Source organism: Camellia sinensis, chromosome 2 (assembly GCF_055761805.1).
Source record: "Camellia sinensis isolate YWXY chromosome 2, ASM5576180v1, whole genome shotgun sequence".
Lineage (NCBI taxonomy): Eukaryota > Viridiplantae > Streptophyta > Magnoliopsida > Ericales > Theaceae > Camellia > Camellia sinensis.
Window position 1 is genome coordinate 108,620,761 of NC_138962.1, and position 72,089 is coordinate 108,692,849.

The 72,089-nt window shown below is 39.3% G+C and overlaps 3 protein-coding genes across 3 annotated transcripts; 1 reads left to right on the top strand and 2 right to left on the bottom strand.

The window, feature by feature from the left end:
* Window positions 1-768: 768 nt before the first annotated feature.
* On the top strand, window positions 769-1,574 carry LOC145818044 (uncharacterized). Its single transcript, XM_082912775.1, has 3 exons — window positions 769-807; window positions 953-1,420; window positions 1,494-1,574. The coding sequence occupies exons 1-3, from the start codon at window positions 769-771 to the stop codon at window positions 1,572-1,574; spliced, it is 588 nt and encodes a 195-aa protein (XP_082768901.1).
* A 17,915-nt stretch (window positions 1,575-19,489) lies between these two features.
* Window positions 19,490-20,567, bottom strand: LOC145818061 (uncharacterized). The gene is made up of 2 exons (XM_082912776.1): window positions 20,459-20,567; window positions 19,490-20,175 (listed from the first exon to the last, which is right to left on the bottom strand). Exons 1-2 carry the CDS (start codon window positions 20,565-20,567, stop codon window positions 19,490-19,492), a joined length of 795 nt encoding a protein of 264 aa, XP_082768902.1.
* Window positions 20,568-29,084: 8,517 nt separating this feature from the next.
* On the bottom strand, window positions 29,085-30,781 carry LOC114296926 (putative serine/threonine-protein kinase WNK4). Its single transcript, XM_082912777.1, is given in 2 exon segments — window positions 29,085-29,813; window positions 29,816-30,781. Coding segments are annotated over 2 exon segments (1,170 nt in total). The 5' UTR covers window positions 30,257-30,781.
* Between the last annotated feature and the right edge of the window lie 41,308 nt (window positions 30,782-72,089).

Here is a 72,089-nt window from a genome sequence, read left to right on the forward strand (position 1 = left end):
CGAGGGGGCAATTGGTAATTCTACTTTAAACCTTAGGGAGGAGATTGTAATTTCTAAAATATGAGGGGTGTCAATGTAATTTACCCTGCGAGGGCAAAATTGGTATTTAAAAAAATTAAATTGCTTGGGGGGAAAATCTGTAATGAAACTTTAAGGGTGATTCTACTTACACCACTCTTTTACTTCCTTACACCTTCCATATGAGATTGTTTTTTTTTTTTCCAATTTTATCCATGTGTGAAATTACTTAAAAGGACAAAAACTAAAATTAAATATATTTGATTATCTCCTTACACCCCTTGATCTTCAATCTCTACTTCTCTTTTTCCTTTCTTAACTTTTCTTTTCTCTTACACATCTCTTTTGAAAAAGTGATAATTATAGTGTTTTGATCATCAAAAAATGTAATGGATGAAGAAACGGTGGTGAAAAATTATCAAAAAAGTGAAATGGTGAGTTTATTTTATTAGTTTGGTAGGTTTTTGTTTCGATTTTCTGGGCTGGTCTGCGACTTTTGTTCGGTGTTTCGAAATCGAACAAAATAACATAATTCGGCAACACAGTGCCGAACAAAAAATATAAGTCTGGTATCAAATTGCAGAATAAAAGATACATTTCTGGTAATATAAAAGCCGAATTTTTTAAATTTGTTCGGCTACTCATTGCCATGTATTTTCAGTATAATTTTTTTTTTTTTTTTTGCTTGGAAGGATTATACTTATACTTATTGCAACAACGCAAGTACTGCATTATTAGTGGACTCCAGTCATGAATTCATTACAGACGAGGTTCATTATAGACCAGTTCGTAAGCAAGTGCAACGGAAGAAGGCAAAAAAAGATAATGTATATAATTACATAAAACTTGTAACTATGTACAAAGTGTATTTTAATAGTTTTTCAGCCTCATTTTAATTATTTCATATATCCATTGTTGTATATTTGTGATGTAGGTTTGTATGACCCAGTCAACAAATCATATCTCTTACTTCAAACTATTTTCGAAGAAGTTAAGACCATATATCTGTTACATCAAAGATGTACAAGCATATGGCAATTGTGGTTTCAGGGTAATAGCTGGATTGATTGGTTTAGATGAAGATGATTGGCAACAAGTTAGGCGCAACTTGTTGACTGAGTTGCATTCGAATGTAGTGCACTACGTACAACTATTTGGTTCACAAGAAAGGGTTGATGAACTTAACTATATCTTATCCTACTTCAAACCTAGCCTTGGATTTAATCATTGGATGACTATGCCCGACATGGGCTATTTGATAGCATCATACTACCAAGTCGTTCTTTACCATTTATCCATGCAACAATGCTTGACCTTTTTACCACTTAGATCAGTACCAATTGCAACACTTGATCGAAGAGATATCTACATAGGATTTGTAAATAAAAACCATTTTGTGCAGGTAACTACTGAGCCTACTTACATCATTACCATGTCTTATTTTGTAATTATATTTATTGATTTCTTTATTATAGGTTTATCTGCAACCTGGTCATCTAGTACCTTCCATAGCAAATAATTGGATTCATTTTCATCACCCGTGTGCTAGTGGATAGGAGAAACCATATACTATCTATAGTCAACAATTCTGTACTCTTATTAGCCCTGACATAATAACTATCGAAACAATCGATATAGAAGAATTGTGATAACATGTTTGATTAACGGATGCAAATAATCACAGATTTTATGGATGCTTTTATGGATATTCGTACACTTGATTTTGTTATGAAATATTTTATAAAAACTTTTTATGTTTGATTTTATAGATGCGTGTCTGATTTATGGATGTTTTTTATCGAACTGAATTAATTCAAATTCGTTAACATTGTATTACCGAACAGGCCCAAATTATCATTTGGAACAAAGTGGCTCTGTAAATATATAGCAACAGAATGCTAGACAAATTTATTTTTTCCAGCAACATAATACCGGACAAATGTAATTTGTCTACTATTGTGTGACTGAACTGACACTTCACAGTGGACTCCATTGACTTTGTTGTGAAGCAAATTGAAATTATCCAATTGTATGGCAACAAAATGCTAGGAAAAAATAGTTTGTCTGATAACACGACACTGGAGTAATTAAAATTCACTAGCATTTCATTATCGAACAGGCCCAGCACAAATTATTACCACATCATTTAGGAGGAAGTGGCTCTGTAAATGTATAACAACAAAAGACTGGACAAAACAATTTATTCTGGCATTATAGCACCGAAGTTTTGTAAATTGTTTCGCATTGTGTGACCGAACAGGCACTTCAATGTGGACTCTACTGGCTTTGCTGAGAAGCGAACTGAAATTATCTAATTGAACGGTAACATAATGCTGAGAAACAAAATTTTATCCGGTAACATGGAACTAGAGTAATTCAAATTGTTTAGTATTATATTACCGAACAGGCCCAGCACAAAAGTATGGGTGTAAAGAGATGGGTTTTGAAGAGTTTTTTATCATAGGGTTTGTTTTGGTAATATATTAGGTGTACTGAGAATTCAATTTTTTTTTAAGTAGTGTAATAAGATGAAGGGTGTAAGGAGGTAAAAGAGTGGTGTAAGTAGAATCACCGAAACTTTAAACCTCAGGGGGAGATGTAATTTCCAAAAAGTGAAGGGAAGAATTGTAATAAATATAAATCTCAGGAGGTGTCAGTATAATTTACCCTTTTATAATATATAAGTCAAAATTTTAAATTGATAGGTCTACCAAATTGTAGATTAAATAATCACTACTGCTCAAAAGTTCCATGGTAGTATCTGAGGTCCATCCATTGGTGAGTTGCGCAAAATTGACAAAAAACTCATGTCATGTTGTGCATTCCCACATTCCATATATTTAATTATCTTAATAATTGCCAAACTTATACATTTGTGTTGAATTTACAACATTTCTCAAGAGTCTATTAAACATGAATGCAAACAAAACTCAAAGGAGTTGGTCGGATGATAAAGATCAAAGTATAAAATTCAAAATTTCAAGTTTGAGTCTCTTTACCGGTTACTAAAAATTTGTCCGATCATTAATTTTAGAACTTCCAAGGATTAGTTAACTGTAACTTAGGCTAGACTGAGCGTTAATACATGACTTCTCACAACAACAACAACAACAACAACAAAAAAAAAAAAAAAAAATGTAGACAAATTACGCATTAATGTTGTACCAACTTGTTTATGGTATAGTTAATTTCGTGTTACCTTATATGATAAATTTAAAATACATAACATAAGTTATCATTTTTCAAATCATCTAGTCTGACTTGCATTATTTGATTCCAAAGGTCAAAAAAAATTACAAAAAATAAAAAATTTGATATTGACAACAAAACCAAAGAGCTTATTTAATAATTAGGATGCTCTAAGTTGGAAGAAAAATCAACTTGGAATGGGATGGAAAAACATCACTGTCACGATCACAATGAGCAATATTCCATATTATTATATGCAAGAAGGGTACATGCTTTTCTTTGTACCTGTTCTCTTTTTCAGTGGATCGAGTTAGAAAATCACAACAAAATCCCATGAAAATGACAGATAATGGGCTGTTTTATGTGAGTTGTTGATTTAGGGATGGTTTGGCAACAAAGCAAATAAACAGCTTATTTATGCATTTATTATAATTTGTCACATTATTTCTTTACTCTCTTATATATTTTTTCGTAAAAAATTAATAAGTCAAAAAATAAATCAATCTCAAACCACCCCCTATTTAGGTTAAATTTGGGGGAAGACTATAATATATACCCCTCAAAAGGTGTGTACTATATTTACCTTGTAACGCCCTCAAAATAATACATAAAACCCCACATTCTTGGCATGCATTGATATAAGAGAAATAAATACTTTTCCATTCATCAGAGTAGTCCTTACAAATGTATTACATGTTGACAACAAAAGTAAATGTCCAACGGCTTACAACTTTCTAAGCCAACACTTGGTTACACAAAAGGGAGTACTAACTCATATCATATTAAGCTCTTAGCCTGAATTTACATGTAATACAACAAAAGATAACAAAGCAACAAAAAAAGTTTTCAACTCCCAAAACCTTCCAAGCTATGTCCTTGGAGGTGACATATTTCCTAGACTTAAAAATGATGTCCCATATGGGATGAGCCACAGCCCAGTAGAGATATACTAAACCAAATATAAGCAATGACTAAAATAATAGTATTAGATAGATGGTTAACACTTATAAACCAATTATATCACAATACAGTTCCATGACACTTGTGTCCATGTTACATTTCATTTTCCTTTACTTATCCAAATCATTTCATATACATGGCTCAGAACCTGGCCAAACAATTCAATGAGACTATAACTCTTATACTAACACTTCCATATTTCACAATAGATACACATATTTGCTGTATCAATACTTCAATTTAATACACATATTTGTTGTATTAATGGAATCCATCCCCTATCTCCACCCAAACAGGTTTGAGAGTCCATCCCTTATCTTCCCTCAAACCATGGAGTACATCCCCTATCTCCTCTCACACAATACACATATTCCAAGTATATAAACAATTATCATATACAGGGATCACTCAATACACAAATTTAATGTATTATTCCAACCATCATATTCAATGACATATTCAATGTGATTAGTTTCAGTTTTCCCTAATCAACATACAGTGTCTACAACAATCAAGACTATCATCCACCCATAGCCCAAAGCAGTTATTTCTAAACTGAAAATAAATGCATTAAATAGATATAATATCAACTTACTCCATAGGTGAGTGATTAATTTATTCAACTACACCATTCAATCCCATAATTTCCCAATTTCATTATTCTCAACTCAATTCCATATTTTTACATTTTTCCAAAATTAATTATACAAATTAATTTAGTTCATAATTAGGGCATTCTTCCCCCTTTATCACATTTCAACCCAAAGGCTCAAATTCAACAATACAACAACATTAATTCCATTTTTGTTGGTCTCAAGCACCCATAGGATTTAACATTAATTTGAAAACCCCTTTTATAAATTACAAATCAAACCCTAACTTTTCCAAAAACTACCCAACAACCCCAACATATCAAAATGCCCAAAATTTATAACAAAACTCATAGGATGGAGTAGGGTATCCCTACCTTGAAATGAAGAGCTCAAATGGAGAAGATGACCAAAACCCGAAGTGCTCCAAATCCGAGATTTTTTCATATTAAAATGTAGCCCGCACAACCCTCTATCTTTCTTACAAAGAACTTAGGGTAGAAACACTCAAGAACTAGATCAATCCCTAGAGAGAATGTAAGTGTAGAGAGAGGAGTAGCCGGATCTAGGGTTTAGACAAAAGAGGAGATGAAAAAGTGAAGTGTAATCTCGCTGCTGCCTACTAATATAACACGGGCTCGCTCGAGCGAAGGATTGGTCGCTCGAGCGACCAGACACAAAGAATCATCGCTCGAGCGAAGAAAGTCTCGCTCGAGCCAACAATTCGAAGCTTCAGGTCTGCAACCCAGAAGCACGCTCGAGCGACAGAATGCACGCTTAAGCGAAGAAACCCAAAACATACACCTCGCTTGCTTGAGCGAAGAAAATCTCGCTCGAGCGAAGAAATGCAGCCTTTAGGTCCAGAACCAGACACAGACGCAAGCTCGAGCGAAGGACTTCTCGCTTAAGCCACCAGATACAAAACTCAACTCTCGCTCGAGCGAAAGATCTAAAACACAGAGCTTGCTCGAGCAACAAAAATCTCGCTCGAGCGAAGGACCAAAACTCTGGGCAGCAACCATTTGCTCCTAATTACACCCAACCTGTAACAAACCTGCCTAACACATCCTATAACTCAAAAATAAGGAATCAAATGATGACATCAAGAGATATACAATGACAAGCTCCACGAAACCTAAGTCCGGATACAACAACTAAATGGGAAAGACCGAGATCGCTATATACCTTATTATAACTAAAGAAGAAAATGACATAATTATATACTTTCTTAATCATAACTAAGAAAAAAAAAAGTCATAATCAAATATCACATGAGATATAATAAAAAATCTCATGATCACTACAAAAAATAAGACTTTTAGCGACAGATAAAAACCGTTGCTAAAAGTAAAAAATCTGTCGCAAAAAATATTAGCGACGGATGGACTGGATATGAGGCATGGCAAAAAGAGGCGTACCAAAGATTCGATTTTATCGATTTTTGGTGACGGTTATTTTTCTGTCACAAGCTCTACCATTAAAGGCAGATTTATTTTTCCATCACAAAAAACCCACTATTTCCGTCGCAAATATTTGCCTTTTTTTTTTCTTACCCATTTTCTAGTAGTGTGAGTCATAACTAAAATAAACTCATAATTAAAGAAAAAAAATTGTCATAAAGAAAATAACGTAAATAAAAATGCATATAATACACCTCTTTTAAGAAGTTTGTACATTAGAATTTCTTTATATTTGAATTATAAACTTAAATAAAAATTTAGAAAGGAAAATAATAATAAAAAAATAAGTAAAATGTAACACAACCTTAAGAATTGACCAATTAAAACTCAATCTCATGGCACGTTATTGTGAAAAAATATAGAGATGTTTACTCATTAATTAATACTGGGAGGTCGAATGAGTTGACAAAATGATCTAAAGCTTGAAGCGAGTGATGAAACATGTGCGCATTACATCCCCTTTTTGTTTAGTGAATATACAATTAGCTGTTGATAAACCTTGTCAAATTAATTAAATGTGCAAAAGTAACTTTAAGGTTGTTTAATAAATAATCTAAGTTTAAATTTAAATAAGTAAATAATTTAAGTAAAAGCCATGCTTTCTCCACCAAACCCCATATATATTGTGGGGACGTATTGTTTAGTGGGACCATGTAAGTGTAAGATCTTATTTATGTGATACAATGATGTGGTGTCATGTAGCAGTATAATAATAAAGGTTGTGACATTGGTCAAACCCCAATTAAGTATGACTCGTAAGTGATGGAATCTCAATGGGAATATGACTCCTAAATTGGCTAAGAATGAGACGATTAAAGAGATTAAACCCACTTAATTAAAAAGTGGAATTCTAGGCAAAGTAGGGTCTTAGATGAAAGAGGATAGTAAGGATGAGGCTGGGCAAGCACACCCCAATGGGTTACACATTATTATGTATGTTCTAAGTAATTAATTATAATTTTCAATAGTCATACTATTGAGTATTGTCTAGAAATTAGCGCACACACACACATATACATATATATATATATATATATATTAGAAATAAAAAATAACAATGTCCATGATCAATTATTTGGGCAAGAGAAGCTTTGGTGGCCATTAATCCCTTTGATCTTCTAAAGGGAAGCATAGCATAACGAAACTAGTCAGCATGCATTGAGGACAGTGAATTAACAATTTTATTATTGTGTAATTAACTTTTTTTATTAATTCTATTATACATATTGAAAAATTATACAATAGTCTCGGGTTATACTTTCTACTCTATTGAGACATTTTGAAAATTGATGATAGATCGAGAAGTGATGTACAACAAATAATTTTCATAATAACTAAAATGAAAGGGCTTATGTGATTTATTATTATTATTATTATTATTATTATTATTATTATTATTATTGTTGTTTAAATAATAATAATTATAAATAACCAAACGATTGATTGGTAATTTGGCATCTCCTAAGTTTTGTACAAGGAGTGCTGCTGTAATAGTACTTACCCTTCCCTTTAAACTGCTCTACGACTATGTAAATTTTTACCGCAATTTTGTCTTATCATAAAGTTTCAATTCTACCTCTGTCCCAATTTTTCAAACCATAACTAGTTCTATACAACTCAATCCACCACCTGCCACCAACAACTTCACCTCGCCCCAGTCAGTGACGAACCTAGGATTTTGGCTCGGATGGGCACCACTGAGTTGAAATCTTAACAAAAATTACAATCCAACTTAACCCAAATTTTGTGGTAAGAATAAAAAATTATTAGAATGCAAAAGTTCCATTTTGATATAAGCAACCGATCATAATCATTTTTTTTTAATTTGATTTTATGTCAGATGATCATATGGTTCAAAAAATAATAACATGCCTCATAAAATAGGGAAACAAAATTATATCAAGTTGTATACACAAAAAGAGATGTAGATAGGAATAGAAGGAAAAAAATTGAGAGAAAACATGAAAAAATAATACAAAGAGATTACTATGTATCACTTTTCTTTTTTGAGCAATTTTGAATCATTGAATTATATGGTAATATATTATTAGTTGCCATTGATTGTCTAATAATTATCTATAAATAAATGAACTAATTATGAGTATTCATATAAAAGGAGATATAAAAATAAAAACGTGACCCATAGCATTGTTCCAATATAAAATTTATAAATTGTTAGAAATTGGGCACCCATGTGGCATGACCCTTTGAACCTTTTGAACCTTATTTATGTAAGTTGGAATTTGAATTCAAAACTTACTTGGATAACCACTCAGGATATCCATATCTATCATATCAACTGATATGGATAGATGAGATATTATCCTACATATCTGATATGATATGGGATATGGGTGATTAAAAGAAAAACAACGTATGTCGTATGTTTTCCAATATACTGACCCTCTCCCAAAATACAACGATCAAGAGCCATTTTGCACTGTGACTTGTGTAGATGATATTCATTCTGTAATATCACTCTATTACTGGGTTGATTGATCAGATTCAGGGAGCACGTGATTTACCCACGAGATCCTTCAATTCAGACTCTGCAGAAAAAAAGTATGACCATAATTTTTCATCTGCTACGTTTACCTTAAATTTACATTGGTATCAGAGCATGAATGGGTATTTTCGTGTTTTCTTTAATCATGTGCATATTTATATATATATATATATATGTACACATTATATACATAAATGTTTATAAAGGAGGAAAATGTCAACTCTCATTAGATTAAGAGCATAAAAAATCCTATTTTTATGTTCATTAATGTCATTTTTAATACCATAAATGATTTTATTTTGGAAAATGGAGTCTGGCAGTACCGAAATTGGACCAGAAAATACTGTGGAAGGCGGCGCGTGGTCCGCCCCGCCACCTGACGCCGTGAGCCGTTTCCACGCACTTCCACGCGCCATCACGCGCGCATCAGCGGCGCTGTCCACGCGCACGCCGTTAGCGCCACGCACGCCCGCCGTTAGCGCCACGCACGCGCGCCGTGCGCTGAGCTGCGCCGTTTTCCTCCGCCTGCTTGGCTGGCTTGGCTGCTGATGCATAAGGCTCTGTTTGTTCTGTTTTAAATTCTGAATCGCGTTAAATGGTCTTAATTAATTCGTTATAACTTTGTTTTAAGCGTGGTTGGTACCGTTAGACTCAGAATTAAATTTTTTATCTTCTGTAAAATTTTGAAAATTTTGTAAAAATAAAAAATATTTTTCCTGAAATAATAATTCATTATTTATGATTTAAAATGCATCTAGTGTTGCATGATTAAGTTTCTGGGGCTGAATTTTTTATTTTAGACTACTGTTGTAGTTTACTATTTACTAGTATAGTTATAGCATTTTACCAAATTCTGGAATATTTATTTCTAATTTTATGTGTGTTTATTAGTTATTTAAAATTTCAGAAAATTCCAGAAAATTTCAGAAGTGATATAGTTTCTGTTATGGCATAATTTGAATATTAAATACAGCATATTGTTATTTTTTGCCTAGAGTTTCTAACATGTTGTAATTAGAATAGCATGATTAATTGTTATTTATTTAAATTTCATTATTAATTGTGACATAGCATGAGTTGGTTGTAAATCTACATTATGATGCTATTGTATGGAATTAGAATTTTTTATCATGTTTTTAGACATGCCATAGTCTGTGGGAGGTTATTCGGTTGAGAGAAATCTTTGTAGATTAACTCCCGAAAACCAATATTTTGCGCATAAGTTAAATTAAATTTTGGATAATTGTCACCTGTGGCGCAGCAGATGATTACGAGCATAGCGGATTTTCAATCTTGCGACTTGTGTAATATTGTCACTATTTAATTTAGATTTTTGTGGCAAAATTATATTATGCTAATCAAATTAATCCCAATGCGAATTTCTCTCTAAATTGACTTAGCTTATGGAAGTTAATTGGTTGACCTAGACTTAGTAAAGATGTTCAAATGTGAACAATGTAATCCCATTCTTTAGATGAGCAAAAGTCTTGGAGACTTTAGGTCAAACCTTAATTGAGCCAAAGTAAGGAAACAGGACTCAAAGTCGCCGTGGTTTTGTTGCCTTGTTTGGCATAATAAAAACTAATGTGTGCGCTATGGTTAGCGGCATGCTACGTAGTTTTGGTTGGCGAGTTTTGGGGTTATGAAATTAGCAAGCCCTCAATAGATCTGTCTATGATCTTGACTATTGAACTGTGCGGATTGACTTTGTAATTTGACTTGTAAATAATGTTACATCATTGGATGAAGTAACATTCAAGAGTCACATCATCCAAGAAATGCGAGCTTAAATAAATTAGTCATTAAGTGTAAGACGAGTAGCCAGTATGAGTAGTGTTTTGCTCTCTACCCAATTATTGGGAATGGATGGAGCAAAAATTTCATGCACTATAATAGTGTGCGTTGAAATATCACGTGAAGTTAAAAGATTAGCGCTTAGAAGCTGCAAAATCTATTAACACAAAGTGAAAAGATTAGCGTTTAGAAGCTGCAAAATCTATTAACACTATGTAAAAAGATTAGCGCTTAGTGGCTGCAAAATCTATTAGCATTGCCAACTTGTCTAAGTTTGGACACTTACTGTTTTCATACTTGAGTGTGAGACATGAGGAGGGGTTTCTTTGTATGATTCCTTAGCTAGGCTAACGTTTTTTAATAACGTTTACCACTAAGCGCAAACGTTGCAGCATAGTAATGAAAAGGTCAAGGCCGACAAGGTTGTTATGACTCTAAGAATTCGACGCATAGCTCATGAGAGCATTGTGTTGAATTAGACTCTTTAGCCTAATTCACGCTTAAGTTACTTCGAGAGTTGCCATAGATTGATAGCTTATTCTCTCATTCTAGTGGATAGTAGAATTAATTGCAAGTAACTATGAAGCGAGAAACAAAGATGGCAAGAAGAGTATCGTCATCTTTCAACTAGATGCACTAAGGTGTATGGAGAATAAAATTGACTTGAATGTGTAGGGGATTAGCACTTATTAGTTAAATTTGCGACTTAGACGCACTTGATATCTCCATGACATCCTTTTATGATCTAGTGAATATGAATTAGTCGTGAGTCATTACCTAGTTGGGGCTAAACCTTTAAAACTTGTCTTCGAGAACTCACATATTAAGATGATTGGAATTAGTTTATGACATTGGTCATGAACCGATGGCTTATTATACTTAATCACATTAATGAGATGATGACAAGATGGTTTAAGTAGGCCCTCTCGGGCCCACTCGCTTGTGACACCATGCTCTCATGTGAATGTATAACTTTGTTCGCAATGGTTGCGCACAAGTAAGTAGGAAAGCCGCAGAAGGTCATTTGTATTGCCGCATTTAGTTCACTATGATATTTGTGACTAGATATGTGTAAGGGTATGATAGCTAAGCCTCAATCTCGACACATTTATAGATTACGATACGCATCTGAGTCAAGAATATTTGATCTCCCATAAGTCAAAAGTTTTGAGATGATTTTTGACATTGCACATATGAGGTCGAGATCAATTAGATAAGAGCTTTTGTGCTTTTAGTTTTGACCAAGGTCGCGAGTATCTATTTGAGTTATTTTTTAGAAAGCTCTGTGAAGAGAAATGGATGCTTAAAAAATTGATTATTCCTAGTACTCAACAACACAATGGTGTAGTAGAGATAAGGAATTAAATATTGCTAATGTTAGGTGGATAATGGCGCAAAATGTTTCCTAATTGGGAATTGCACTAGTTTGTTGCCTATATCCCTAACTAAGTGCCCTTCGTATCAGATTTTACACTCCATTTGAGTAATGGGCTAGCGGAGAGCCATGTATAGGCGATCTGTAACCGTTAAGCAGCTTATCTTTATTTTACTTCTCATAAGGTTGCGAAGTTAAGACCTAGGGTTCTATAGCGCATTATTGTATGTTGTCTTATAAACACATAGGGTCGTATGGCGCATTGTTGTATGCGGTCATGTAAACCCTCCGGGTCATGTGCATATAGGTAAGCAGCTTTGTGGTAGTGTAACTAAGTCACATAATATTTTCTTAGTAAAGGTGACGTGAATAGAGTTTTGGAACTCTATAATATAGAGAATTCTAAGCATATCGCTTTTATGTAGCCTAGTTGAGAATGGAAGAAATTTCCAATATCCTAGGGACAGTGGGAGCGATGTGCCTACTAATGGATTACTCCATTAGAGAAGAATACTCTACATTCTTAGTTGCGTGGTAGCGAATGTGAAAATTTTCCACGTCATCACTGGGTGATTGAGAGGGAAACATTCATGATTGCTCCGCAAGATGATAAAGAGCCTAGGATAATGCCAAAGGCTCTAGTCCCCTGTTTTTAGAAAGTGGATTAATGTTGCGCAGTTTAAGACAAAGTCTTTGAGGATTAACCATTTCTATAATTTGGTTGACTTTCCATTATGACACGAAACTATTCTAAAGTTATGCGTAATTTGGATAGTCATTGTTAAGGCATAAGGTTCGCTAGATACCGAAAAGTCGCACCATTGAGGAAAGTGTAGACCACGAGAAGACTTCCTCCTGGGGAGTGAGGTTATTTTGACTTAGGCTATGATTGACATAAGTTCGGAACATTGATTTGTGGACATTGTGACCCAACTTTCTCGTTAGAGAATTTGATAAGTAGATCCGTAGGGATTTACCTTCTGCTTTTATGGTGAAAAGTTATGAGCGCAAAAAGGTTGCTAGTTCCAATAAATTTTTTACAGCCTAAAACAGTTATCCAAATAATGGTTCTTAAATTTCGTCAAGCCATGATAGGCCAACGATGATCGATGAAGACCACTGAGGCATGATCAATGGTCCAAAAGAAGTTTTTCCTTACTTAGTCATTATAAGCCAGGAATTTATAAGGTTGTCGCCACCTAGGGTGGGCAGTCCTCTATTTTAGATATGATGGACATGGGTGATGTAATTTATATGCTCGGATGTATGATCCTTATGGATTGTTTTGGGAAAATTCTCGGTTTGTCTTCGATGACTTACATAAGGAATATCCTAGAATGATTCTAGATGCAAAATTGCAAACCCATTGACTTACCTATCGGTAAAAGCCAGAGCCTTAGCTATTGAGTGTGTCCTCGGATTGTCTTTGGGAGAAACAAATGACCTATATTCCTTGATCTTTTCTTTGTTGTGGGACCTAAAGTACGCTTTGTGGGTGTATTCAGCATGATAAGTGTTATCTTTGGTAAATGGTCAACTGAGTTGTTTAGACATTAACCTTGCTCATTAGACTATGGATAGAATGTTTTACTAGTAGTATATTAATTTGCTCCTTGTAAGATTCAATGCGCTAGTTGGGCACATCAAGAATGAACGCAAATTGGTCACCAAAATATCTTTAGAGAGGTTATTGCGCAAGAGGTAGTGATCTTAAATCACTTCATGTGAGGCGCACATGGTGGATTCCGTTGTATATACTTATCGCAAGAGGTGCTGATAAGGCTTATGTTTGGAATCTAGAATTATGATCTTGAATCACTTCATGTGAGGCGCAGATGGTGGATTCCATTGTATATACTTATCGCAAGAGGTGCTGATAAGGCTTATGTTTGGAATCTAGAATTGTGATCTTGAATCACTTCATGTGAGGCGCACATGGTGGATTCTGTTGTATATACTTATCGCAAGAGGTGCTGATAAGGCTTATGTTTGGAATCTAGAATTGCGCAAGCTGTGGTCAAATTTTTTTTAAAATCGATCACTTATTTTGAGATGATGAGATGTTGACACTATTATCGTTTGTGTCATAATGATTAGCAGATGATGATGTCAACAAGCAAGATTGGCTCACTCACACGAGCAATCGCCATTGGCGCTTGGGAGCGAGCAAGGATGAGACTAATGGTTTATTTTTATTTGGAGCCAAGAGAGGCTTAAATAATCCACTATGTATGTCGCCTTGGTTACAACCAAGATGGGGTCGTGTTAAGGATCAAACATGGATATTAGTACCCATTTTCCATGTTGTGCCTATTATGATTAGCCAGATGCGAGATCTCATTTGGCGCCTAGAAGGTGAGCAAATAGAGAATTCGGGTTAGGCGCTAGAAAGCGACTAGACTAATATCTGTACGATGTTTCGAGTATGACGTCACTCTTTTGGAAGAGTTACTCCACCGTAGTATGTATTCATACTATATGTTCTTGGCGACCGAGTAATGATGTGAGAGAATGGATCCCTGTTTCCTTACCGTGTGAGTCTTACGTGTCATTATTGATATGACTTTCATTTATGTACCCTTTTGTGACTTTTGACTATGTCATAAGGTAAGGGGTTGATGTTCTGCTATTTTGGTATGTTGCCTGCGGTCACGTATGATTCAGCCTTAAGGGACATCATTGGGAAAGCGGTCAATCCTAAACTAAATGGCATGAGGGCAAAGGGAAGATCATCTAGTATTATACCACTGCTGTATATTCATTGCCGGCAACTCACATCGCTCTATATGTGAGGCAGATTGAGTGTGAATATATTGCAAGAATTGAGAGGGTCAAACATGCTCTTTTTGAGGGATTAGAGATGTTTTTTGGACCGATGTAATTAGATGGGTCTGGGGTATATAAGACATTATTTCTGTTCTTTTTGGGTTGATGTCTTTATGCTGGCTCATTTTGAGTTTCTAGTATAGAGCTCCCACATGCAGGTGTTCTTAGCAGTCGCACGGTGCAGTGGCTAGTATGAGATTGTTCATTTTTTGGGGAGATTAAGATAGAGATGTGGCAGTGTCATGCCAACTCATGTCCGAGTGGGAGATGTTAGAAATTGGGCGCCCATGTGGCATGACCCTCTGAACATTTTGAACCTTATCCATGTAAGTTTGAATTTGAATTCAAAACTTACTTGGATAATCACACAGGATATCCATATCTATCATATCAACTGATATGGACAGATGAGATATTATCCTATATATCTGATATGATATGGGATATGGATGATTAAGAGAAAAACAACATATGTCGTATGTTTTTCCTATATACTGACTCTCTCCCAAAATACAATGATCAAGAGCCATTTTGCACTGTGACTTGTGTGGGTGATATTCATTCTGTAATATCACTCCATTGTTGGGTTGATTGATCAGATTCAGGAAGCACGTGATTTACCCGCGAGATCCTTCAATTCAGACTCTGCAGAAAAAGGTATGACCATAATTTTTCATCCGCTGTGTTTACCTTAGATTTACATAAATAATAAAAAAAAGCATAATTAAACATTTAAAATGACAAATTAAACAATTTTGACATAAATAAATGCCTTTTGCAAATGCCTTCTTCAAAACACCTACTGTTGTAGCTTTCAAATGAAAACTTTGTTTGGATCAAGGATTTGAAAAGAGATTTGTCAAGGAAAAGGATGTTAAAGAACTGACTCATCCATGGCCATTTCCATAGGCTTGGGATTCGTCCGAAAGGTATATATCATATATATATCAAACCTCCTTCGTATAAACATAGATTTGTAACCGTTAATTTCATTTTCATGCAGGTTCGATTAGGCTCTGTTGCAACATTTGAAATAGTTGATGAGACACCCAAACAAACCCAACACTCAAATAGATCCAACAACCCATAAAATTAATCCATCCATCAAAATTCTACAAACCCATAATCGAAATTGCAATTAGAAACACCAAATAATTGAACAAATATGGCGTGAATGAGAGAGAGAGAATGGTGGAATCTGAATATACCTCAAGAATTGAACTAATATTTTTTTAGATCGAAGAGAAGAGAATGGAATCCTTCCCCTTCGAACTGTTGATCGTTGCTGCCGCCCAAGCAGTCTCACTGCCGAAGAGAGAGCACTGTTTCCAGGTTGAAATCTCGCCGTTGTCAAAGAATGAAAATCGTGGAGAGTGACGAGGGATTTACCTATCCTGGAAAAAAAAAAAGGAATTTTGAGAGGGAACTTTCCACCACCTCAATTTTTAGAGGCAAATCACCCAAAAAAAAAAAAAAACAAACAAACAAACGAACAAATAATAAAAACAATTTTAGTCTTTTTTTTGAAAAAATTAAAACTAATTTGAGAACTATAAAAATGAAAAATATGTTTTTAAAAATTATTTGACTTCCTAAAAGATAAAATTATACAAAAATAATAAGTATTTTTTTATTTTTTCACCATTTTTTTTTTTTTTTAGTTTTTTAGAAAAAAAAATTCTGAAACAAGTTTCTGAAAATAAAACCAAACATATTGAAATTGATAATCTAACCACATTATTTTAAAAAGTTTAGATTATCTCAAATTAGCTATCTCAACTTAAGAGTGTGTTTGGGCTTTATGGGTTCATTTTCTGATCTAATTCGATGATCACTTTAATTTTATAATTCAATAACTATAATATTTAAAACTCTTTGAAAAATCATAATAAAAACACAAATCACTAAATCACCTTATTTCACTTGCAAAACTTTTACCGACGAATAGTGTTATCGTCGCTAAATGTTTAACTCTTTGCCCACGCCAACTTGTCATCGCCAAAAGTAAGAACACTAATAGCGATGCTTATTGTAGTTCTAAAAAATAAGCATCGTAGCTAAAATTTTTGAAATTTTGGTGCCACCCAATAATTTTGGCGCCTAGTGACTATTATGCTTTTTTAGCAATGGTAGTTAATTGTGTCAGTAAAGGTCTACTTTTACCGACAAAATTGATCACTGTGTCGCCAAAAATGTAGTTTTGGCTATGAAAAATTGATGTCGTCTCCAAAAGTAGTTGCCAAAAGTGCAATTTCTTGTAGTGAATGGTGGAACTCTCAGAATACCTCCTCTCTACAAGACTCTAGCATAAAAAAGTCAACTAGATATCTCACACTCGAGTCCAAATGGACATTCAAGCCCTTTTCTACCTTCCCACTAGATATCTTTCCTTGGATAGTCTCCACTTCGTGACCACATAGTTGTGACTCTATAACCTGGCTAACTAAGGAAGGTTGCGCAACTACGGTAAATAAACTGGATAACTCAACGGACTCACCAAAGTGCAAGTCAAATTCACCGATGGTGCCCAACATCTCCCAGTCTCGGATGATAATACTTTGTACTCTGCTCATAGATTTCCTACTCAAAGCATCGACCACTACATTAGCCTTCCTCGAATGATAATGCAACTTAAAATCATAGTCCTCCATAAAACTCCATCCATCTCCTTTGCCTCAAATTCAAGTTCTTTTGTGAGAATAGATATTTCAAACTCTTGTGATCGGAAAACACCTCAAATCTCTCCCTGTATAGGTAATGCCTCCAGATTTCTAAAGAAAATTGTTGGAGCAATCTTCTGTGTAAAATAAATAATTTGAAACTAAAACAAACAAATAAAAATAAATTACTTACATAATTTATTTTACCGAAATGTAAAAGTACAAAAAGATCAACTCGAGCATGTGATAGTCTGTCCTTAAGACAGATTCGCCCCGCTTCGGTGCATACAGACTAATGGCGTCTATCTCCCAGGATACAATGATCTTCACAAATTGTAGTAGCACTCCAAACAATTTGTACAGCGAACAAAAACCTGTGTTCTTTACTCTCTGAATTTTTTCCTAAAATAATATGTAGAATATATATGCAAAAGAGTACAATCTGGACAACAATAAAATGAATTTTTCGGATGTAGAATTCTGCAGGAGTAATTCTGAATTTATAGGCACACTTGTGACTGTTGGACAGATCTGAATAGGTACATTTTTGAAGTGAACAGATGTGGTTTCAAATGAACAGGTGCAATTCAAACTCAGATCTGTTGAAACCTAGTTTGAATCTGTTTAAATCTGCCTGGGCAAATTTAAATCTGTTTGGGAATAACATAATTTGTCTAGTGTAAAAAAGTTTCAAAAACTGTTTGGACTGGTTGAACCTGCCGGAAATTAGACCAGAGAAGGGCTTTGTTTGGACAGAAAAAATTGTCGCAAAATTTAAATTAATTTTCCCACAAGAATTTGAAAAAATTCAAATCCATTTTGTCCAAAAAATTAATATTAGAACCAACCCAATCCACAACCCACACTCGTGCTCGGCACGGCTCGGCCGACCGAAAGGATGGCGGCGGCGCCGTACGCGTGCGTGTGGTGGTTTGGGCTAAGGTTTACATTGTCCATAATTCCTCCCTTCTACAAACTTGGGGTACCCCTTGGTGTTGCCACCTAGAATTTATATACATACATAAGTTCTCTTAAGTTTCCAATATAGGATAACCATTTCAAGGAAACCCACATTTTACTTCTGCAATTTCCTATTCCAAGAACCCGAAAACGACGTCAACTTCACATTCACTCATAAATGGTTTTGACGAACCGTCTTCACCGTGTCACTTATCATGCGGCAAGGAACACGTTACCTCTTTGGACCCACCCCAAAAGACGTGTGGGACCCACTCAATTTTGGGCTCAAAGTTGGCCCAAAATAAACCTATAAAAAACCAAAATTCCAACAAAAATATCACTGCCGCTAGGTCTAAGTCGTGCGTATGATAGTTTCTCTCGTGTGTTTTCAACTGCCAATGAACCATAGGCTACCACTTTCCCTCCCTACATCAATACACAACCCAAACCTTTCCGAGACACATCACAATAAACTAAATAACCCAAACTCATCTCTGGAATGATCAAAACTGGAGCAGTGGTGAGTCTAACTTTGAACTCTTGGAATGACTTTTCGCAAGCCTTACTCCACACAAATTTAACCCTTTCCTTGTTAATTTAGTTAATAGTGTAGCCAATCTAAAGAAATCTTGGTAATACCCTACTAAGCCTAAGAAACTCCGGATCTCAAAGGCGTTCTTAGGTTGTTCCTAATCTTGCACTGCGTCTATTTCAGATGAATCTATGGTCACCCCTTCCTTGGATACCACATGGCCTAGGAAATTAACTTCGTTGAGCCAAAAATCATACTTCCCGAACTTAGCATATAACCGGTGTGCTCTAAGCAGTTCAAGTACAACCTACAAGTGTTCCCCATGTTCCTCCTCAAAGGGTGAGTAGACTAAGATTTCGTTGACGAAGACAATCATGAATCGATCTAAGAACTCATGAAAGACTCGATTCATCAAGTCCATAAATGAAGTTGGTGCATTGGTCAGCCCAAAAGGCATCACTAAGAACTCATAATGGACATACAACGTGCAGAATGTTGTTTTCTAAATATCCTCCTCATGTTCCCTCAACTGGTGATACCTCAATCTCAAATAAATCTTTGAAAAACAACGTGACCCCTTTAATTGGTCAAACAAATCATCTATTCACGGTAATGGATACTAGTTCTTAATAGTTACTCGGTTTAACTTTTGATAATCGATGCACAGTCGCAATATGCCATCTCTTTTCTTTGCAAAGAGAGCTAGTGCTCTCGGAGGAGATGTACTAGGGAAAATAAAGCCTTTATCTAGCAAATCGTGAAGCTGCACCTTCAATTCACACAACTTGGCTGGTGCAAACCTATATGGTGCCATGGAAATCGGAGTCATGCCTGGCACTAAGTCAATAGAGAATTCAATCTCTCCGTGTGGTAGTAACTCTATGAGATCTTCTAGAAAAACATCTAGACACTCTAGAACTACTGCCAACAATTCACCCCGAACTGTACTACCCTCATCAGCTACTGTGACTAGAAAAAGAAAATTCAACTCTCCTCGACCTTTGAGGTCATACAACGGAGGAATAGAACTATTACCCCGATCACACATAAAGTAAAAGAACCATTCTGATGGTGTGCTCACTGATACCCTCTTACGAAGGCAATCTATCGAAGCCCAATAATAGGTTAACCAATCTATATCTAGAATTACGTCAAAAGCATGTATATCAAGAACAATGAAATCGAAAAAAAGCCGATGATCTTCGACCTCAATCTCACAAAAGTGACATACTCGACCCAATACCACTTTACCCCCAATAGGTGTCTCAACCAATAAAGGAGACTCCAACAGTGCAAACTGCAATCCTAAAGTGGATGCAAAAGAAGATAATATGAAAGAATGAGATATACCAGTATCAATTAAAATATTGGCAATAGAATTGAACAACAAAAAGTTACCTCTCACAACAAAAGGTAGTGGCAATTGATCCAGCGTTATAACAACATACACATGCCTTGAAGGCCTCTAATCCACCTGCTCACCCCTCGGAGCATAAGCCTAATACACGGATTAAGTTGAAGGCTCCTTGATTGGCCCTCAAGGCCTACACTAACTGTGCCAACTGATGACTCTATGTCTGCTTCGAACCAGACGCACTCGATGTGCCACCAAATTGAGGGTTAAACCTCTTTAAGGGCCCTGACTGCCCACACTGATAATAGGTAGGCGGTGTAGACTCGAATTTTTCGCGCCCCATTTCAGAGAGCTCGAATTGGTCCTACAGTTTGGACTCATGTCACGATTCTGAATCTAATCTCACAAAGTGCCATGTGAGACTGATAAACACCAAAGAGTCTAATCCGACAAATCATTTTGGAAAATCAGATTTTGAATCAAATAATGCCAAAACTGGATTGTTTTGCCAAATTACAAAGTCGCCACCTAAATGTTTATTTTTGGGAAATTTAGGAAACCCTGACTCGTGCCAAAGGCCACGTATCCGTCATCACCAAAGTTGCCTTGGCTTGAGAACTTGGGTACAAGAGGGGAAGGTCATGAAATGAGTACCCCTGCTCCCCTGATCAAAGGATCGGCCTCTACTAAGCATGATATGTTGTTTTTATAAACCTCATGTGTTCTTATCCAGTTATTAGCTAACTTTACTATGCGACGCACACACAATCAAATATAGACTAAGTCGCAAGACTTGGAACAAATCAACTGATGTTTGTTTTCGAAAATAGTTTGAATTTTCCACCCTCAAGTGGGCTAAAACGCGGATTTTTGCATCAAACATGATGAGCTTAAAACATGATTTGCCACTTCGCAAAGTGGGCTTAAAACATACATACGTCGAATTGTTCCAATTCAAGCAACAAAGCCTTCATCCACAGGCATTCATGCAGTTAAGCACTTAAGTAAATAGCCTCATGGCAAGCATGTTATCATGGCAACACTCACACTCATGCAAGCATGCTAAAGCGTAAAATCTTACCGAGTACTCCAAGCCAAAAAAGAAAATAAAGTTAGAAAAAATACAGGATTCCTAACTATGTAAGATGCCTAATGCAACACATGCAATGATGCGACTAAATAGGCCCGGCTACCTAATCATGGAATTTGCAACACTTTGATAACATGCGTTGAAAACACGTATTCAAATAAGTATATTGAAATACAATATAGTTTGAATGATGCGTCGAGCCCGATGCATGCAAGACAAATGAATGAATGCAAACATGCAAGCATAAAGTATGCTAATCAAAACGTGTCCCTAAACTAACCATTGAAAGTGGTTAAGTAAAAGGGAGAAAGACGGGGTTGGAAGACATGCACACACGCACGCACACTTATTACAATATTGTGCCCTCGCGAAGGAGGGTCTAAATGAATAAGCTAAGCTACACTAAGCTAAGCTAACTAACTAATCTAATTAAACTAATTAGACTAATTATTACAAAACAAAATAAAGAAATAGCTAAGCTAAGCTACTTAATTATTACAACATTTAACTAATTAACAAACTAATTAATTAAATTACAAATTCATGCTAACTAAACATGTAAAGCATTAACTACACTGCATCAGCTCTGTTTTAAAAAGTTGAACATGCATGCACTCGGTTGTCGTCCCAAAACGCCTTCCGATTTGTTCTTGAGAGGCTCTGTTTGCAGGGTTGCTCCAAGAACTTTCTATTCCACCTTACCAGTTCACTGCTGAGGAATGTGCCAGTGGCCTGCCGGCCATGAGTTCTTGCTGCCGGCCAAAAAGAGGCACTGCCAGCCAAAGATGTAGCACTGCCGACCACTGGTGTACTGAATTGCCACACTACAACAGAGCCTAGACAGAGGAAAAATGAAGGTTTTCCAAGGGTATGTTTGTACTGTGCCCCTCCTTATTATCTCAAAACATCAAAGGAGTGGCACTCTTGGATCCAAAACCACCAATCAAGCATTTTCAATACATGATGGCCAAAAATCCAAGAAGTACAATTTCAATAAATACATAAAACAAGACTCTAGACCACCACCCTATTATGCATGATCAAGGGTGATGGAGACAAAAGAGATTGGCTCATTTCATCACTTTGAGTATGAAATGGACCAATCTACCTTGTGTTCAATATAACGTCCGATTGAACACATGCAATGCAAACACAACATGCTTATCTTAGTCATGTTTTACTTGTCCAATTCTTGTTTACACATTTTAGCATTACCAAGCCATTCTTTAATTGATTTGTCCAAGGTCAGTGTCCTCTAATGAGAGAGGGGTCAACCAAAGGATGGTTTAAGACATGAGAGAGATTATGCCTTTGACTAGTAGAAACCCTCAAAAGAGGATTAAAGCCATCGAGCACAAGCTCTATCTCAAGCTTAAACACAACCATAAGGTTGACCAACCCTCAAAAACAAATGAAAAGTGAAGAAATGAGGGAGGTTGTAGAATTTTAGTGTTGAAATGGCATGCAAAACAAGACTATAACATGCAAACAACCCACGTACAACATGTTAAGAGTGAAAAACACTAAAGCTAATGAAGAGCACTATACTAGAGGCATGCAATATCAAACTCAAATGACCAAACCAGCTCTGGACAGAGCTTAAACATGCTAAAACAGTGGCTAAAATATGCTGAGATGGTAGCATGAAAAATAAGAAAAACATGCTCATGTATTGGCTCATAAACAAGGCTCAAAGCACAACTCTCAAAAGCCATAAAAGAGTGATAGAAGTGAGAGTGTGATAGAGATATATGCACTGAAATCACATGCTAAATGATGCTACAACATGCAATCAACACATACACAACATGTTATAGGCCTTAAAACACTAAGCTAGTAAAGGCCATTTACACTACAACTATGCAAGACAAGGCTCATATGACCAAGACTACTCAAAACAGAGTTAAAGCATGTCAAAACATTAGCAAAAATGTGCTAGAGTCAAGCTAACATAAGCTAGAATAATGGGCTAACTCATTAGGCATGCTAGTCTAGTAAGCATAATTGCACTACAAGTACAAAGAGCAAGCTTCAAGCGCACCAACCAACCCAAAACAAAGTTGAAACAAGTCAAAACAAAGCCTAAAACATGCTGAGATCAAGTCACACAATGGTAGAAAAACATGCTCACATGTTAGGCTATCTACTCATGCAAACAAGACACAAGGAGGGGATGCCAATCCCTCCTATTTTGGACCTCAAAACATGATTTTTTTCACTGAAAAATCTCTGAGTTTTAATGGTTAAAAAGCCAAAAGAGTTGGTTTGAAAGGTGATGAAAGATGGCACAAAAAGCTTCACAAGCTAAAGAGGAAAGACCCCCTAACTCACAAAGGCCCAAGCCACCACTTTTAGGACTGAAAAACAAAACTTTTTACATGCCAAAACCAGCCTTGAAATTGTGGAAAAAGATGGCAAAGCAAGTATGAAATACAAGCTTAAAGAGAGAGAGTTATACCTCTTGAAACACAACCCAATTTTAGGCAACAAAACCAAGCACCTTCAAGAGCTCCAAGGAGGCTCCAAGAGAGCTTCAAGCAACCTCAGCCCAAAGATGAACCACTCATGTTAAGGGTTGATAGGTTAAAGATTGATGTACGCAAGCTTCCAAGCACAAAAGCTTTAAAGAGAGAGAAATCTAGAGAGAGGATTGTAGAGAGAGAGGCTCCCAAACTTCTTCCTAAATTGTTCAAACCTTGAAAACCATAGAGAAGGCTCTCTATATATAGAAGAATGCAAGCCTTGGTCGAAAATATCCCAAAATGGACAGCTGGAACAGCTGGAGTACAAATATCTGTAGAAAACTGCCTTTTTGCATCAATGGCCGGCACTGCTTCCTTGATGGCCGGCACATGATCATTGTTGGCCGAAAATGGTCACACTTGGCCAGCATAGGCCATTCATGGCTGGCACATGGCCAGAAAATCCCATTTATGACCAGCAACCTCCACCTCTGGTTGGCTAGAAGAATCGGCTCTTTGGGCCCAACTTCAAATGGGAATATCTCCTCATCTGGACTCCTTTGCAGGTCATTCTTGTACCTAAATTGAAGCCCTGGAAGTATTCTTTCCAATGGTGGAAGCTGCACATTAAAATTCCAAGTGCTCAAGGAGATATACCTATTTTAGTGAAGACTGCTCAGTTTCAATCCTACCCAGATTCATGCCTAACTTCAGCCAACCATAGGTTTCTTCCCTCTCCTCTAATTTTCTCCAACTCCAAACCTCTAAACAAGATGTTTTGGAAGATTTTTCAAAAAGTTCACCTCTCTTTCATGCATTTCCACTTTGTCCTTGCTCGGTTTATCGAAAAACGCAACATTTAACAAAATGCGAGCCTCGGAGCATCGTAGAATCATTTTCAAAAATATTTTGAAAGGGAGGGTTTTAAGGTCTAAAATCATTCTGGTCAAAATCATTTTGGTCCAAAACTGGGGTGCAAGGTTGGGATTTGACTCTCTCTCCTTGCCGAAGAAATCGATCATTTGCACTGCACAACTTTCATCACCAAGTAAACAATCAGTAGCACCTAAGTCTTAAGGGCGGTCAAAAATAGGGTGCCTACAGGCGGCTGACCTCTCCCCTGACTTCTTCAATTTTACATAATGTAGGGGAGATGAGGAGCCTTTCTGCAACAAATGCAAAATTCAAGTTCTCCAAACCTGAAGAAGTAATGCAAGGAAAACTGATGGTGTAAATCATCATCTTAAGTATAGAGGTTACACACGATATAGACATGTATGTATATCTGGAGCCACTACGTAGGCTTAGCCCCAAAAGATTAGATTGGTAGACCATCAATTCGGCCCAACCCAAACATAACCCATTCTTGCAAGCCTTAAGAGAATAATTGACATTTTGGTAGTGACTTTTTAGTTTTTTATCAAACGTATATACTTCCCAAACTTGGCCTCTATTAAAAAGAAGAAGAAGAAAAATATCAAACAAAATCTAAAATTATAATACTAAGTAAAAGTTAAAATACAGTAAAATATCAAATTAAAGGGCTGTTGGACAACTTGGCTCCTACGCTAAAAAAACCAAAAAACTAAAACAAAGTCAAAGTGTTACTAAAAAATAAAATAAAAAAAATAATACTAAAAAATAAAGTGAAACACCAATTATTTATGTTTTTCCATACAACTAAAAAGTCATTCCCAAACACACCCCTTGTACAAAATTCAAAAATTAAAAAATTACTAAAAAAGTCAAATTTCAAACAAGCTCTAAATATTTTTCCAGCATTTTTAGGAATAAAATTACTAATTAAGTTTACATTTAACTTGTAAGGACATTTAATTTAAATTGTAAAATTAAATTAGTTGGTTTAGACATTTATATTTAAACCTTCATATACAATAAAAGGATCAGTAGATCAAATGAATGATAAAACTGATGAAGGCTGCATTTGAATTTACTTTTCCAGCATTTTTAGGAATAAAATTACTAATTAAGTTTACATATAACTTGTAAGGATAATTAAATTAAATTGTAAAATTAAATTAATTGTTTTAGACATTTATCTTTAAACCTTCATATACAATAAAAGGATCAGTAGATCAAATGAATGATAAAATTGATGAAGGCTGCATTTAAATCATGAATGATCAAATGAATGATTAGAGTTCTCATTCTCATCGTCTTTATGATATCAGCCATGTGATTCCATCTTAGTTTTAAATGCATATGGCTCATTAGCCTTTTTCTTTTTTTTCTTTTTTTTTTTTTTTTTTTTATCCTATTTTCATTTAAATTTGGATAAAAATAATCTTTGCTTTTGTTATAAAATTGAGACCAAATCAGTTTTGAGTGCATTTAAACATACACTGAATAAATTAAGAATCAAAATGAGGCAAAATGTTTTTTTTTTTTTTCTAAATTTTTATTTTTATAGCAAATTATTGGTTAGGCCCAAACAAATATGTGTTTTTTTTGTTTGTATTGGTGGTGATCCACAGAAATAGTGCATGGTCTAAACCATCATTTTTGTGTTTGAGTTTTACGAGGCAATGTGTTAAATGTCAACTTGATGTGTTAAATGTCAATCTCAAGTTGAGATGGTTAACTTGTGAGAAGTCAAACTCATAAATAAAATGATGGACTATTGCTCTAAGATTATTGAATAATCACGTAATTGGAGCATGCTACTTGGATTAAGCACATGCATAAGCTATAGTGATAGAGTTAGAATTTTTGTTGAAAGAGGGATTAGTGATACGTGTTGATTTGAGATACAAGACTTGGTTAGTTGGTAAAAAAGTTAATTATCAAATTTTAAAAACTATTTTATACGTATAACTACAATAAATAAATAAAAACCATTGTAACATTCAAATTTATAAAAATCTCAAAAAATAAGAAATGAAAATAAAATTAATATATATATATATATAATACACATAATAAATGGAATTGCTTTCCTATATTTATTTGTGAAACATTAGGGAGTCAATTTATGCCCTTGCTCTAATCAATGTGTAAAATTGATTGGAAAAAGAATGAAATAAGGGCTTATATGTAATTTTCAGGGGGAGAAATTGAAAAACATTTTCAAAACATTAGACTAAAAGGTAATTTTTAACATTTTGAGGAGTGAGTCTAGTGGCTCAACCGTTGAGGAGGGGAAGCATACTTACAATAACATACAGACATGGAAAAAATAAACTAAAAAAGAAAAATATATAGTGAATTATGTGATTTGACATAGATGATGCATGTATCGAAGAGAGAATTTTTCTCCAAATTAGTGAAAGAGTACAAACCCTACTCTTAGATGGTGGAAATTGAATCAGACTCAGAAATGGCTATCAACCAAATCCAGAATGGATCAAGGCATAACTCTCTCTACAAAGCACTGATTTAAAATGCTAAATTCCTGCTGTCTAGGTGCAGGAGCACTCTTAAGCACACCCTAAGGGAGGGAATAAATGTGCTGATAAACTTGCAAATCTAGGGGTAGATCAAGATGAACATGTAATCATAGAAGACCCCCTGTGAGTGTTAGAGCTCTAATCATAGCTGATATGACTGGAGCTAGCTATGAGAGAGATTAGCTCTCTAGTTTATTTCTTTTGACGTAATCTTGAACTCTTGTGTTTGCTTTCAAGTTCCTATGAATCTAAAAAAAAAAAAAAAAAAATCAAGATGGTGGACCTATCGTTAATGAAACTGTTTCACTCACATTAGTAAAGTTATATTTTTTTGTAGTTGAATTGTATCCGTAAAATTATTAGTATTATTATTATTGAGCTCACCCAAACACTTGTAAACAAAATACGATTGTAGAGAATATAATGGTTTAGTCTTGACTTATAAACTAAATAAATCCAAACTATACTCACCCCCATATATATAAATCGAGTGAAAATCTTCAAATCATAGTTAGATGTCTCAGACAGAATATTAATATCTGGATTTTGTCCCCAAAGATCCAACAAAATGAGCCAACAAGTTGATTGTGTTGAATATAGAAATTAGAGTATATAGAATCTTTTTACTTTTAGTATTATGTATATAATCAGTGATTGTGTCAATCATTGATTTAGTATTATTTCTTTATTTATATCGCTTCCTAAATTGTATCATGAATCTATTATATATATAATCTCTTATATATATACTATCCACATGTTGGGTTTAGGCAGGCTAAGCCCTAGAGTACACTGATGACAACAACAGCCCTCATTTTCACTTGTAATGTAAATTGCATGCATATGCCATTTCATGAACCAATTTTGGTCTGTTCAAATCTTACGACACTACCTTGTTTTCTGAATTCTTTGTACAACATAGTGTGGAATGGGCTGTGTCCCATGGTTTCTTAAAAAACACCTATTGCTATAGCATTCAAATGAAAACTGTGTTTAGATCATGGATTTGAGAAAAAATCAGTGAAGGGAAGGGTTTTACTTTTACTTTTCTTTTCTCTTCACAAATCATTCCTCAAACGTGTGATCTAAACATAGCCTGAGAGTCTTCATTTAGTATCCTTTTTGTCTCTCAACCAAAGTTTTGAATTGGAAAAAAGTTGAGAAAGCTTTTGATTTTTCATTCAAAAATTACAGCCACACTGCATCAACAATAATAATACAATAAAAGTCAGAATTTTGTTGTGAACTTCCTCTTCTTTCTTTCCATTTGTCGTGACCATCATTCTGATTTTGACATCAATAAATGCCTTTTTCGATTTTGGCTCCAAAGTGCTGTTCCTTATCTCTGAGATGTCAAGTTCAGAGTTGGACTGAAATGCTTACTTCATTGATTGAGATTATAACCTGTTAAGTCTCTGCTTATGTCCTTGAAACTATGGTTTGTATGCAACAATCACAGACACAAAAGGATTGTGCTTGAATGAACGTATGTGAATGATTTTAGAAGCAAAGATGGAGAGCTAATCAAACACTTCTGAGTCTGAGTGATTCATGATTGATTTGGGCATTCATATTCTCTCAATAAAACAATTTGTTACACATTATCAATTTGCTTTAGTCTATTATACATGCAAGCAAGAGAAATTAACAGAAAAACTGCAATGAAGTATGGAATGTAAATGCTGTTTTAAAATTAGATATGTCTAATGCTATTTGTTTTTGGCTGGTGAATATTCATGAAATTGCAAAAACGGGATGCCAATATAGTAAGCAAATAATTAATGTGAAGGCTCCTGAATTGATCCTTCAATTTCAATGTATTAATCAGAGACAGTAATATACTAATTACATTACATCATTTAACATTCATTCTCAAACTTACTTTGATTGAATAGATTGAATCAAGAAACAAGGATTGGATCCCCATATGAAAATTTCACACCACTAAACCTAACAGAGGAAGGCATCCAGCAAGGCACTATTTTCATAATCACATTATCCATTAGCTCCGCGATCAAACTCACATCTTCTTTCGGCAGTTCAAGTTGTTCCACCATCTCCCAAGCTATTGAGAGAGTCGTATCCGCATCAAGATTAAACGCAAACTCAATTTTTGTCACCTGACCACTGCACTTGTCAGCAATGCGCAATGTTAATGAAATAGAGTTTCCATCAGCTCTTTCCCCTCTCAATCTAAATTCACTTTTCTTGTTGGATATCTTAAATTCCAGAACAGAAACCAGATCAGGAGTGTCATTGACGCACGTTGTAAACGCGGGTATTTCAAAGAATGGGTCGTTCAAGAGGTCCATTGTGGATGCTGAAAGAAGGCATTTTTCTATGAACTGCTTAACCTGTGTGTCCTTCACTTTGGCAAGCAGTGCTTGAGTTTTGCCATCACTACAACTGTATGGAAATTCAGAAGTAACCAATTCGAGCATACACAATCCGAATGAATGTACATCAACAACCGGGCTATATTCTATTTGTTTCTCATGGAGCTCTGGGGGTTGCGACATAATAGTTGGTAACCCTATATACCCAATTTTAACTTGTCCAGTGTTTCCATTGACAAAAATATTTTGACAGGTCAAATCTCCATGAACAATAGGCGGATCACGAGTATGGAGCATTGGAGATAGCACAAACCTTGAAGAATCTGTCGAGCCCAGTTTTTTATGGCGATGATGTCGACATTCCTGTGTTTCTGGCGGAACTGCCTCAAACTCCCAGAAGTGAAGGACTCAGAAATCATGTTGATGGTTTTGGTTTGATGATCCACCCAACAGCTGCATGACTTGATGATGTTATTGTGCTTCAATGGCTTCAGCAACGTATTCAATCTGTGCATGTGTTCCTCGGATTGAAACGAATCATCAACAGTGACTTTGTTCCAAGTGACCTCCATTCCATCAACTAAATCAAAGCCTATATAGACACTGTTTCGTGGTCCTCTGTCCAATACTTCATTGTACCTCACATAACGACCACAGAAGGATTTTTCTGCAACTTCGTCGTCCTCATAATCATTGGATTCATTCAGTAACAAACCAGAACCAGAAGAACTCATCATGGCCACAGATTATAAAAATAACACAAAAAAACCCTTACGATTATTTCAAAAAACCGAACAGATTAAGAGGGATGGAGATATATGCAGAAGCAGATAACGAAAAGATTAAAGAGAAGAGGGGAATCGATGGGATGAGAAAATTGATGAATGGCAGTGACGGCGGCTGAAGATAATCAGGTTATAGTATGGTATATATATAGTACGTAAATACTAGGAAATTCATTACTTGTAGAGCAGAACAGAGTAGACAAAGTTGGGTTGAGAAGTGTTTCTGTGCTACTATCTCTCTGACTAAGAAATTGATTCCTACCAGAAATAAAAAGCATCAAAATCCTTTCTTTCTCCACGCACGCGGTTTTTCAGTCTGTTAGCCTAGGTTTGTTCATGATCGCATTGCTCCGGTTGGTCCGGTTTTAGAAGAAATTAGGAACCGAACTTGCAATTCTAGAAGAATCGAAACCGTAAACGAATCTTTGAACGTATATTACTGAATTAGAATTGAATCATAAAAACTGGTTTGGTTTGATTGGAATTCTATGGTCTTAGAAATTTGCGAACTTACCTGTAAGTCTCGTATATAAAATTAAAAATTCATCTAGTTTCAAAATAAAATATTTAGACCAATTAGTATTACATATTTTTAATTATTATAAAAAAAAAATTTCTAAAAAAAAAAAATTTACGAATGTTGCTACATTCCATCACTGTCAAACTTCCGTCAGACAGTCGCCAGAGACTTGTTGGAATGTTCACCAGAGACTTGTTGGAATGTTTAACATCACCAGGAAGTCGCCGGAATATTGCCGGAGTATTCTAAACATCACTGGAAGTTGCCAGAACGTCCAGAACGTTCGTGTTGGACGTTAAAAATTTCGTCGAGGACTCACCGAAATGTCCAAAATATTGCTGGAAACAAAAATAATTAAATAAATAAATAGAAAATTTAGAGCAAAAAAACATAGTAAAATGCGCTAAATATTGATAAATTAAAAATAAAAAACATAATAACAAAAAACAGCAACAATAGAAAAAAAAACAGCATATGTTATTTTTTAATTTTTGTAGAGTTTAAGCAAATAATCTTCAATATTGATCAAAAATTGAAAAATAAGCTTTGAAACTGTAACATTTACAGTTTCAAAGCAAAAATCTGTTAAACATTTATCCTTATTAATCAAACTGAAATATATGTTATGAAACTACAAAAATTTATAATTCTAAAGAATATTATGAAATAGCAAAATTTTGTAGTTTTAAAGTATGATTCATTTCAATACCAAAAGAAAAAAAAAATGAAACTGTAAAATTTTACAATTTTCACCACCTTAAACTAAAACTCAAAAACAACTTGTTTAGAATTTGAAAATTTTCACCATTTTAACAGGAAAAGAGAAGTGTGTAGCAGAGAAAAGGTAGAAAAATTAAGAGATCGAAGGAGAGAGACAGATATAGAGAGAGAATTGTAGTCCGATAAATATTTTTGGTTTAGATCTAGCCAAATCTGATGTAGATCTACATTAGATTTGAGTAAATCTACTCATCTTCTTCGCCAAAAAGTCACTTCATTCGTTGTCGGTGAGGGTGAAGTAAGGAGTCGGTGGTCGGTGGTAGCCAGTGAACCCTAATCGATAGTAGTTGTCAGTTGCTGGTGACTATATATCAAAAAGAGAAGAAGCAAGACATGGACGTCAGTCACCGGTCGCCGAAAATCATGATGAGAAAAAAAGACGAACAAAGGCAGAGAAGAAGAAAAACGTTAGAAGTGTTAGAGTGAATCATAGGATTTGTATTGTTAGAGTAAATCATGGGATTTGTATAGTTATATTATTTGATTTTATTGATTTTATTCTTTTTCCATAGTTAATCTATTCCTTATTTAGCTAGGTCATTCTTGTAACCTTATAAATAGCCCTCTCTTCATTGAGATGTATATGAAAAAAGGATGATTACTCCTTAATTTTGAGTTGGTATCAAAGCTAAACCTAAAAACAAAAAATTCTACTATACACTTTTTCTGCAACAGCTTGTGCTGTGTCTAGCCTTTCTTCTCCAATCGCCCGTGCATATTTTCCACAGCTATCTATTCTTTTGTTTTTTCGTATCTATACAGGAACTTTTTGATCTCATTCTTCCTTCATCATGACAACTGAAGAGAAGTCCTTGGAAATCACTGGCAGTAACACACAGGTAGTTGTCCAAAGTGAATCCTTCACTGCTGTTCTGTTTGCGTTTAAATTGAACAGTGGTGATAGATCCCACTAAAAATGAACCACTAAGCCAGCTCTAATGAGCTAGCAGTCCAGAAAATAAAATAAAAAAAAAAAACAAAGAGCAAAACATCAAATCAATTAGGGGTACAGTATTTTTAGAGCTATTAGAGCTCATTGTTTTAGTGGTCTCAAACAATTTTCTAAATTGAATGGCACAAATTATTGTATTTGGTCCCAAATGATAGAATTGCACACTATTGGTCAAGACAAGTATGAATACTTGACTGGTAAGATTACAAAGCCCGACGAAATCGATCATAGCATAGCTTTCCAAAATGGCGGAAGGAGAACGCCATAGTAAAGGGTTGGATGGTGGAAACGATGGAGTCTGATCTCCTCCGGCTGTTTATTGGTCTTCCCACGACTGCTGCTAATTGGGTCGGGATTGCCCAGATGTATTATGATGGTGTGGATGCTTCTCAACTTTATGAATTACGTTGTAAAGACACCGGTATTAAGCAAGAAAGTGGACCAGTCCCTATATTTTTTGCTGCACTCCAGACTATTTGGCAGAAGCTCGATAAACGTCGTTCAATTTCTATGGCTTGTTCGGCGGATATTTTGAGTCGTCAAGATGAAATTATGAAGGATCGTATCTATGATTTTCTAGCTGGATTGGACAGTGTATTTGATGTAGTTCGTAGTGACTTTCTGCGAATCATACCCCTCCATGGTTTGGAGGAATCTTTTTCGTATGTCCGTCGTGAGGCACAACGTCAGAATATTATACTTGGTTCTAGTAGTACTAATGTTGCTGTTGTCCTTTCATTTGTGGCTATGGTCACAAAGGTACTCCCTCGTGCTTCTTTATCCCCTGACATTGGAAATAAAGATGGTTTGCAGTGTACTTTTTACAATGGTACTCATCATACCGTGGATACTTATTTCAAGAAGAATGGCTATCTGGATTGGTAGGTGGACCGTCGCAAGCTGGCCAAGGGTTCTCATCGACCAGGCGTGGCTGCTGTTGCTACTACGGGTGATGGAACTATTGGTGGTTCTGGCCACATGTCTACTAATACTAGCAGTTGTAGCCAATTGCCTTTTACTTTAGAGATCTCTCTCAAAGATTCCACCCCCAATTGCAAGTGATGTGGGCAAGGCTCTGATATCGTCAAATGATCATGAACCAGGTTGGATCATAGATTCGGGGGCTATTGCTCACATGACTTATGATAAATCCTTATTTCAATACACAACTCCTTCTTGCTAGGATCAAGTTATTACTGCTAATGGCGATGTTGTTCATGTAACCAGAGCAAGCTCGATTGCCTTCACTACTGTAGACGTCCCCCGAACGCCCCGGGAGGAACGAGTCCCCCGTTCCGTTCGATATTGGGCTCACTACAGTTCGGACTCTCAATTTGTCACGGTTCTAAATCTGAACCAAAGAGTCCAAATCCGGCAAATCGTTTTGAGAAAACAGATTTTGAAAGAAGTGCCAAACATAGACTGCTTTCCCAGATACAGAGTCGCCACCTAAATATTTTATTTTGGGGAAATTTAGGAAACCCTGACTCGTTTCCCTAAGGCCACGTGTCCGTCATCACCAAAGTTGCCTCGGCTCGGGAACTTGGGTACGATTGGGGAAGGTCACTTTGTGAGCACCCCCGCTCGCCCGATCAAAGATCGGCCTCTACTAACCATGATATCTATTTTTGAAAACATTATGCGTTCTTATTCCGGTTATTAGCCTAGATTTACTATGTGATGCGCACAGCATACCAGTATAGACTGGATCGCCTGAATTGGAACAAAACATTTCATGTTTGTTTGTTTGAAAATGGTTTGATGGTGCTACTCGCAAGTAGGCTAAGATGTGAATTTGCCACCCTCAGGTGGGCTTAGAAAACATGATTTTGCCACTATCTAGTGGGGCTTAAAATACACAGCAAATGAATTGTTCCAATCCAAATAACCCAACCTTCACCCACAGGCATTCAGGCAGTTTTATCACATAAGCAATTAGCCTCATGGTAAGCATGCTATCATGGCAGTCACTCACACGCATGCAAGGATGCTAAAGCATAAAACTTACCGAGTACTCCAAGCCAAAACAAAAGCTATGTTAGAAATCCATGCATGATCCTAACTATACAGAAATGCCTAATGCAACACATGCAAAATGCAACTAAGATAGGCTCGGCTATTCTAAAGATGGCATGTGAAATACTACAACTAACATATATTCAACTTGGAATTGAGATACAAATGCAGTTAGTATGATGTGCCGAGCCCGGTGCATGCAAGACAGATGAATGAATGCAAACATGCTGTCATACTGTATGCTAATTGAAACATGCCCTAATCTAACCATCATAAGCTGATAAATAAAAGGGAGAATGACGTGGGGTTGGAAGACATACATCACACACACGCACACTTATTACAACATTGCCCTCACGCAGAGGGTCCGAAAGAATAATACAGTCCCAGATGAATAAATAATACAGTCCCGAATAATTACAAAACCCTAATTAATTAACAGATTAAATTAGGAAAGCAATAAATTGGCATGCAAGCCAGGGACTGCCTCAAATCTGCTCCGAATGATGAATGATGCATGCTCAGGTTGCCTTGTGCGGAGAATCCCTCGTGATGCCTCGGTTTGCCTCTGTTTGCAATTGTTCTTGGAATGTGTGCCAAGCTCCGGAAGGCTGTTGATTTCTGATTTGCTGCAACAGAGAGCAACAAAGGGGCATGGCAAAGTATTTTCACATATGTATGCATGACTACTCCTCAGGGAGTGTAGTTCTCTGTCCTCATGCCACCAACACGCATATCGATGCATGATGGCCGAGGAGTCGAATTGCACGACTTAATATGAAATGAATGCACACATAAACACAACAAGACTGAGACTCCATCATGGATAATCCGGAGTGTCGGTGACTGGGAATTGAGACACGTTCCGTCACTCGGAGTACGAAACGTCCCTCGTTTCCCGTGCTCGAGCTAACGCCTATCCCAAACACAATGCAATATGCATGACATGCATGAATGCAATTCTAACATGCAACCTAGCATACGCAATGCTATGAAATGGCATACGCAATGCGCGATGTAACATGCCATACACGATGCTCTAACATACAACCTAGCATACGTAATGCTATGAATTGAAATGGTATACACAATGCGCAATGGACTTACACCCACATGAGTGGACCTCAGCCGCACTCACATAGGAGGCCATGAGATGGAAATGAGACAACTCGAAATGCGTGCCCACGTGCACGCAAACCGAGGACCGACCCTAAGGCACCAAATGCCACTCTAACAAGACATGGCAAGGCATGGAATATGGCATACTAGCATGCAAATTTCAGTAGCAAAATATGATGCAAAACAGCCCCGAAACATGGCAATATGGTACCCGGTGCATGGAATGAGACTCGAAACATGAAATTAGGTACATGGAATGACCTATGGCTATGCAAAGCATGCATTATTTGAACATGAAGTGTGAAGACAGAATCAAGACAGTCCAAAAACAAGCATATTTACAGTTTTAAGCAAGGCCAAAAAATGGACACAAATAGGACTAAGCTAGCATGCAAAAATGGCCCCAAAAGAGAGATAATGAAGCAAGTAGCATTTTTTTGCCCTAAATGGCCAAGAGTCCTTCAACAAAGTTGAAGAGGGGCTCAAAATAAAGCACTTTACAGTGTACAACCAGCCACGAAAACAAACACAAGTATGGCTAAACTATTGTGCAAGAAATGGGCCAAAAGGGAGACAAAGAAGCAAGTGATGGTTTCTGGCCTCAAACAGAGGAGGGTCCTTCAACAAAATTGAAGAGGGGCCCAAAACATGGTATTTTACAGTTAGTGACCAAACCCAAAACAGTGCACATGTAGACTTAAAATACTATGCAAAATAAGGCCTAAAAAGAGGTTTTCACACAAAGAGCAAAAATGGGGCTTTAAACAGTAAAAGTCCCTTGATCAAACATGAAGAAGGGGTCAAAATAAGGCTATTTACAGTTAGGACCAGAGCCCAAAAATACAAGAACAAGGGGCTAACAAAACATGCAAAAATAAGGCCAAAAGAGGGATAAAGAGGCAAGTGACAAAAGGAAGCCTCAAAAAGTGAAGATCACTTCAACAATGTTGAAGAAGGGATCAAAATAAGCCACTTTACAGTTTATAACCAAGCTCAAAACAGTTTACAAATAGGCCTAAAATACTATGCAAGAAAGAGGCATACAAGAGAGGTAAAGAAGCAAGTGGTAGCTAGAGACTTTAAACATAGAAGGACCCTAAAAAAAAATAAAAAATACTTCAAAATAATTCTATTTTCAGTTCGGGTCGGAGCCCAAAAATGGAAGCAAGTATGGCTTAGAAAGCATGCAAAAGAAGCTCAAAAAGAGGGAAAGTATGGCTCACCCTTGTAGACCAAACTTCAACAGCCTCTTGGCTTGAGAAAAAGTGCTCCTTGCCTCTGGAAAACAGCTCCAAGTGGCTGGAATGGATGGTGGTGGTATGGTGCTAGGTGGTGGTGTAGAAATGGTGTAGGGTTTGGGAGATTTTGAGAGTTGGAGTGTAGAGAGAGAGAGATACAATGTGGCAGCCTCAAAGCAAATTTTGTAACCCTCCAGATGGGAGCTGGAGGTGCTGTTATATAGGCAAAAGAGGGGGGAAAAAAAGGAGGGGAATGGAATTCAAGTTTTCCCCCAAAAGTTGGCCCCCCTGGATACACAATCTGGGGGGAAACAAAATATATATTTGTAGTGTACCTGGAGAGAGGATCGTGGCCGGCCGGTTTCCTAGGGTTTAGGTGGCCGACCGGCTCTCCCCATGGCCGGCCGGCCAAGGGTCAAAAGGTTCAAGCAGTATTAGTGGCCGGCTATGCCAAAAAGAGGGCCTCTCATGTGTGCACAACACAACCATGTGGTCAAAAACTGGAGAAAGTGAACCAGGAGAGAGAAAAGGCCACTTTTAGAAGGGGTTCAAAAGGGTCACAAAGAATTACTGGCCGGCCATATGATATTGGTGGCCTCCCAGGTGTGTACAACACAAATATGTGGTTTAGGGTTGGAAAAAGTGGCCTAAGGGTGGTCAACATTGGCTTTCAAGTGAGAAAAACGGGCGACGGAGGGCGATGGAGGAATAAAACTGGTTGTCAGAACAGTTATTGGCCTCCCACCCTTTTACAACATTTCTAACAATGAAACAGAGGTCCCTGCCAAAAATGAACTCAAACCGATGCAAAATGGAGGTTCGGGGGCCGAAACGCGCAGCCCGAGGCCCCGAAAACTGATTGTTAGGCACCGGAAGTGGTGTTCGACCATGAAGTTGGTTTCTCGAGCCACAGTGACCCTCAAAAGGGAGCAAATAAGATGCATGCCAAAAACCCGAGCAAACGGAGGTGGTTAAGCGGTCCCGAACTGAGGCACACGGCCAACGGCTCCGAAAAACCGGAAACCGGACTCCAAACGGGCAAAATGGCCTACGACCATGAAACGTAGCCTACGGCCACTGAGAGATGATCTATGAGACCTCTCCCTCCCTTCGGGAAGAGAAAACAGAGAAAACAAAGCTTGGTTCGCAAACCGAGGCAAAGCATAAAAGAGTCCGAAAGTCCGGAGGCAAGGCTCGCAGCCGAGACTCTGAAACCTTTGAACGAGCACGATACGCAACATCACCAAGCGCTCAATCGGTGATGTCTGAGTCTTAAGGTCGGTCAAAAATGGGGTGTCTACAGTTGCCCCTCTTTGACAGAACTCGAAAGTCATAAATGACGGGAGTGAATGTTAAAGCCCAGAGACAACCCATTTTTGACAAGGCCGAAGACTTAGACAAACAGGTGAGATAAACAGAGATGTGCCCATAGGCGTGCCCGCAGGCAGGGGCAAAATGCAACCGACAATGCAAGAAGCCAAAGGTAACTCAAGGATCATGCGAATGCAGCAAGCTGTAATGAAGCACATATTCATAATAGATGCAACAGTTTTAAGCAAGAATGCAAAGCAACAACTACATTTCATGCAGTTAAGAATGCGGAGAATTATCCAATTCTCGCCACGTCTCACACGGAGAAGATACGATACCTGCGCGATTCGTCTGGTCGCACCAGCTACAAATGAACCGTACATACAATATCGTGCCTGCAAAATAAAGAAACTCAACAAGCACAACATATCTAACAACATATGTTCAATGTGATATCGAATGCAGACAATCGCGGTGTTGATGGAAAAGTGTATCGCAATGCGGGAAGAAACGCGCGTGACAACGCGAGTTTAAGCACGGAGGCTCAGTGATATCAAAGAGACGTGCATAACAATGCAAGTATGTGCATGAGAATGCAAGTTATGTGCATGATAATGCAGAACAAGCGTAAACCAGGATGTATGTTTGTCACAAAACAACGAGCAAGGAAATGCGCGTTTTGGCGAGGGCGACTCGATCGCGGCCTCCGGTTCACCTCCCGGAGAGGTTACAACATGTTCAAAAGGATATATCTCACTTTTGATGAGTAATGATGAGACAAGCATCGGAAGTTGAAGCTGAGGTTCCGGTTGAGCGATTTCGCGACAGAAAGTACACTTCTCTTGTACTTTTTCAGGTCCCGGGGACTCCAATCCTCCCCAAAATTTGCAGAGACCTTGGGGGGCATGTGGGGAACACCACCGGACATCTTTATTGGGAGAGGGAGGCCACCGGCCAGTTTTTGAAAAGAGAATGGCCGGCCTGCCAGAAAAGGTGGCCGGTCGGCCATCTAGCTCAGATTCGGGGCAATTTTGTCTTTTCAGCCTCCTTTCTTTAAATACACTTATCCAAACACTTTGTGCTCACAAGTGCAGCTCCAAAATCATCTCCTCTAGCTTCCCAAACCATTTTCTCCCTCAGATCTGTGCTCTATACGCGTTTTCCAACGTCCCACGCAAGTTGTTTTCGCGAAATCTTTCAGTTTTAAGCACTTTGAACCGATTAAATTTTGATTTCGGGGCTTCTTTTCTCATTTTCGCCACTTGAGGTGAGTTTGTCTCAATATTTGGAAGATTTTCTCGGGAGTTGACTTTTGTTGACTTTTTTATTTCCCGAGAGTTGACTTTTGTTGACTTTTTCCAATTTTGGCTCATTTTTGCTCATTTTTGCCTCCTTTGCAGATTTTCTGAAATGGCTGGTCATTTCCCCCATGGTGGAGGTCCTCCAGACACCGGAGGTGATCCTGATATCATGGCTCTGCCTCCGAGGGTTCGACCCTTCATACCCGAGAGGTACGACCCACCGGCACATATTCTTCCGCAGGCTGTTTTCTATCACTTCACTGATTTCGATGAGCGAGCACCCGGGGATCTCCTTCTGCAGGAGCCAGAGTATCACCTCTCCCATGAGGCACGAGAGGTATTTACTTCGTTCTTACCTTTTCTGTGACATATTATGAATTTTTCATGCATTCTGTTTGCACTCTGAACACACGGTTCAATTACTTGAATTCCTGAACACTCAGCCCATAGATTGATTGTAAACACACGGCACACATCGGTTGAGGGTTGAACACGCAGCCCACACACTGATTTTCTGAATACATAGTCCGAATTGAAGGTGAACACGCAGCACACACTGATTGAGAGTTGAACACGCAGCCCAAAACACTAATTTTCTGAACACACAGCCCAAATTGAAGGTGAACACGCAGCACACACTGATTCTGAACACGCGGCTCACTTTCTTTACTTTGCACGCAGCCTATTCATTTTATTTGCACGCAGCTTATTCATTTTATGCTGAAACATGTATTCATTCTGAATGCAGGTGACTTCTCGCACTGTGCGGGGATATGGCTTTACCGCGGCGAGAGATTGGTACGCCGAGCTCCCGGAGGCTGTTCGGGATTTGGTTGACTTGGCGGGGTTTGGGCCCTTTTATACTGGGCTATCTCGTTGTCCTACCAGGAGGACGTTGATGGCCGCCTTGGTGGAGAGATGGTGGGACACCACCAACTCCTTTCATTTTTCTGCCACGGGGGACTTGATTATGACCCCGTTTGACTTTGCCGTACTGACTGGCCTTGACGTGCTAGGTTGGCCCATCCCTTACGACGAGGACATGGGCCAGTAAGAGGCTGCTTGGATATATTTGCTAGGGGTTCGCCCGCCTGTTGATAGAGCTTCGGGGAGAGTCCGATACACCTGGTTCTCTTCCCATTTCCGGCGGGTAGAGATGGAGCCCGGGACTCCTGAGGAGGCAGCATAGTATGCCCGCGGCTTTCTGATGTTCCTCTTCGGGACCACTTTGTTTGCCGACAGGGGGAACACTGTTGGGCTTTATCTGTTGAGTGCTTTGGTGGACCTGTCACAGGTCAGACGGTATGACTGGGGTGGCGCCGGCTTGGCTACCCTTTATTGCTACATGAGCGCGACCTCCCGCGGACGGGGGGACTTACTTGGCGGCTATTGGAGAGCCTGGGAGGTACTTTCTGCCCTCTTGATTTACATTTCTGCTCCTCATTACTTGCACATTGCACACACGGCGCACTATATACTCTGTATCGTGCACTTTGCCCTCAGCAGTTCGTATTCTACTTTGTTTTCCACAGTTGTGGGTCTATGTGTATTTCCCGACATTGGCCCCGGAGTTGGTGGTAGGGGGACCTCTCGTGACCCCGTACTCACTTGTATTTGAAGGCCAGCACCGGCCAAGACCTCGGGAGTCTCTCCTTTATTTGCGGCAGTACTTCGACACGGTGCGGTCAACAGAGGTATTTCAGAACTCTCAGTTTTTATCTTTGATTTGACCTGTATATTTTCGATTTCTACTTGGTTTATGCGTCTGTTATCCACAGATTACATGGCAGCCATGGGCGCCTTTAGGTGAAGGCCTCCGATTCCAATTTACCGGAGGGTGGGGTGCCTCCCGGTACAGGATCCTGTTCGAAGGGCCAGTTGGTAGGGCCTGGTTTTTGGGGGACCGCTTCTTGCGTCAGGTCTGGGGGTACACTTCTCAGGACCCTCCCTCAGCACCCCCAGTCGATATGCGGATTGCTGATAGGCTCTTTTCCCGGGATGTTGTTAGTGCTATGCTGGGTACTGATGCTTTGCTACATCTTGAGGAGGGGGATTACGCTACTTACCGTCACATATACCTGATGCCTCCATTGACGGTAGTTCGTACTCCGACGATGAGGCCTGCTGGTATGCCATTTTCGAGCCAGGCCCGGGCTCGGGCTGCAGACGCCCCTTCCACTAGCAGGGCTGGTACATCTAGAGGTGGGGGTGGATTGGTTCCCCCGATTCCTCCGACTTATCCTCATCCTGGATTGCCGGACATGCCGACCGAGTTGATGGGGTGGCAATATGGGACTACCTCTCCGATTCCGATCCCGATAGAGCCTCCGATGCCCGGCCATCGATATGTCAGAGACCCCGACTCACCACCGGTATGTTTTACGGCTTTGATTCATTACTCAGATACTTGGACGTTCATTCCTTTACTGATACCCTTGCCTTTGCATCTGCAGCCTCTTGTTGAGTACATGGATCAGGTGCTCGAGATGGTAGCCTCACTTGAGGGGATGGTCCTGCGGAGGGAGGCGCAATTGTCCATCATGGGCTTCCAAGTACCTTTTAGTTTTCTGGCATTTATCATACTTCTGATGATACGCTGATTTCTACTGCATTGATAGGTTACTTGTGTAGAGCACATCAGACACACACCTCACTTATACACTGTGTTTACATGTACCCACTTCATGTAGTTTTCTTGTATCTGCATCTGATGTACATATTTGGACTGATGTATTTAAATTGAACTCGTTATTCTCAGATGCCCTCGGTATATGCTCAGCCGCAGGCCGGGCCACCTGGGCCTTCTCGGGGAGGTGGACCATCCGGGCCTTTTCGAGGAGCTAGGCCATCCAGGCCTTTTTGAGGAGCTGGAGGGTGGGCCGTCTCGTAGACGCAGAGCACACATTATAGAGGAGGAGCCCAGTGAGGATGAGGAGGAGGAGGCTGCAGATCGTCAGTCGGAGACATCTACTGACAAAGAGGACGGCTCTGGTCTTGGTTCCGGGAGTGGAGGCGAGGCTGAGGGGGATCCCGAGGATGACGACTCTGATTCAGATGATGATGATGGCGATGGTGGCGGAGAGTCTATTCCACAGAAGAGGGCGAAGAGGGCCTCTTATTCCTGCTCTTGAGAGCACAGATGCGGCTGTTTCCTGTTTTATTTATCTTTTTGCTAGTAGTTGTAGCACATTGTACATTATCGGGCAGTTTTATTCTTTGTAAAACTTGTGCCTTAGCCTGTAAAATGTTGTAACAAGCGAGGCATGATGGAATGAAACATCTTTTGAAAAGGTGTTGTATTTTAAACTCTTAGCATCATATCGCATCATTTTGTACCATAATGAGATTGAACGGAAATGTGCATTGTGCATTTTGCCCAGTCAGGTAGTGAACCGACGCAACAACTTAACTTTCTAAGATATAACAAAACCTTAGCAAGTTTACAACTCGATAAGCAAAACACAATAGTGTTGACAACTTAATAAACAAGACTCAAACAAAAATCGCTTAAACAAAGAGTAACAACTCAAAAACACGAAACACGACAGCTCGACAAACAACTCGATAAGCAAAACGACAACTCGATAAACAAAACAACAACTTGATAAACAAAACAACAACTCGATAAACAAAACTAAACAAAACAAAGTGTACTTCGGACGATCTGGGCAACGGAACGCATCCGAAACAGAGGGAAATAGAGGCCTTCGACACACCCGTTGCATGGAAATGTTTGAAACTTTCTCTTGGAGGGTAAAACAGGGCTAAAGACACACATTGGAGCATGGCCGGCTACTTTTGGGAGCCGGCCGGCCAGGTTTATTGCAAAGGGGAGGCCATCGGCCAGGTTTTGAAAAAAGAAATGGCCGGCCTGCCAGAAAAGGTGGCCGGCCGGCCACTCAGCTCAGCAACCGTCAAATTTTTGACACTTATCCCCCGAATAGTGTCTTTTCCTCTTTAAAAGCCTTAGCTCCGTGTTTCATTCAATTCATATTAGTTTTGCACAAAAATGGAGGCGTTTCTCGTTGAAAATCTCACAACTTGGATCGCTTCTCTAGATGGTTCGGAAAAGTTGAACTTCCGGGGTTTCGGCTTGAATGCACTGTTCGCGCTGAGTCGCACTTCGCTGCACCTTCCTTTCCTCCATGCCGCGGTGAGGTTTTGGAACCCGGTGACACATGTCTTTAGCTTTGGCGGGCAAGAGGTATGTCCAACTTTTGAAGATTTTCAAGTTTTGATGGAATCTGAATGTCATGAAGAGATCTTGCCCCAGTTCCGCTTTGGCCACGCCCAAGCTTTAGGGCGGATGTGTGGACTCACCGCGCATGACGCTCGGTCTCTGATCTGTAATGGGGAACTGGATATCCTCGGTTTGATTCATCGCTTTTCTGACGCTGGTGACCGCAGCAACCATTATTGGCAAGGTTTCCGGCAACATGCCCTTTGCTTGTGCCTGCTGTCTCACTTTCTGCTTTCCCCGGGCTTTGGCGGATTTAGCATTCGTCTGATTGAAGTTGCTCAAGGCTTGAAAAAAGGAAAGAGCTGCATCGCCATGACCTTGGCCGAGACACTGATGGGCTTGGATGCTATCTATTGCCGGGAGGCGACTAGATTTTCTGGGAGTCCACTGCTGCTGCAGGTAATGTTTCCCACCCAATCTTACATATGTATTTGCTCACATCACTCGGCCCTCAGGCTCGATTTTTTTTTCTCACAAAAACCCTTTTCTCACTTTTCCCTTACCGTACATCTCTCTATTCTTTATTCTCTCATTTTTCATCCCTCCCCAGATATGGTTGATGGACAAATTGCAGGTTGTGGACTCTTGCCCAGCCTACTCAGCTCGAGGCTATTTTTTTCGACAGCGCCTAGTCGATGCCCCTGATGAAAGGTGGTGGTTTGACTAGATGTGCAATTTGTCTGCAGGTCGCATTGCTTGGCGTTGTCCTTAGCTCAATCTCCCGGCAATGAGCTATAGCATGTCCCGGCTGATCGGGATCCAGTTGATTGGTTTGACCCACTGTGTGTTCTACTTTCCGTTCCGGTTCCAGCGCCAGTTTGGTCATGACCAGACTTGCCCGCCAGAGGGGATTGAGTATTCGGCTGCTTTCCCAGTCCGAGGTGCACAGCTTGCCCGATATGCCACAGCATGGAGGACTAGAGAGCTCCTAGCCCCTGCTCCCACTTTCAGTTGCACTTTGTCTGACGAGTGCTTGGATTGGCTCAATGAGGAGGCACAGGTTGGGCCTAGCTTGGCATCAGAGGCTTCAACCAGCTCTGGGAGGGGGCACAGGGATACTTGACACGACTATGCCCCGGATTTATTGCTTTATTAGTACTTTCAAGTTTTCTTTATGAATGTAATAAAAAGCAACTTCGATTGTATGCAAGAGTAAGAGAACTCTGTTTTGAAATCAATGAAATTGAAGGTTGTGGTACTGAAAACTTTCCGCTTTGGTCCAAAAATAGTCTTAGTTGTAAAAAGAATAATTTGAACAAAGTCAACTTTTATTAAAACTTTTCAAAACCATTTTCGATATGGATCAGAACTGGACACGCCTAAGATCTGTCACTGAGATGCATAACCCCGGATCCTAGCAACTGGAAAGTTGCCCCTAGTCTGGATAGTACCGCGACATCGTGTGGCAACGGAAAGTTGCCCCTAGTCTGAATAGCACTGCACCGGAGATTGCGATAAATGCTGATGGATAAAGATGACTGAGATGGTCAAAATAGACAAAGTTGATCGGGGAAAAGTTTATGGCTGAACTTCAGGATGAAGTTGCCTACGTATCTCAAAGATGGGAATCAAGCCTTACGTAGTTCAGGCTTAGGTTCACTCGAGTATTTTCACTCTCCTTTTATGCTCTAACTTTTGCCAAGGTCGCCCTTCGCGGGTTTTCAACCTTGCGAGCTCAGTTTTTATATTTTCCAATTTTTTTGTGCTCTAACTTTTGCCTAGGTCGCCCTTTCGGGTTTTCGGCCTAGCGAGCCTCTCATGGGTAATATTTCTTCAACTTGTCCATGTTGATTGGTTGGGAAAATTCCAGGCCATCTAGGTCCATCAGAACCACAGCTCCACCTGACCAGATAGCTTTGATGATATAGGGACCAGTCCAATTAGGTCTGAACTTACCCCTTGGGTTGTGGATGGGAGCTCGGTTGTCCTTGAGCACCAAATCTCCTTCCTTTAGATTTCTGGACTTAACTTTCTTGTTGAAAACCCAGGCAATTCTGCACTGATAACCTTGAACATGGTACAGTGCTTTCAATCTCCTTTCATCAGAGAGCATGAGTTCCTCAAACCTGCTCTGCTGCCAATCTGCTTTGGTTATTTGACACTCAGTCAATACTCGTAATGACGGAACTTCAATCTCGATAGGTAGAACGGCCTCCATCCCATAAACCAATGAATACGGAGTTGCTCCGGTAGAAGTTCTAATTGAAGTCCTGTAGCCCCACAGAGCAAATGGCAGCTTATCTGGCCAATCCCGGTAGGTTTCCACCATCTTCTGCAGTATGTGTTTGATATTCTTGTTGGCGGCCTTGACTGCTCCGTTGGTTTGCGGCCAGTATGTGGATGACTTATGGAAAGCCACGTTGTATTTCTCCAACAAGTCAATCACTTCCTTCTTAAAGTGGGAACCATTATCTGAAATGACTTCGTTTGGGACCCCATAGCGACAGATGATGTTGTTTTTGATAAACTGTGCAACGTGCGACGCCTTCAACACCGCATACGATTGGGCCTCGACCCACTTTGTAAAATAATCTATCGCAACCAGGATGAACTCATGCCCATTCGACCCCTTCGGAGTGACAGCCCCGATCACATCGATTCCCCAAACTGAAAATGGCCATGGCGAAGTCATGTTGTACAGCTTCGACGGCGGGATATTCATGCGGTTTGCATGAATCTGACACTTGTGGCATCGCCGAACAAAACCGATGCAATCCTCCTCCATGGTGGACCAGTAGTAACCCTGTCTGAGGATTTTCCGTGCTAGCATTACTCCGTTCATATGCGCACCGCATTCTCCTCCATGGATGGCCTCCATCAGGCGCTTCGATTCCTCGGCTTCAACACACAGTTTATGCATTCCCAAATGACCTCTCTTATACAACTTAACCCCACAGATGATGAACTGAACGGCCATTCTTCTGATTGCCCTCTTATCCTTGGCATTTACCCCTGGCGGGTATGCTTCCTTTTCCAAGAAATTCCAAATGTCGTAATACCTGGGGTTTTCGTCCTGAACCTCATCTATAGCAGCAATCGACTCATAGGCTGGCGCAAATTTCTGGTCAATGACGACTGGACGCATCCGGATTCCAAATGGAATGTCTATCATGGAAGATAGAGTTGCTAAAGAATCTGCGAACCTATTGTTCTCTCTTGGAAGATGAGCAAAGTTTAGCTTTTCAAACCGAGGAATTAACAAGTCCAAGGTCTGGTGGTACATCATCATCTTTTCTTCTTTGACTTTCCAGTCTCCTTTTGCTTGAGACACAACAAGGTTTGAATCCCCGATAACGTCCAAACGTCTTGCTCCTAGTTCCAGGGCTGCTTCTAGACCGGCAATGCATGCCTCATATTCTGCTTCGTTGTTCGAGACTTTGAACCGGAGTTTGAAGGCTAGAGGGATATGGGAATTGTCGGGTGCTATCAATAACACTCCTATCCCATACCCGTATTGATTTGACGCTCCGTCAAAGTACATCGTCCAATATTCGTCGTCGATGTGCAAAATGGCTTCATCTGGGAATAAGTACTCAACTACTTAACCTCCTTCGACTAGATGATCGGCTAAGAACTCTGCCACTGCTCTTCCCTTGACTGACTTGCGTGTTACATATTTCAAATCGAATTCGGAGAGCAACAGCAACCAACGAGCTAGCCTACCCGTAAGTGCCGGTTTCTCGAAAAGGTATTTGATGGGATCCAGTCATGAAACCAACATTACGGCGTGAGCTAACAAGTAGTGTCGCAGCTTCCTGGTAGCCCATACCAAAGCTAAGCAAGCCTTCTCCAGCGGAGTGTAGCAGGTCTCGTAATCCAACATCTTCTTGCTCAGATAGTAGATGGCTCTCTCCACCTTATCCTCTAATTCTTGTGCGAGCATGCAGCCCATTGTAGTCTCAGTCACTGAAAGGTACAATATCAACGGTTTCCCCGGCTCTGGTGGCGACAACACGGTCGGGTTCTGTAAATATTTCTTGATCTGTTCAAAAGCAGCTTGGCATCGGCCGTCCCATTGGAATTTCTTTCCTTTCTTCAGGAGACCAAAAAGTGGTTCACAAGTCAAGGTTAATTTCGAGATAAACCGTCTTATGAATTGCACTTTACCCAGAAAGCCTCGCACCTCCTTTTCAGTCTTTGGTGGGGGCATTTCTAGGATGGCCTTGATTTTGGACGGGTCGACTTCGATACCTCTTTATGTAATCAGAAGTCCCAGCATTTTTCCCATTGTAACACCGAACGTACATTTCTGAGGATTCAGCCGCAACCGGAATTCCTTGATCCTTTGGAAGAACTTCTGTAAGGCGGTGTAGTGGCCCTCTCTTTCTTTGGACTTGTCAATCATGCCGTCCACGTACACCTCAACCTCTTTGTGGATCATGTCGTGCAATATTGTGGTCGCGGCCCGTTGATAAGTAGCCCCGGCATTCTTCAACCCAAACGGCATTACTCTGTAGCAGTATGTCCCCCACGGGGTGATGAAAGCAGTCTTTTCCCGATCTTCAGGTGCCATTACTATCTGATTGTACCCTGAGAAGCCATCCATGAATGAGAGCAAAGCATGCCCTGCTGTGAAATCCACCAACTCATCAATATGCGGCAAGGGAAAGTCGTCCTTTGGACTAGCTCTGTTCAAATCCCTGAAATCCACACACACCCGGATCCTGCCATCCTTCTTCGGCACTGGAACGATGTTGGCCAACCAAGTCGGGTATTCGGACACCAGCAGGAAGCCTGCATCGATTTGCTTGGTGACCTCTTCTTTAATCTTGAGGGCCCAGTCCGGGCGGATCCTTCTGAGTTTCTGTTTGACAGGTTGGGCCTCGGGGTCAAGGGGGATCCGGTGCTGTACAATCTCAGGATCGATCCCAGGCATGTCTTCATAGGACCACGCGAAAACATCTTTGAAATCTTTTAATAAAGCGACTAAGCGCTCGCGTTCCTCCGAAGATAACGTGGACCCGATCTGGACCAGCCGCGGGTCCTCCTCAGTACCAATATTCACGGTAATGATTTCATCCGTTAAGGGTTTGACAAATCTCTCCTGCTCCTGCTCAATTAAGCATTGCAAAACCGGAGGAATTTCTTCCTCGTCGTTTTCATCAAAATTTTGAAAGTCTGAGTTTATGCAATAAATTAAGGGCACAGAAAAGTACTCAGAAACCACAGTTACTTGATTCTCATTATGCACATCCAAATCGTCCGAATTCTCGGTTACAACAGACTCAAACGAGAAAGAAAAAGACGACCTGGACATAACTGTGGCATCCGGGTTATCATCCCCAGGACTACCAGACTCAGACTCAGTCGAGCTGGAACCTGATTTCGACTCACAAGATTCGGTGGAATCAGATTCCGGCTCACTACCTGACCCGGCGTTGCTGGACAAAAACCTCTCTTCATACTGCCAAATGAGAGAGGATGCGACAGATGCATCCAAAATAGTTGCTGGCGGGCCCGCAGCCGTTCCATCCCTAATCACACATACCGAGAAGTTATCCCCCAAGCACTTATGGTTGATCGGAGGATCTGAGAGTAGACTTGCCAGCGCTACCCCCATTTCAAATTCGGTGCCCTCAGACTGCACTTTCTTACTCTGTTCAACCTCAGTTGATGGGTCTGTCTGCTCTTCGGCAACGTCATCCCCGGATCGTTGCAGGTCAAAGAAAATTTCAAACCCCGGCACGCGCTTCCTCTCCGCGTTTAGCCATGGTTCCGGGAAGCCACAAAATGGAAAGTCCTCCCCCTCCCGGACGAAGCGTCCGTTTAGGGTACCCTGAATGGGCCTATGCATTAGCTCAAAAGGCTTCCCGGCCTGCTTTGCTCTGGCTCTTCTACCCATTTCCTTTCCCTTCCTTACCCAGTCCTCTTTGGTGGGCAGATAACCCAAGCCAAAGGTATGAGGGTTATGTGGCACTTCGGCCAACGCTGCGACGCCCTTCCGGCCGCTCCTTCCTAATCCCATCCCGGGGATGTGTTGTAGCTTGTTCATGAGGTATACGGATTGAGCACTGACGTACACCCCCTCATTCATAGCCATAATATTCTGCACCACTCGAGCCTCAGCCAAAGTAAATCCTGATAAGAACACATCTTCCATGCCGTGCTCGATTTCCAGGACTGGTGTAGACACTTCTGGCGGTGGATGGATTGATGAATTCCCAAAAACAATAGCTACCCCTTTCCCGTGAGGGTACTTTAACATCTGATGCAAAGTGGAAGAGACTGCCTTGACCTGGTGCAACCACGGTCGCCCCAAAAGTAGGTTAAAGGTTGCGGGAACGTCCAAGACATGGAATTCAATGTTGTGTTGTCCTGGACCAACCTGAGTCTGAATTTTGACAGTCCCCATCACCTCCCTACTAGTGTTATCATAGGCTCTGATCACTTGAGTAGTTGGCATGAAGTCTGCGGGCTTCAACCCGATCGCATATGCCGTCCTTGACGGGCATACATTAATGGTGGATCCCGTGTCGATGAGAACCACCGGCACCCACTTGTCTCTACATTCCACGGAGATGTAAAGGGGTTTGTTATGATTTGCGCCCTCAGGCGGTAGTTCTTTGTCAGAAAAGGTCAACATCGGGGAACCTCCTCCCGGAAAAACCAATCCAACTAACTACTCTGGTATGGTGTCTATAGAAAGTTTGGCCTTGTCCATGGCAGATAAGACAGCCTGTCTGTGTACTCGCGACGCCATAAACAGTCCCCAGATGGAGATGTCTGCTTGTATTTTCTTTAACTGCTTCAATACAGCCTCCTCTTCAAGCTGCTTCTCCTTCTGTTTCTCAGTTTCTTTATCCTTCCCGGATGCCTCTGGCTGGTCCAGGTGCGGGGGCTTGAAATACCGCCCGCTTCTCGTCATATGGTCGACCTCTCCGACATACCAGGTGTCATCTGGCTGGTTACTTTCCCAATCCTCATCTGTGTGGGCAAGACATAAATCGTCGTCTTCCCACCACATTCCGTTGGCATTCAAAAGGCACCTGTCTGGTTCGGACATGTTTGTACTCACAGCACTTTCAGCCTGCATACTCACAGCATCCTCTGTTCTTGTGCCCACAGCACTTCCGATCCCCTCATGGATTTTGGCTTTCCCGGTTTTCTCAGATCCCTGTTGTTCTACCTGCGTCAGTGCAGTTTGTTGTTCAACTTTCCCTGCATTCACAATGCTTCTGTCTTGAGCGAAATTCTTTGTACCGGCGCTCTCTGGCAATGTAACCTGACTTCCGGCCCTTCCGGCCACAGTTGATACTCTCTCCCCTGCCGGGCCCTGTTCTGGTTGGGATTCTACCACCACATCTGGTTGATCATCCAGCCATCCAGTGGCCTCTGCCGATTCCTCATAATCAAACCAGTTGACTGCCGCGCCCCCTGATTCTTGGTCATCGAAAAACTGTAGGTTGGCAAAGTCCTCCTCCACAGCCGTCAAATCACTTGCCTCTTGCTCAAATCCATCCCCCTAGATCACACATAGCTCTTCCTTCTCTGGCAATTCTAAACCCAGCCCAATCTGGTCTATTGACAAGATGTACTCACTCGGATCATAGACTTCCCCAGCAAAACTCTGTTCAATCCCAGACTCAGCAATTCCATCCTCCTCTGCAACCTCTGTTGCGCTGTCTTCCACAGTCGCCACCACTGGCTCAGGTTGGGTTGTAGAGATGCCCAATATGCACAAAAGGTCAGTGCAGTCGGGAAGGAGCACCTCCGGCTTAGGTAGATGGGTAGGAGTAATATAGATGCTAGGATCGTAAGACACGACCCCAGTCTGGATAAGATTGACTCTTTTGGGAGGTGGAGCTTGGTTGTGTGTAGGGAGTGGATTGGTTGTGACATTAGGTTTCTCTGGAGGTAGAATCACATTTTTGTCAACGAGGTCTTGAATCTCGTGACGCAGCCTGAAACATTGGTCAGTATCATGACCGTGCTGCTGGTGATATGCACAGTACTTAGCTGGGTTGTGAGAGGGTGGAAGTGGATTTCGTAATGGCCTCGGCTCCAGGGGTTTTAGATGCCCCTTTCTAATTAAGACCCCCAGAGCCTTAGACAAAGGCATGTACAGTGGGGTGAAGGTTCTTTGGCCTCTGGGCTGGTATTTAGTGGTTTGGGTATTACTTCCGGACGCACCGGAGAAAGGTGTGGCTGCCATGGGCCTTGGAAGGGGAGGGGGAATGGTGGCGACCATGCTAACCTCCGAAGCTCTTGCGGTTACAGCGCCACTCGGGCCTGCGTTATTGTTGCGGTTAAATGTTCTCCGGGGTTGCTCCCTGTCCTAGGCAATCAGACCTTGCTTCATCGCATCCTCGATTTGTACCCCCATGTCATGTAGATCCGAAAAGGTGGGGAAGGGGAGTACAATCATCTTCTGTATCAATTTTGGTTGGAGGTTGCGCACAATCATCCTGATTTGGTCCTTATCAGTGGGCCTCAAAGTCATCATCGATGCCTTCGCCCTCCACCGAGTTACGAAATCTGAGAAAGTCTCTTTGGGCTCCTGCCTCGTTGTTTCGAGATCACGAGTTGTAATCTCGATTTGGGTATTGTACGAGTACTGTGCGACAAAGGCCTCGGCCATTTCATCCTAACTTCTTTTTACCTCATCTTCCAACTTCGCGTACCAGATAGCGGCCACACCCGACAGGGTTCGGCCGAACAGCGAAAGCTTTTGTGGTTGGGTTAGGCCCATTGGCCGCAGTATATCTGAGAATAACCGGAGGTGGACCATGGGATCCCTGGATCCGTCGAAACGATCAATCTGCGGCATCTTGAATCTATCTGGCAACGTTACAGCCACATCGGTATATCCGTCCTCGATATCCGGAATAGCCTTTACTCCTTGTGATTTCTTGAAAAGCTTCTCGAGCTTGCTCAGTTTTAGAGTTGTATGGTCCATTTCGAACTCGAAGGGAGAGTCCGGGTGGTTGGGTGTATGGGTCTTGGACAGTTGAGGTGGAAGCGGGGGCGGAGCTGGCCCCGTTGGAAGGTCTGTGTCCTCTTGGATGTTCTGGACATTGGGTAAGGTGTTCTGGGTGTTTGGCAGGGTATTCTGGACAGTTGGTGTCTGCTCTGGTAACGGGATCCCTGGTGGGGGAGGAACTGGATGTGAGGCTGACGCTCCAGCTTGCTGCTGGAGCCGGGTAATTATCTCCGCCTGTTGGGCCATGATTGCGGCCTGCTGCTTAGTGAATTCCGCTTGGCGGACAGCATCCTCCTGCATTTGTTTCATGCTCTCTTGGAGCTGGCGCATCATTTCTTCTATCCTGGCAGTATTCTGCTGATCTTGCTGACCGACTGGTATGTGTATCTCTATGGCAAAAACTAAAACCTCAGCCCGACTGTTCACTGCTAGGGTAGACCACTGTTCTGGTAACCTCTGCTCAGACCCACTGCGTCTTCTTGGCCTTTTTCTGACAACTGGGGGTAGAGAATGAAACACTGGCTGTCCGTCAACCAGATCCTCGAATCGATTGAGCCGACGACCTCTTGTCCAAAGTGCTTGGGGAATATCTACTGGGTCGGAAGCAATTGTGCTAAAACTGCCCCTAGTAAAAAGATAAATAAAGCAATAAGGAAATAAATAAACAGATAAACGGACAGCATAACAGCTTAAAGTAAATGCACAACACACAGCCGGGCATAACAACACACAGTCGGTAAGCTGAACACACGCTGTCCTTAATCACTGATCATTACCCCTGAATCACTGTCCCCAAAGACTGAATCTGATACCCGCAGATAACTGATTCTCAAACACTGACTGATGCCCGCAGGCCTGATGCCCCAAATTCGCAAACTGATATATGTAACCCCTGTAGAGACACACTCTGACAGCACATAACAGATAATTGAGAGCCAAAACACCCCTATGTTGGGGTAGGATTTTCCCTGTCCTATTTTGTCAGGAGCTAGGGTTTCACTATGCACGCAGAGGTTTCAAACAACCTAAATCGGGTAAGCAACCTGTCCTAGCTTGGAATGGCCACTACGGATTCCGAATATGCACTAGGTCGAATGGTCAAAAGGGTGCCCCGGTAAAACCGGGGTTTGTGTTCCCATACTGGCAGAGCCCACAACCGGTCAGCCTTATGGTCATGTCTTGACAAGACAAGCCTCCGGCAAACCGTTCAGGAATAATAGATGGCAAACATGGTGTCCTAGGCGCACCAATGCAAATGCAATGCAAAGAAACACATAAGTGTAGTCAAAACCAGATATCATGAGTTCGAGTCCAGTTCTCTAAATCCCCAGCAAAGTCGCCAGAAACTGTAGACGTCCCCCGAATGCCCCGGAAGGAACGAGTCCCCCGTTCCGTTCGATATTGGGCTCACTACAGTTCGGACTCTCAATTTGTCACGGTTCTAAATCTGAACCAAAGAGTCCAAATCCGGCAAATCGTTTTGAGAAAACAGATTTTGAAAGAAGTGCCAAACATGGACTGCTTTGCCAGATACAGAGTCGCCACCTAAATATTTTATTTTGGAGAAATTTAGGAAACCCTGACTCGTTTGCCTAAGGCCACGTGTCCGTCATCACCAAAGTTGCCTCGGCTCGGGAACTTGGGTACGATTGGGGAAGGTCATTTCGTGAGCACTCCCACTCGCCCGATCAAAGATCGGCCTCTACTAACCATGATATCTATTTTTGAAAACATTATGCGTTCTTATTCTGGTTATTAGCCTAGATTTACTATGTGATGGGCACAACATACCAGTATAGACTAGATCGCCTGAATTGAAACAAAACATTTCATGTTTGTTTGTTTGAAAATGGTTTGATGGTGCTACTCGCAAGTAGGCTAAGACGTGGATTTTCCACCCTCAGGTGGGCTTAGAAAACATGATTTTGCCACTATCTAGTGGGCTTAAAACACACAGTGAATGAATTGTTCAAATCCAAATAACCCAACCTTCACCCACAGGCATTCAGGCAGTTATATCACATAAGCAATTAGCCTCATGGTAAGCATGCTATCATGGTAGTCACTGACACGCATGCAAGGATGCTAAAGCATAAAACTTACCAAGTACTCCAAGCCAAAACAAAAGCTATGTTAGAAATCCATGCATGATCCTAACTATACAGAAATGCCTAATGCAACACATGCAAAATGCAACTAAGATAGGCTCGGCTATTCTAAAGATGGCATGTGAAATGCTACAATTAACATGTATTCAACTTGGAATTGAGATACAAATGCAGTTAGTATGATGCGCCGAGCCCGGTGCATGCAAGATAGATGAATGATTGCAAACATGCTATCATACCGTATGCTAATTGAAACATGCCCTAATCTAACCATCATAAGCTGATAAATAAAAGGGAGAAAGACGTGGGGTTAGAAGACATACATTACACACACGCACACTTATTACAACATTGCCCTCGCGCAGAGAGTCCGAAAGAATAATACAGTCCCAAATGAATAAATAATACAGTCCCAAATAATTACAAAACCCTAATTAATTAACAGATTAAATTAGGAAAGCAATAAATTGGCATGCAAGCCAGGGACTGCCTCAAATCTGCTCCGGATGATGAATGATGTATGCTCGGGTTGCCTTGTGCGGAGAATCCCTCGCGATGCCCCGGTTTGCCTCTGTTTGCAATTGTTTTTGGAATGCGTGCCAAGCTCCGGAAGGCTGTCGATTTCTGATTTGTTACAACAGAGAGCAACAAAGGGGCATGGCAAAGTATTTTCACATATATATGCATGACTACTCTTCAGGGAGTGTAGTCCTCGGTCCTCGTGCCACCAACAGGCATATCGATGCATGATGGCCGAGGAGTCGAATTGCACGACTTAATATGAAATGAATGCACACATAAACACAACAAGACTGAGACTCCATCATAGATAATCTGGAGTGTCAATGATTGGGAATTGAGACACGTTCCGTCACTCAGAGTACGAAACGTCCCTCGTTTCCCGTACTCAGGCTAACACCTATCCCAAACACAATGCAATATGCATGACATGCATGAATGCAATTCTAACATGCAACCTAGCATACGCAATGCTATGAAATGGCATACACAATGCGCGATATAACATGGCATACACGATGCCCTAACATACAACCTAGCATACGCAATGCTATGAATTGAAATGGTATACACAATGCGCAATGGACTTACACCAACATGAGTGGACCTCAGCCGCACTCACATAGGAGGCCATGAGATAGAAATGAGACAACTCGAAATGTGTGCCCACGTGCACGCAAACCGAGGACCGACCCTAAGGCACCAAATGCCACTCTAACAAGACATGGAAAGGCATGGAATATGGCATACTGGCATGCAAATTTCAGTAGCAAAATATGATGCAAAACAGCCCCGAAACATGGCAATATGGTACCCGGTGCATGGAATGAGACCCGAAACATGAAATTAGGTACATGGAATGACCTATGGCTATGCAAAAGCATGCATTATTTGAACATAAAGTGTGAAGACAGAATCAAGACAGTCCCAAAACAAGCATATTTACAGTTTTAATCAAGGACAAACAATGGACACAAATAGGACTAAGCTAGCATGCAAAAATGGCCCCAAAAGAGAGATAATGAAGCAAGTAGCAGCTGATGGCCCTAAATGGCCAAGAGACCTTCAACAAAGTTGAAGAGGGGCTCAAAATGAAGCACTTTACAGTGTACAACCAGCCACGAAAACAAACACAAGTATGGCTAAACTATTGTGCAAGAAATGGGCCAAAAGGGAGACAAAGAAGCAAGTGATGGTTTCTGGTCTCAAACAGAAGAGGTCCCTTCAACAAAGTTGAAGAGAGGCCCAAAAAATGGTATTTTACAGTTAGTGACCAAACCCAAAACAGTGCACATGCAGACTTAAAATACTATGCAAAATAAGGCCTAAAAAGAGGTTTTCACAGAAAGAGAAAAAAGGGGGCTTTAAACAGTAAAATTCCCTTGATCAAACATGAAGAGGGGGTCAAAATAAGGCTATTTATAGTTAGGACCAGAGCCCAAAAATACAAGAACAAGGGGCTAACAAAACATGCAAAAATAAGGCCAAAAGAGGGATAAAGAGGCAAGTGACAAAAGGAAGCCTCAAACAGTGAAGATCACTTCAACAATGTCGAAGAAGGGATCAAAATAAGCCACTTTATAGTTTATAACCAAGCTCAAAACAGTTTAAAAATAGGCCTAAAATACTATGCAAGAAAGAGGCATACAAGAGAGGTAAAGAAGCAAGTGGTAGCTAGAGACCTTAAACATTGAAGGACCCTAAAAAAAACATGAAAAATACTTCAAAATAATGCTATTTTCAGTTAGGGTCGGAGCCCAAAAATGAAAGCAAGTATGGCTTAGAAAGCATGCAAAAGAAGCTCAAAAAGAGGGAAAGTATGGCTCACCCTTGTAGACCAAACTTCAACAGCCTCTTGGCTTGAGAAAAGGCGCTCCTTGCCTCTGGAAAATAGCTCCAAGTGGCTGGAATGGATGGTGGTGGTATGGTGCTAGGTGGTAGTGTAGAAATGGTGTAGGGTTTGGGAGATTTTGAGGATTGGAGTGTAGAGAGAGAGAGATACAATGTGGGAGCCTCAAAGCAAATTTTGTAACCCTCCAGATGGGAGCTGGAGGTGCTGTTATATAGGCAAAAGAGGGGGGAAAAAAAGGGGGGGAATGGAATTCAAGTTTTCCCCCAAAAGTTGGCCCCCCCCGAATACACAATCTGGGGGGAAACAAAATACATATTTGTAGTGTACCTGGAGAGAGGATCATGGCCGGCCGGTTTCCTAGGGTTTAGGTGGTCGGCCGGCTCTCCCCATGGCCAGCCGGCCAAGGGTCAAAAGGTTCAAGCAGTATTAGTGGCCGGCCATGCCAAAAAGAGGGTCTCTCATGTGTGCACAACACAACCATGTGGTCAAAAACTGGAGAAAGTGAACCAGGAGAGAGAAAAGGCCACTTTTAGAAGGGGTTAAAAAGGGTCACAAAGAATTACTGGCCGGCCATATGATATTTGTGGCCTCTCAGGTGTGTACAACACAAATATGTGGTTTAGGGCTGGAAAAAGTGGCCATAGGGTGGTCAACATTGGCTTTCAAGTGAGAAAAACGGGCGACGGAGGGCGATGGAGGAATAAAACTGGTTGTCAGAACAGTTATTGGCCTCCCACCCTTTTACAACATTTCTAACAATGAAACAGAGGTCCCTGCCAAAAATGAACTCAAACCGATGCAAAATGGAGGTTCGGGGGCCGAAACGCGCAGCCCGAGGCCCCGAAAACTAACTGTTAGGCACTGGAAGTGGTGTTCGACCATGAAGTTGGTTTCTCGAGCCACAGTGTCCCTCAAAAGGGAGCAAATAAGATGCATGCCAAAAACCGGAGCAAACGGAGGTGGTTAAGCGGTCCCGAACCGAGGCACACGGCCAACAGCTCCGAAAAACCGAAAACCGAACTCCAAACGGGCACAATGGCCTACGACCATGAAACGTAGCCATAGAGAGATGATCTACGAGACCTCTCCCTCCCTTCAGGAAGAGAAAACAGAGAAAACAGAGCTTGGTTCACAAACCGAGGCAAAGCATGAAAGAGTTCGGAAGTCCGGAGGCAAGGCTTGCAGCCGAGACTCTGAAACCTCTGAACGAGCACGATATGCAACATCACCAAGCGCTCAATCGGTGACGTCTGAGTCTTAAGGTCGGTCAAAAATGGGGTGTCTACAACTACATCCTTATCTTTGCATCGTACCTTGCTCATTCCTATTTTATCCAATAATTTATTATCTGTCAGCCAGGTTACTGAACACTTAGATTGTATTGTATTAATGTTTCCTATGTTTTGCTTACTTCAGGATATCTAGTCACGGGAGATCATTGGGCGTGGTACTTAGAGAGGGGGATTATATTGTGTGGACGATGTTACAACTAGTCAAGTTCTTTAAGTACCTAGGACTACTCATGATAAGATTAAAAAGATCTGGTTATGGCATCGACGTCTTGAGCATACTTTTTTCGGGAATTTTCATTTGCTTCCGTCTTTATTTCAGAATGTTAGCGACTCCGAGTTAAGATGTGATGTTTGTATTTTGGAAAAGAGTCACCGTGTTCCTTATCCATTGAGCCTTAATAAAAGTACTATTCCGTTTACATCAATTCACTCTGATGTATGAGGTTCATCTCCTATTACTACTCTTTTGGGAATTTGGTGGTTTGTTACATTTGTTGATGATTGTACTCGTATGAATTGGCTAAATGTAATGAAGCATAAAAGTGATGTTGGTCCTATTTTCCAAATGTTTCAACGCATGATTCAAACTCAATTTTGTCTTAGTTCGGATAATGGTGGAGAGTATATTAATTCTGAGCTCTCTCATTTCTTGCAACTTCATGGTTTGTTGCATGAAACTTCATGTAATAAAACTCCCGAACAAAATGAAGTTGCCGAACGTAAGAATCGCCATATTCTAGAGATTGCCAGGGCTCTGCTCCTTGGTTCCTCCGTTCCAAAACAGTATTGGGTTGATGCTGTTCAATATGTTATTTATTTAATGAACAAGTTGCCATCTCAGGTTCTTGATTTTCATACTCTTATGGAATTACAACCCACTTACACTGTTGTGTGACTTATGTTCATATTCACAAGGATCAGTGGAGTAAATTGGATCCATGTGCCATTCGCTGTGTATTTCTTGGCTTTGCTCCTACGCAAAAAGGATACACTTGCTACCATCCTCCTACCCGACGTACTTATGTTACTATGGATGTGACTTTCTCAGAATCGGAGTTATATTTTGTTTCTCCTATGTCCAACCCTATCCTTTAGGGGGAGACAAATATTGATAACGGACCTAACTGGTTTGAATAGGAGATTGAATACAAACCGAGACTGGTGTTGCTGTTACTACTGAAAATGGCTTTAGCCATTCAACTACTGAACCAAAGAGTGTTTCTAGCCTTGTGTTTGAGTAGGGCCCTATGATTGAGCAGAGCCCAGTAAATACTGAGATTTTTTCTATTGAGGAAAATAACTTCAATTCTCCTCCAGCAGAAGTTGATGCCTTTATGTATAATTATTTCTCTCATGAATCAATAGTATCAGCTCGTGCTCCTCTAGATATTCTCGAGGTGAGTAATTTGGACATTAATACTTTTACTAACTCTATTGAAGTTGAAAAAACTTATGTGTTGCCTCTTAGGAAGAATCGTGGTGTTCCCGTAGACAGGTACTTACCAGAAGGGAAGGTGAAGTATGCTATTGCCAATTATGTATCTACGGATCGATTGTCGTTACAACATAAAGCTTTTGTGAACCAAATGGTAGTAATTGAAATTCCTAGCAGAGTTGAAGAGGCCCAAAAGGATCCAAAGTGGGTGGAGGCCATGAATGCAGAAATGGAAGAACTATAGGAAAATGGGACGTGGGATATTGTCTCAAAACCATTTTGCAAGAAACCGGTGGGTCTTCACTATTAAATATAAAGCTGATGGAACTATTGATAGATACAAGGCTCGGTTGGTAGCAAAAGGATATACTCAGACCTATGGAGTAGATTACACGAAGACCTTTGCACCCGTAGCAAAGATGAATATTGTTCGGGTTATTATCTTTGGCAATTAACTTTGATTGGCCTTTGAAGTAGTTTGACGTAAAGAATGCCTTTTTGCACAGAGACTTGAAGGAGGAGGTTTACATGGACTTCCCACCAGGTTATGGCAAAGTTGGTGGATCAGGAAAGGTGTACAGATTAAGGAAGGCACTTTACAGTCTTAAGCAGTCACCTCGAGCTTGGTTTGGGAGGTTTACGCAAGTTATGAGGCGGTCTGGGGATCGTTAAGGGAATTCTGACCATACCTTGTTCATAAAGCGGAAAAGTGGTAAGATTACGTTGCTGGTTATTTATGTTGATGATATGATTGTCACATGTGACGATACGGATGAAATTCGGAAAGTTTAAGGTTATCTTACTTCTGAGTTTGATATGAAAGATTTGGGGGGTTTAAAATATTTTTTAGGAGTTGAAATTGCTCGCTCGAGTAGTGGCATTTTCTTATCACAATGGAAGTATGTATTGGATTTATTGGCTGAAACTGGTATGATGGGGTGTAAACCTGCAATAGTACTCCTATTGTGCAGAATCATCATCTGGGGATTTATCCAGATCAGGTTCCAACTTACATGGACAGATATCAATGGTTAGTAGGAAAGCTTATTTATCTTTCACTCACTCGACTTGAGATTGCATATGCTGTGACTGTTGTTAGCCAATTTATACATTCTCCAAGTGAAGATCATATGGAAGCTGTTATGCGTATTTTGAGTTACTTAAAGTGTATCCCTGGGAGAGGTATGATGTTCAAGAAACATGGGCATCTGAAAATTGAGGGATATACAGATGCAGATTGGGCAGGCAGTTAGGAATGGCAACAAAAACCATACCCTACCCGAAATACGTGGGTTTTCCCTATTTTTCTATCCATCAGATCAGTCGGTGATCTAATGAAATTATCCATCAGGGAATGGGTCGGGGGATGGATACTGCTCATTTCTCCGTATGTTTTGACACAGCTTGGGATTTCTCACTCTCTCTCATTCCCACTTCAGATACTGCTCATTTGATTTCTCATTCTCTCACTCCCACTTCAGATTAGAGTTCTAGCATGATGAGTTCTATCGTTCTCCGGCGATCTCGTTGGCGCTTAACACAGTTCTCCAAATTGGTGAGTTCTATCGCTTATTACACACACACACACACACACACATACACACACACACATACACACACACACACACTCTCTCTCTCTCTCTCTCTCTCTCTCTCTCTCTCTCTCTTATTCCCTAGCTATTCATGACCCCTCTTACAACGACGTGTGTTCGGGGACTACGAACCACTCGGAGGTCGTTAGGGTTTAGTATGATCCCAAGGAGTGTATCTATGAGACCTTGCTTGATGTGTTCTGGTCCAGGCATGACCCTTCCACGCTTAATCGTCAGGTGGATTTGTTGAATTCTGTGGTTTTGGTTGTTTAATTTAATGGGTTTTGGTTAATTTTGATGGGTTTTGATTGATTTGCTATCTAATTGAATTGGTACTTAGCTTCTTGTGACTTGAAAACAAAAGGGCTTTATCAGGTTTTGCTAATTTTTAGAATAATAATTAGTCGTTTAATTTATAGGTAGATGCTTGAACTTTGAGGGCTTTCAATTTTTATTCTTTGGGTTTGATTTTTTGATGGTTTTTTTTTTCCCGTCTTAAGACATCTTTTTTTCATGGCATTTACTTTGATTTTCAACTGATGTAGCACAAAAATCTATATGTATATACTTGTATATATATATACAGGTTTCCTATCCTGTTTCTTTGGAACTGAATCTGGTTCTGTTTCCAGATTCACTGCCTTTGTAGAGTCCAAATAATCAGAATGGGCATTGCTCCTTGCATCTATACTTTTGCCATCATCTTTTTTATTAATAAAATGGCCATTACTACATAGACAAAGCAATAACAATTACAACCACAAAGTTCTACATGGCTGAGACAGTTCATCCCAATCTTTAATATCAGACAAGTTGTCCTCATCTTTCCAGAAGCATGTCATTTTCATTTTCTTTCATTGTCTTCTGTTCAAAGAGAACCTTAATACTGCAGATTTTAGATCATAATGAGAGTTGGGAGGGTATTTTTTCCCAAGATTATGGACATGTAATTGATTTAGCCACATTCTCATTCAGTTTTTTTTTTTTTTTTTTTTTTTTTTTTGCTACTTCTCAAGATTTAGACATTATATCACAATAATCTTAGGTGTAAACACTATCAGGAACATAGTTTTCAATTGAGACACTAATATTCAGAATTCCAGTGTCTGTACGGCTAATTCAGAGGTACTTGCATTGGATAACACTGTGCCTGATGGTTGTATCAACTATTTTTGAGACATTTAGAACTTGTTCCATTAACATATGAACCCCTTCTCAGAATGTAATAAACAGTAGCTCAGCATCAGTGATGTACCATTACTATTATCACTATTTTGAAGAGTTCATTAGTAAATGACTAACCAATCAAACATGGCCAAAATGTGAAGGAGACATTATATTTATCATCACTTATCAAGTCTAGAATGAGAATTACTATTACTATTATCTTTCCTTCATTTATCTTGGTGAAATGTCTTTGCTTAATTCTAATTTTTCTGGTACACCAAGTCAGATTTGAGTTAGAACATTTAGATGGCATCATTGATTTGATCTAGTTGAGATGAATGATAGAGGATGTGTTTTTTACCTTAACTTAAATGAGGTATATTTTTTGGAATTTTTTTTTCCTGATGTTTAGAACTTGAATATGAAAATGTCTTTATGTTCCGTTCAGTCATTTTGTTACTAGGAGAATCTATTCTATACTCGGAGAATCTCTTACACTGTGAGCATGATTTTATGTATTTTTGGTTTTTATAATTCTGGGTTTTTATATACTATAATTAAAAAATAATCCTAACCGTACATTACCTTACTGTATGAAAGTGTGAGAAGAGAGATACTGAGTTAAATACATAGTGAGTCTGGAAGTGGAGAGATAAAAAAGGGAGACTTGATGGTTAGTGATATAATTCCATCTATCAATCAAGTTACATATTCGTCTTAAGTGGTTTGAAAAGAAAAGAAAAAAAAGAAATCAGAGGAGGCATGGATCTTTTTAACAATTGTTCAACTTTTTAATTCTCTAGTTCCTTTTCCTTTTTCTTTCTCTTTCTTTTTTTGTGTGTGTGTGTGAGAGAGATAGGTACAGGCAAAAGCACAAGAGAGCGAACATTGGAGTGAAGCATTGGTGCAGACAGATCTTGACAGGGCTTATGTACAGATTAGTCTTGATGAAATGCTGTTGTTGCTGGAGTGTGGCTACTGTTGTTGGAGTGTTGAATTGGAATTTTTGTTGAATGTGCATTGTTGAATTGTTGAATTGGAATTTTTGTTGCTTTTAACTTTTGTGTTTTTATTTTTATTAATTTCTTTTTCTTTTAGTTGAATTAGTGTGTTGTAAATATAGATGTCAATGAAATTCGATTGAAAATTTTGTAAGAAATTTGGGTCTGATTACATTTGAGTTATTGATTTCATTTAATATTAAATCTCCCTTTTACATGATTCTTGTAAGATTTTGTTTTTTCTTTTATTGTCTTTAAAATGTTCTGATGTGGCGTGATATGGTGCCATCAGGTGAAAACACTCATAATTATATAATTTATAATTTTTTTTCAATCACTAAAAACTTATTTGATTGTCTTAAAATTATATATTCGATTACTTTAAAACGAACTTCTTAATTAATTAATTAATGTGTATTTGATTTTGTTGTTAAGTCAAAAAAATTAAATTAAATGTATATTTCGCTTTGATTGTGACCCTTTAAAAAAAATGTAGGGTCAAGTTGGGTTGGGAAAAATTCAAACCCATTAGGAGATGGGGAGGGTAGTACCCATGGATGATGGGGAATGGGGAAAAATAATTATAGGGGAATGGGGATGGGGAATTAACAACCACCCCATTTCCCTCCATTGCCATCCCTACAGGCAGTGTAACTGACAGATGTTCTACTTCAGGTTATTTTACATTTGTTGGTGGTAACCTAGTTACTTGGCGAAGTATGATGCAGAATGTGGTAGCCCATTCCTCTGCTGAATCTGAATATCAGGGAATGGCCCAAGGCATTTGTGAACTCCTATGGCTTCGTTGGTTACTTACAGAGATTGGTTTCAGACCAATTGGTCCTATGAAACTTTATTGTGGCAATCAAGCTACTCGAGAGATAGCTAATAATTGAGTTCAACACGATCTTACTAAGCATGTAGAAGTAGATCGACACTTCTTCAAGGAGAAGATAGATGCACACTTGGTAGCCATACCGTTTGTTCAGACCGGAGAGCAGCTTGTAGATATCTTGACACGTGCAGTTTTGACAAATATTTTTATTGATTCACTTGACAAGTTGGGCATAGGAGATATCTACACACAACTTGAAGGGGAGTGTTAGAGTGAATCATGGGATTTGTATAGTTATATTATTTGATTTTATTGATTTTATTCTTTTTCCATATTTATCTTTTTCTATAGTTAATCTATTCCTTATTTAGTTAGGTCATTCTTGTAACCTTATAAATAGCCCCTCTCTTCATTGAGATGTATATGAAAAAATGATGATTACTCTTTTATTTTGAGTAGAAGATTTTTGGATATAAGCAAAAGGTTGTGGGATTAAATAGGTCTCATATCTTTCCAAGAAAACTGGTTAATAATTGCCCTAGAAATTTTATATAACAAAAAGTCTATATTTTTTTATAATACAAAATAAATTAAAAATAATTAATTTAGTGAACTTGATAAGAGTTTATTAATTTCACCATCAAGATTAATATTCAAATCTTATTAATAACTTCTGCATTTTTCTTTTTATATAAAAAAGAATTAAAAAAATAATCAAAAAATTAAAACCGAGAACTAAACGAAGTTAGACCGGATTGAATTTATTGATTCTACCAATTTTTTTGAAGCCCCTACTTGTTTTGGATGGTGGCAATGGGAGAGTTTCTATTTCTACGCACTATTTTGACTCTATGCACACACTTAACGAAAAATATTCTTATTACGCTTTTAACGTTAAATAAAATTACTAAACTATTATAAAATTTATATTTAAAAACAACATCGTATAATTAGTTCAAAACTATAGAATTAGTTCTAAATTATTCATTACTCCAAAAGTATTTACTCAATTTGCATCCCAAAATTATTTTGATAATTCGTTGTCCAAACCTTATGTGAAGACAAACTCAAGTGTAAATTTTTTAATAGAAGATAAATATCATTATTTGGCCCGAAGGCTTATGATCTAACCCGAACCTTCTTAGCTCAATGAGATTTTACCCCATCCAAGCTCGTCTCTGGTCGATTGGGCTGGCCAAAATGAGCTTTGGGTTGAGCATGGACTTAGGGTTTGAAGATCGGTTTACTTGTCGTCCCAATTCGTTGGGTCAAAAACAACCTGTCAACATACCAGTTGGTCCATGAAGAGGTGACATATCGGCTTGGCCCACAAGCCTAACAAAAAATACAAAAAATTGAGGGAATAATTAAAAAAAGAAAAAAAATAATGAAAAATGACTTGTAGCTCAAAATTCTTTTGGCTCGAATGGCGTGTTTTTTTTTCTTTCTTTCTTTCGAACACAGACAGAGGGAAGATAAGAGGAGAGAGAGAGAGAGAGAGAGAGAAGAGGCGACAGAGAAGAAGGAGAAAAGATGATCAACAGTGATGGTGGCGGTGCCGGTGGGTATCATCGATCTCCTCTTTCAGACTCTGTTTTTTTTCTCTCTCTCTCTCTCTCTCTCTCTCTCTCTTTTTAAGTAGATCTAGATCTGGAAAAAAAAATGTTGATGATGATAATGTGTTGATGATGATGATGATGTTGATGAAGATGTTGTTGTTGATGAAGATGTTCCTCTTTCAAAGTCTGTTTTCTCTCTTTTTTTTCTAAGTAGATCTAGATTTGAAAAAAAAAAAAATTGTTGATGATGATAATGTGTTGATGATGATGATGTTGATGAAGATGTTGTTGTTGATGATGATGATGTTGATGATGATGATGATGATGTGTTGATGAAGATGTTGTTGTCCAGCTCCATCTTTGTGTTCTCCAACTCCAGTTCTAGCCCCAGCCCCCTCTTCTCTCTTCTTATTCTTCTTCAGAAAAAAAACGAGAAAGAAAAAGAGAAAAAAAAAAAAACCCAAAACGTCGTCGTTTTGGACTCGGGCCATTCGAGCCTCATAATTTTTGAGCTACAAAATGGGGTTGAAAAATAATATAGGCTTGTGGCCTGTGAGAAGTGGTTCAGTTCGCAACCAATAAAAGCCCAACTTTGCTTATTAAAAAAAAAAAAAAAAACCCACTTGGCTTAGCTTGTGAGTGGGCTTAGGCACCATTTTCAAGGGCCAGGCCAATGTCAACCCTTAATAAGAGAACTGACAGGAAGGATTTATGTTTCTATGTGAGGTCTACATTTTGGAAGCTTCTATTTCAACACCTTATATTCCTTCAGTACACACCACCTAATTAGTTCATTCTTCACTAAATTTGAATTTTTTAATCTATTGTTTTTATTTTTATGTTCAATTCACACATTAATTTTCAATAACACCCAAACTCTATATTTTCTCCAACTTTTAAATGCTTACCTTCTTCATCTACCACAACCCTACTGCCAACACGACCTCCATGCAAACCCACCACTAGTTCTTGCCACCACAACACCTCATTCATCCTCTTCTGCTAATCGCAGGGACTTCGTTACCTATTCCATTCGCCTTCTATCTACTTTCTTCTAATCACCAATGGCATCCTTTCCAACATCTCTAATCCCTCTGCTACCACAGTGACCCAATGTCTTCCCCTACCATTTTTTTCACTCCCATAGCACCTTTTCCGCCACCTTTTCATTATCTTGGAAAACCTTAGTCTCTGTCTCACCACCTTGACACCCTAAATCTAGGAAGAAAAAGATGAAGATAAGGAAGAAGATGGGTATGAAAAGGAGAGAGAGAGAGAGAGAGGGTAAGGACGACGAGGAATGAAAGGGGGCTAGGGAGGTGGTAGTGGAGGATGGCAGGGGGTTCATGGCGGTGTTGTAGGTTATGTTAATGGCTAATGTTGTGTTAATGAGTATTCTCACTTTCGTCTTTTATTTTATATGGGGAAATTTCATCTAAGTTCATGTTTAGAAGAATATTTTTAAGTTAATGATAAACTTTACAAATGTTAAAAATTAAAATTATACATTTTTTCATAACTTTATAATTATTTTTTGGAAAGTTCTCTTAAAATAAAAATAATGGGGAATTTGATCAAAATCTCCTCATAATAAAACTTTAATGCAGTAATGACAAGTACAAAAAGTTTTCCTTGAAAAGTATAGCACACACTACTATTACCAAAATATTCTTAGTGAGTAATTTAATATTTTAAATTTTAAAATGATATAACTTTTTATCTAAATGATAAAATTAATATTTTTAAAATCCTCTCATCAAGATCTATCAAATAAGATCCAAGTTGATTATAAAATTCTTAAAAAAAAAAAAAAACTACCATCAAAATTTATGTAAACAATAAAATTTTACTTTGTTTCATCGTATGATTTTACCCAGATTCACAGTAAAGTTTGTATAACAAAAGAAATAACTCAAGAACACACTACCAGAGTAAAATTTTATTGTCACTCTTGAAAGAGATATCAGCAAAAAAAAAAAAAAAAGAAAAAGGAGTACATATTAAAAGAACAACCACAACAACTAGAAATGAAATTTTACTTTAATACTTACAAACTAATAAAAAAACACCATAAGAATCTCATATAACAAAAAAAAAATCTAATGGAAATCCAATTCATTATACAATTATCCCAATCACACACTTTATATTTCTAACACAAATCCACCACATCATACATATCAATATAATCTTGTGACTAATCAACAAACTTCCCATAATTAACAACCGGCTTTGTCAAGCCCTACCAACATAATTTACCGAATGTTACTCCGGAAGGAAATCTAGAACCTATCTCAAAGTGCCACGCTTTACCAGTGGCTAGCTTAAAGGAAAGCAAAACCTTCATATAGCCCAACAGTCCACACGCTTTACTGGGCGAAAATTGGAAGGAAAGCGAAAACTCTATCAATGCACTATGTTTTACCGGTCATAAGCCATAAGGAAACGGACCCTCTTTATGACCCTTTCATCCATTGACTCATCTGGTTACCACATCATTCTAAGTTATGAAATTAAATCAACACACCACATAACACATAACCTATTCTACAACAATCAATACCATCCTCCACCAATGGCTAAGGACATAACCTCTACAAATGAAAGAAACAATATTTCTTATAACGACACAATGTGATTATCATTCCCATATCATCAATAATTAGGACATAAAAAAAATTAATAAAAATTATTTAACTCTCCCCTTTTCCATATCACAATATAAATCAATTCATAGTAACCATTTGATTTTTATTCTCCAACCATTTTACCTTTTTAGTTCACTTTAATCTATATAACCCAACAAATATTTGAAACAACAATTTGCCTCAAACTCATTAGATAAACAAAATTAGGGCTTTTGTATTAAACATCATTAATATGTTCAACTTGTCCAAAATCTCCATTTTCAACCATAAATCATAAACTTGAACACATTGAGTTCAAAACCCTAACTTCTCCTACCTTCTTTTTGAAAAATCTCGTATCAAACTCATATTTTCATTCAATAGAAAGTACTATACATCTATCTATAGAGAGCTATTGAAAAAAAACAAAGAAATCCATACCTCTTGAAGTGAAGAGAAGAGGAAAATTCACCGGCGGTGAAAAGACGATCCGCTCAAATCAAAAGGAAGCTCTCGTCGTACTCTACGTTTTGGTATAAGGAACTAGGGTGAGATTCTTAGTGAAAGAAGGTGAAATCCAAGCTTGAAAGGTTAGGGTTTCCAAAATGGGGGAAGGAGAGAGAGAGAGAGAGAGAGAGAGAAGTGTAAAAGATTTGACCCCAAAGTGACTTTTTAACGAAAAGTGTAAAAGATTTGACCTCAAAGTGGCTTTTTAAAGAGTTGATCCCGAATAGATTGCTCAAGTGGTGAAACAAGCGCTCGAGTGCTAGAGACACAAGACTGTTTGAGCGGTAAAACCTTCACTTGAGTGTAGAACTCAAACTCCTAGAATCTCAGACCATACAAGGAATAGATTGCTCGAGCAGACCAACATGCGCTCGAGCAAATATCACCACCTCTTAGAATCTTAGATAGTAGACAAAAGTAGCGGATATTTCAAAGGACTGCTCAAGTGCTCAAACTTGCGGTCGAGCGAAAAGAAAATTTCTTAAAGTGCTACAAGTGATTTCAATGACTTTACCACACCAAATGAAAAATGAAGCCTCCAAGGAAAACAAAACCTTAGTCTTAGCCAAGATCAAATGAGGAGTAGGAAATTTAATGAGAGATTGAACAATTGTAACCTTATGGATTTGGGATGCATAGGACCAACATTGAGTTAGTCAAATAACAAAAAACGATGGGCTAATACCATGGTTAAATTGCACAGAGCAATGTGCAACACAGAGTGGAGAACCACCTTTCCAGATGGATCTATTCGAAACCTATCTCATTAAGGGTCATCAATTAGGGCTGCAAATGAACATTACTATTCATGAACAAGCTCGGCTTGGCTCATTAAAGGCCCGGCTCGACTCGACTTGTTTAGTAAGCAAGCCGAGCTCAAGCTCGAATATTAGGCTCGTTTATATATATTTAAATTATAATAAATATATTATGTATACATTAAGTAATATATAAATGTATATAATAATTATTTATATATTAAATAATATAAATAACATTTAAAAAATCTTATCGAGCAGAGCCGAGTAGAGCCAAGCCAAGCTCGAGTTTCATCAATGTTAACGAGCCGAGCCGAGCCGAGCTGAGCCAAGCCGAGTTTGAGCCTAGTTACTTATCGAGCCAAGCTCAAGCTCAATAAGCAAGCTCGATAAGCAAATGAGCCGAGCTTGAGTTCAACAAAGCTCGGCTCGACTTGGCTCATTTGTAGCCCTATCATCAATGGAATGGGCTGAGCTTACCCAACCCGTAACTATTGTGTCCAAATCTCATATTTTAATGGGTTTTTCGGGTTTTGACTAGTCAATGGGCTGGTACGGGCCAGCCCTGTTTTAAAAATTAAAACACGTCCCACCCATAAGTCTAAATCTTATGGGCCAAAATCAAGCCAAACTAGGCTAGACATTTTCATTACACTTATATTTTTAAGTTCTATACATTTTTCATTAACATATTTTTAATATTTTCGTTCGTTATTTTTCTTTTTTACTTTCCAACATAATTCCAATATTTTGATTTTTTTTTTTACATCTCAGATAATAAAAAAACAATCAAGTAACATATAATACCCACACGTGGAGGAAAAAATGAACGGAAAGACGAAAAATAAAACTTTAAACATGAGAATAAAAAACATCAAACTAAACATTAGACTTACCCATGCGGGGCTCTTGCAGGTTGGGTTTATGGGTAGGCTCGAGTTACAAACCTTTGTCCAAAGCCCTAAATCATCTTTTATGGATTGGGATGGACTAGGCACTCTAGCAGGTTATGATGGGCCATAGGATGGATTGGTCGAGTTGGGTAATATCAATTTTTTTATCCGCTATCCATATGGCTACCCATACACCTCGCACATATTCAAACCACTCACCTATGATGGTGTTCACTCAAGGTAAGTCTCCCTTTAACCCTACTTGTTAACCTTTCAAATTTGTGGCTGTTTGGATTACCCATGAGGACTTTAAATTTGTGGTGGATAATAGGTGGTCCAAAAATTCTCCTTCACTAAGTAATTGTCTTGAGACACTAGTCCATGAAGCTAGTATCTGGAACAAAGAAATGTTTGCCAATATCTTCATAAGAAAGAGGTGGTTACTTGAGAGGATTGAAGGAATCCAAAAATCTCAAGAAAATCTTTATTCCCATAATCTTCATACTTTGGAATTGGATCTTGCTGAACAATACAATAAAGTGTTGTATTAGATAGAGCTCTCATAGTTCCAAAATCAAGAGCTAATTGGATTACTTGGGGAGAGAAGAACAGTAATTGTTTTTTTACCTCACAACCTTCGCCAAAAGAAGAAAGATGAAGATTGATATGCTCAAAAATGATAGTGGGGATTGGGTTGACTAACCTAATAATCTCAAAAGCTTGATTACAAATTACTTTGTTAATCTTTTTAGCTATTCCCTTACTATATCTCTTGATCACTGGAATAACCTAGTGAGTTGTAAGATTAGCCAAAATGACAATGATGAACACACTAGTATCATTACTAATGAGGAGATCTGGAGGGCTATGAAGAATATTAGTGCTTTTATAGCCCCTAGGAGAAATGGTTCCTGGCTGTGTTTTACCATACTTATTGGTCTATTATTAGGTCCTCTGTTTGTGATTTTGTGAAAACGTGCTTTCTCAACAAACATATTTGTCTTGATGTTAACAAAACTCTTGTTGCTTTGATTCCAAAAATTGATAGCCCTAAGAGTTTAAAATAGTTTAGGCCCATCAGCCTTTGTAATATGTCCTACAAAATCATTTCCAAAATCATTGTTAGTAGGATCTGCACTCTTTTGAGCAAAATTGTTAGACCTAATCAATGTAGTTTCATACCTGGTAGAAATACTAGTGATAAAATCATAATTTCTTAAGAAATCATCTATTCTCTGAATTT

Bases quoted from the DNA above. Each gene is read 5' to 3' on its own strand.
- LOC145818044 (XM_082912775.1), top strand. From the start codon at position 769: ATGAATTCATTACAGACGAGGTTCATTATAGACCAGTTC. The intron at 808-952 runs GTAAGCAAGTGC...TTTGTGATGTAG, and splicing joins GGTTCATTATAGACCAGTTC to GTTTGTATGACCCAGTCAAC. The intron at 1,421-1,493 runs GTAACTACTGAG...TCTTTATTATAG, and splicing joins ATAAAAACCATTTTGTGCAG to GTTTATCTGCAACCTGGTCA.
- LOC145818061 (XM_082912776.1), bottom strand. From the start codon at position 20,567: ATGGGGCGCGAAAAATTCGAGTCTACACCGCCTACCTATTATCAGTGT. The intron at 20,176-20,458 runs GTTCGAAGCAGA...CATCCACTTTAG, and splicing joins TGGCACATCGAGTGCGTCTG to GATTGCAGTTTGCACTGTTG.